Here is a 72,089-nt window from a genome sequence, read left to right as displayed (position 1 = left end):
TTCTATAAATTACTAGTGAACTTGCATTTGAACTCATAAATGAGTGCATGCCACTCGATCCTGCAACCGTACAACAATCTAGATAGTTTTCAATTTTAGATTCAGTGATCAACCAAAAATATCTATGAACCATTGACGTACCTGGATTACCTGGACCCATTGTAGACTTACACCATCGCACAATTATTTCTGCATCTATCAACTCAACACCACCTTTGTACTTCAATTCTTCTCTAGCTAGGGTTCTTTTTACACATGCTCCTGCACCATTGTTCTCTCCCTTACCATGTCCAGCCTTAGTGAAATTCTAAAAATCTTGTACACCACTTGTCATATGCATCCTTGTCAATCAATAAAACATCCTTGCATTCTTGAATTGTGCAGTGCAATTATCTGACCATATTAAGTGTTGGTTGTATTGTATGTTCCTTTCCCTTAAATTATTATAGAAAACTTTAAAGCATCCTTGTACAAACTCCCATGAATGATACGATCATCACTTATGTAGAAGTGATACTCTCTTACAACCTTTCTATCCTCCTCTATGCTATCATCTGCATGCATGAATGCTATGTGTAGAAAAATAGAAACTTGTGTAGAATGATAATATATAGATTGCACTTCATTTTATACCTTGCAAGCTATCATCTCCCTCGGATTGAGCTTGGTGAAGTGAAGGTGCCCCTTGATGATGATCCACTTGATGTGCTCCTTTGAGTGATTTGAATGTGGTTGGCTCTCCAATATTGTGCACAAATGGAATATGATGCAGGGGTGAGAGAAGATGGAATAAGGATCAAAGGATATAATGGTTAAGTATGGATGAGTGCTAATTTTGGTATGGTAAGGGTATGAGGATGATTTATTGGGCACAAACTAGCAGCATGGATTTACTAAACTTGGAGATGAGATATGAGGGGATGGAGTCCTCAATTTATAGGAAGAGAGGAGGAGAAATGGAGGGCTAGGATTGACCCAAGATGGAGGGTCAGGATTTCTTGTGAGCCCACATAAGGCCCAAGAGGAGGTGACAAGACAAGTGTGGAGACCAAGAGATATGCCTTAAAGGCATTTCTTGTCTCCACACTCATCAAGGTTCATTGGGAAGACTTCCCAATGTGCCTAGGGAAGAACAAGGAATAAAATATTCCTCGAGGGATAGAGATGAAGAATTAAAAATTCTTCAAAAAGGATATTCATGGGGATTGGAGGAATAAGGAGGAATTAAAAATTCCTTGGAGGATGGGATGCCTAGAGGAATGTGAGATTTTGAAAATCTCACATTCACCTAGGAAAAGAGCATTTAATGAGGGTGGTTGGATGGAAGGGACAAGGAGTTGATTTTGTGGCTAATCATGATGATTAGCCACTAGCAACTCATTAGGAGAGGGATTAGAAGAATGATTAGGTGGGATTAGGGTAGATAAGATTTGTAGGAGGATTTGACTAGGAGAGAGAATGAGTGGAGGGAATTAAAAATTAGAAGAATAATGTTAAGTGAGTTTAGGGAGTTTCTAGAGAATTCATTAGGTTAATGATGGATTAGGAAAAAGGCGATTTGTAGGAATCACCTAGGTTAACTAATTAATTGAAATTAATTAGTTTAGAGGAGGAATTTGAGGAGACTTAATGTTAAGGATTTTTATAAGAATAAAAGTGGATTGACTTATTAAAAAAATCAATCAACGGACTATAGTGACAATATTAATTATAATTAATTAATATTGAGGAGGAATTAAAAATTGGCACAATTAATAAATTAATTATGTCAGGAACTTAATATAATTATTTTTAAGTGTCTACAATACTCTCTTACAACCTTTCTATCATCCTCTATGCTATCATCTGCATGCATGAATGCAATGTGTACAAAAATAGAAACTTGTGTAGAATGATAATACATAGATTGCACTTCATTTTGAGGTTGTAGTGTATAATTTTCAGCAAAATCAATGATAGAAACAATGGTGCCAAGAGGAAATGTGTCCTTACATAACTTGAATTGCTCATCTAACCATCGATCTCTATGTGCATGCATTATGTACTCATAAACTAGTTTCTTTTGAAACATTTTCATAAATTCAGCTACACATATATCATTTTCACTAGCTCGCATCTCTTCAAATCTTTTCCATCTTTAACTCCATATGTGTCTGTCTTGTATTTTCCAAAAGAAACTAGTTTCCTACCAATTTCATGTGTGCTCTCCAAATGTACACATCTTGGTAAATGTTGCAAACCACCACATATAGCACAAAAACCTTCCAAACAAGGCATCTCATAATAAATGCAACCATCATGTCTATTACATAGCACACTTGAAATAAATTCTCTTACTGACTTAGGAGGTGCTTGTATATTGCATTCCCGCAAAACTTCGTTAGTGTGCAAAGTAGAACAAATATGACGAAAAAATATCATAGTGCATAGAAAATTCAATATGCATCCTACAACAACACATGGTGTGTACATGATTAATCTTAATATAAAAAGGTTTTGCCATTTCAAAAAATCTTTGAGAAATTCTTATTTGAGGAAACTTTTGAAGGAATATTTCATAAAATTTAGTTTGAGTCATATCCAAATAGTGTTTGGCATGTGGCTCACGATTCGTAGACCCTATTCACCTTCTAACAACATCTCTTTGGTTGGGGGAAACTCTTGTGTTGTCATGCCAAAAAATTTCAATTAATGTTCTCAGTGCATCAACAACAACCTTGTCTTTACGTGGTAGTCTATCTGAGAATGCCCAAAGAGAATTATTGTTAGGTTCCTCTATTTTTTCTCGCCTTTGTAATGCTTTACTTAATTTTGTTCTACTAACATTTAATGACTTACTTGTTTTGTTTATCAGACGATCTTTTCTTATTTTATTGCTCATTATGGTTGATGTAATGACATGTCGAGTAGCATTAGAATCTTTAGTATGTGATTTTGAACCAATAGCCTGATACGCATCAAATAGGTTTTTCACAATAGTTCTTTCACTGTTACTTTCAGATGATCTTAGGCCTAGAATTTTTATTATCTCTAAAATTCAAATTTTTAATCATTTGAACAATTAATTGACATGTTGCGGTTTGATTTAAGTTTTCAAAATAGTTTTGCCATATTCTTGTAACCATTCTCCTACAAGTTCATTCATTCATTTTATCAGGCATTGGCTTCAATATATTCTCATCAATGTCAATTAGATACTTTGGTTTCCTATGAATGATTCTAGGAGGTGTTAACATCGGTGCATTGTGTACATTCAATTCATCAAATAGAGAAGGTGTATGTTCATCATTTAATTGATTATTCAATGTGGTTTCTTATTCAATTGCATTAGGTTCATACGATAAATCAAATCTCTTCTTCAATTGCATTAGGTGCATTATGTTTGTTTGGTAAATCGAATTGAGATGTTGAGGATGACATACCTTCTTCTCCCATTGTTCTTATGTCACATAATTTCTTCATGCGTTGCCTTTGTCTTTCCTTTTCATCCTCTCGTTGTTCCATCGTTCCTCGCTTGTTCTTTCCCATGGTTGATATCGGTTGTCCTAAATAGAATCATATTACATATATATGTAAACAAAAGTTCATAAATAAACAAATAACCATAAATATGCATCTTATCATTATTTTTTTGAATCAAAACTATTAAACAATCATAATAATATTGACAAAACTAATAAGAACAACAATTCAATCATTTGAAATCATGCAAAAACAAAAAAATCACTTACTTCTATGTATAAAATAGCGATACAAGTGCAAACATAGTTGCAGTGGGGCCTTCAACGACCTCAAAACTTCTTTTGAGGTCGTTGAGGCTCTTGGGCAAATAAAACTATGTCTCAGTACCGTGTACGCGTTGTATTAATAACCACATGCGTGTTGTTAGTCCCTAAAATGTTGGCAAGCCCAACAGTATATTTTTTCCACCCTGTACTAATAAGTACCACGTATGCACTCCTACGCCTTAAAAATGTTAAGGCAAGACAATGAACTAATAGGCTCAGTGCCCCGTATGGGCTTACAAGTAATAAGTAGCACTTACGGGCTCCTACGCCTTAAAAATGTTATAGCAAGGCAATGAACTAATAGGCTCAATACCTCGTACGCGCTATTTGTATTAAAGAAAATGTGAAGGAAAAGGGAGAGAGAGAGAGAGAGAGAGAGAGAGAGAGAGAGAGAGAGAGAGAGAGAGAGAGAGAGAGAGAAGGAGAGGGAGAGAGGGGGGGAGAGAGATACACCTAAGAGAGGAGGAGAGTGAGATAGGAGAGGGAGAGAGGGGGAGGAGAGGGATTGAATGTGAGAGAGATACACCTAAGAGAGGAGGAGAGTGATATAGATAGATAGATAGAGACTGAGAGGGAGAGAGGGAGAGAATAAGGGGTATGGAGGAAGGGAGAAGGGGAGAGAGGGATGTTAGAGTAAAGTAATTAATTAACTTTACTCTCCTCTTAAGATTTCTATTTATGCATACATTAGTCATTTAATAATTAATATTTAATTATTAAATGCTCTCACCTTAGGGTTAGGTTTTCCTTTCGGTGTTGATCTCCTTTATAAGGATTGATCTCTTGTATTATTGTCATATTCTTGATTCATTTTTCTCTGATAATAAATCTTTTCACTTTGTCAGAGCCAAAACCCTTGTATTTGTTCTCTCTCTTTCTCTGTGACAGGTTTCTTGCATGCAGGTTTCTTTGGGTTCTGTGGATTTGTATTTCTCAAATCCTACATGAAGATGTCTACAACCTGCTCCTCTGTAGGTATGTACTCCAAGATGAGAGAACCATCCTGAATCAATTGCCTGATGAAGTGCATGTGGATTTCAATGTGCTTTGTCCGCTGATGCTCCATTGGGTTGCGAGAAATGTGAATGACACTCTGATTGTCACACCAAAGAAGAGTGGGACAATCTGGAAGAAACCCAAACTCTGTCATCAACTGCCGAAGCCATAAAACCTCATGACTGGCTAACACTGTTGCACGGTACTCAGCCTCTATAGATGATAATGCAATAGCAGACTGCTTCTTGCAAGACCATGTAATAGGACCAGAACCAAGGCAAAAAACGAAGCCAGAAGTAGACTTCCGATCATTGACATCACCAGCCCAATCGAAGTCAGTGAAGCCAATGATGTGAGGGGATCCTGAAGTGTAGTGAATGCCATAATGTGTGGTGCCTCGAATGTACCTCAAAATATGTCGTGGAGACAAAAGCTAGTCGGGTGCATGTCAACCCCTCCCAATAGTTGATGCCAAACTCCAAATCATCCATGTACTATAAGCTGCATTGTAGCTCATCTTAAGGGGGGGTGTTAGAGTAAAGTAATTAATTAACTTTACTCTCCTCTTAAGATTTCTCTTTATGCATACATTAGTCATTTAATAATTAATATTTAATTATTAAATGCTCTCACCTTAGGGTTAGGTTTTCCTTTCGGTGTTGATCTCCTTTATAAGGATTGATCTCTTGTATTATTATCATATTCTTGATTCATTTTTCTCTGATAATAAATCTTTTCACTTTGTCAGAGCCAAAACCCTTGTATTCGTTCTCTCTCTTTCTCTATGACAGGTTTCTTTGGGTTCTGTGGATTTGTATTTCTCAAGTCCTACAAGGGATAGAGGGAGGTAGAGAGAGAGAGAGAGAGAGAGAGAGAGAGAGAGAGAGAGAGAGAGAGAGAGAGAGAGAGAGAGAGAGAGAGAGAGAGAGAGAGAGAGAGAGAGAGAGAGAGAGAGAGAGAGAAGGGGTATGGAGGAGAGGGAGAGAGGGGGAGGAGAGGGACGGAATGGGAGAGAGATACACCTAAGAGAGGAGGATAGAGATATAGATAGATAGAGACTGAGAGGGAGAGACAAGAGATAAATGAGAGAAAGAGAGATGGAGAGAGAGAGAGAGATGGAGAGAGAGAGGGAAATAAAGGGAGAGACAGAGATAGAGAGTGACACAAAGAAGGGGACTAAAAGAGAGAGAGAGAGAGAGAGAGAGAGAGAGAGAGAGAGGGGTATGGAGGAAGAGAGAAGGGGAGAGAATCAAGTCTCTATTTTTCACTCTCTCTCTCTCTATCTCTCTCCCCTTCTCTCAAGAGTACCTCTCTCTCATTCTCTCCCTCTCTCCTCCCCCTCCCTCTCTCCCTTTCTCATTACCATATGACCCCTCAGCACGCCATACAACCCATAATGACATCAAATGGTGTCGTAAGGGGTCATATAACACTACATGACCTCTTCAGACACCATACAACCCATAACAATATCATATGGAGTGTTAAGGGGTCAAATGGTGTCCTAAGGGGTCGTAGGAGACCATATGACCCCTTAGGACACCATATGACCATATGGTGTCCTAAGGGGTCATATGGTCTCCTACGACCCCTTAGGACACCATTTGACCCCTTAGGACTCCATATGGTGTTGTTATGGGTCGTATGGTGTCCTCTCTCTCTCTCTCTCTCTATGTGAGTCCCCTTCTTTGTGTCGCTCTCTATCTCTATCTCTCCCTCTATTTCTCTCTCTCTCAATCTCTCTCTCCCCCCCCTTTCCCCTTCTCTATCTCTATCTCCCCCCCTCTCTCTCTCCATCTCTCTTTCTCTCATTTATCTCTTGTCTCTCCCTCTCAGTATCTATCTATCTATCTATCTCACTCTCCTCCTCTCTTGGGTGTATCTCTCTCCCATTCCATCCCTCTCCTCCCCCTCTCTCCCTCTCTAGGGTCATATGGTCTTCTTAGGGGTCATATGGTATCCTAGGGATCCATGCATGTGTCCTAAGGGGTCATAGGACACCATATGACTCCTTAGGACACCATATGACCCATAATGACACATAAGAGGTCATATGGAGTCTTAAGGGGTCATAAGACACCATATGACCTCTTAGGACACCATACGACCCATAACGACACCATATGGAGTCTTAAGGGGTTGTAGGAGACCATATGACCCCTTAGGACACCATATGACCCCTAACAACACCATATGGTGTCCTAAGGGTTCATAAGGTGTCCTAGGGGTCATAGGATACCATAAGACACATAACACCAGTATATGGTGTCCTAAGGGGTCATAGGACACCATATGACCCTTAGAACACAATATGGCCCCTAACAACATCTAAGGGGTCATAGGGTGTCCTAAGGGGTCATAGGACACTATATGATCCCTTAGCACACCATACGACCCATAACGACACCATATGGAGTCTTAAGGGGTCGTAGGAGACCATATGACCCCTTAGGACACCATATGACCCCTAACAACACCATATGGTGTCCTAAGGGTTCATAAGGTGTCCTAGGGGTCATAGGATACCATAAGACACATAACACCAGTATATGGTGTCCTAAGGGGTCATAGGACACCATATGACCCTTAGAACACAATATGGCCCCTAACAACATCTAAGGGGTCATAGGGTGTCCTAAGGGGTCATAGGACACTATATGATCCCTTAGCACACCATAGGACCCATAACAACACCAAATAGTGTCCTAAGGGGTCATAGAACACCATATGGACCTTTAGGACACCATATGGTGTTGTTATGGGTCGTATGGTGTCCTGAATGGTCATATGACATCTTATGATCCCTTAGGACACCATATGGTGTTGTTATGGGTCGTATGGCGTCTTAAGGGGTCATATGGTGTCCTAAGGGGTCATAGGACACCATATGACCTCTTAGGAAACAATATGACCTCTAATGGCACCTAAGGGGTCATATGGTGGGCTAATAGAATGATATATTATTTAAAGTTATGAATAGAACATCATACAATAGAACATCGGTAGTTTAGTTTTGATATAGATAAGTTAGACCATTGTCAACATAAGAGAGACTCCAGGCGAACAAACAACGAGGCTTCGCTAAAAAGCAAGTGTAAGAGCTTGACCTAACCCTAAGAGTACATGATAAAAATCAAAGAGGAATTTGCAGACAAGAAATAAATTCAATTGCTTCTATAGAAGTGCAGACATAGTTGCAGTGGGGTATGGAGGGAGGGAGGGAGAGAATAAGAGAGAGAGGGATGGGGTATGGAGGAAGGGAGAGAGAGAGAGAGAGAGAGAGAGAGAGAGAGAGAGAGAGAGAGAGAGAGGCACCTTGTACGTGTTTGAGAGGGGAAGACTATACACTTATATGTGTGTATATATATGCTTAATATATTATATATTATTATATACATATTATATATTACATATTATTATATACATATTATATATTACATATAAAAATTATATATTATATGTATATACACATATTATATATATAATATCATATTATACACAATACCAAAATTTAAACAAACGTAGCGCATACACGCTTTTTATAACTTAAAAATAGCGCATACGTGCTTTTTTTAGTTAAGATAGAGCGTACACGCTTTTTACACCATAATTACCTCGTACGCGCTTTTTATACCATAGGTACCCCCGTACAGGCTTTTGACTGTTTAGGCTTGGAAATAGGCCTGGATGACAAAGCTACGATTTGGAAGTTTGATTTCCCTCTATTTCCCTCCTTTTTGACTTGTTTTATTTTATCAACTTGGTTTCTCGACTTTGTCATCATCAAGTTTACACTTCATCAAGTGAGTATTTCTAAAATTGCCACCATATTTTCACCCATCTTCTGAGCTTTCTAACCATATAATTTTTTTAAAATTTGAACAACAATAACATATTATTATTGAATTTCTTTTACCAATGTCTCCATAGTTCTCACAGACATAGGTGCACTATTTTTTTAATAACTTTTGATATACTTATCCAAATTTTGAAAACTTTATATATTATTGTAGTGCACTTGATTATTTACAATTATTTTTATTTTTATTTTTATTTTCGATTTGTTTAGTGCAACTTATGCTTCACACATGAACAAGTACCTAATTTTCAAGATGTGCTCGATTGGAAAAATTATAAAGAAAAAAATACTCAACAAAAAATTACAAAAAAATACACATCTTCTAGTTCTCACTCTTAACTATCTTTCTATGAAAGGATTTGTCAAAATACTAAATCTAACTATGACTTTTTTGATGCACGCGTCAGACACTATGTTATGTTTTTCAGAAAAAATCAGGGTCTTTTTTTCGTGCGCGAAGGATTCAACCCCCTTAATCCTATCCAAATTTGAAAAAGTTTAGTAGTTTTGAAACTAGATTCAGAGTACTACAATATTTTTTCTTTGATTATCTTCATATATTGAGTGGATGACTTTCAAATTTTGCCTCCAAGTTCAAGTTCACCTAATTCCAGAAAAAAAAAGTGTCCACTTATACCCCCCTTTTTTACCACCATCTTTGTGCACTTACTCACCTTGCATCTCAATCCTTTTCATAAATTATTCTAGGCAAAATATCTTCTATAAGTGATTTCAAAGTTTTTTCTTGCATTTCTTTTGCACATATTCCTAAGGAAAAAGAAGTAATTTAGATGCAAAAAGAAACGCATATATGTTTGTTGGATAGGGAGCAATCTGATGCATATTGATTACTAGATATCTCTATAAATAAAATTATGGTTAATATCTACATGTAAATGAGAAAACAGTAAATAGTATTTTTTAGTGAATGTTAATTTTACATATAGTAGCATATGAGTAACTACTTTAATTATAGAATAAGTGTTGGTGTTGAAATAAAATAGAGAACATTAGAAGGTACAAATACAAAGGGCAATTTGGTGAAGAAAAGAGTGAGCATTCTTAGTGTCGTGCCTGTGAAGTGTGGTACTTGCAGCTGCAACACAAACACTCAATAGATCATTACAAGCATGATTAGCAAATTAAAAGCAAATGAAAAGTGAACCATGACAAAGCAACCTATAGCCTCCTAAGAGATGCGAGTATGGATTTTCTCTCAAATCTAGATAAGCGATCCCAATGACTTGACTACACCTAGACGAAGGATTTGAAATGATGATGATATGCAAACTAGATGAGATTGATTATGCTAGATTGATCCAAGAGTCTAATTAAGCTAATGATATGCATGATTAAGCTATGATGATGATGCAATTAAGCTAGAAAAGGGACTGATTAAGCTACATGATTCAACAATTATGCTAGAAAATGATCAACTTAAACCAGATCTAAGATGCAATTGCCTATAATAGCAATGCTCAAATGATATGCTAGAATGGATATGCCTATAGTAACAATGCATAAATTGATAATGAGATGGGATCCTTTGTGCTCCAAAATGGGGGATATTTATAGGATTTCCAAGGCCAAGGGTGAGGTGGCAGGAATCAACGGTCAAGATTGAGTCTGAAGATATCAAGGGTGAAATTGGAGGAGGTTGGAGGAAGGGACACTTGTCATCTCTGTGGTGACAAGTGTCAAGGAGTCTTGCTCATAAGAGGGCAAGTGTCCAAGAGAGAAGACATGTAGCCAAAGTGCCATGTGTCTCAAGGGGAGAATATCCACACCATAGGAGGTTAGGATAAGGAGGTTAGGATGTGCAAGATAGGACATGGTTAGTTAAACCCAATGTTAGGTGGAATGGGTTAGGTTAGAGGGATGGTTAGACTAGGTGGTTAGAAGTTAGGAGGCATGTGGGTAATTTGAATTTAAAAATTCAAATAATAGGAAAAGACTAATTAATTTTCAACAACTCATAAATTGATTTGTTTTAATTAATTATGGGATTAGAAGAATTGATTGAATGGGGGGAATTGATTAATCAAAGGGGACTTATTGAAATGAACCTATTAAACAAATCCTTAGATTTATTAATAAGTAGATGAAAGGGAGAATTTAATCAAATTGCTAATGAATTCAATTAAATCAGGAAGGGGGATTAATTGAATAATTGCTTATTTAATTAATTATCTTCAGACCATTTTTAGGTGTATACACTTAGTCTTTATGACAAGATTCAAGATTGATGGAGAAGAGATTGATATGCAATCTTTGATTTACTATACACCAACATGGTACTTTACCATAATGAAAGATGGTTGGAAAGATGAATTTCCAAATGCAATGGAAGGTTGGTTCCTGTGCATAGGGAAACAACTTGTGTAAGGTATTGAGTAGGTGCATTTTTCTCTAATTCTATTGTCTTATAGTTATTTGGGCCCAGGACTTTTAAATAGACCAAAGGAAAGCTTGAATACGAAGCTACTATGAAAGTGGAGTTTGATGTCTTAATAAAAGCAACACCCAAGTGTTGTCAACATGGTTCCCAAAGGAGAAATTCATTGGTTGCAAATGGATTTATAATGTCAAGTGTAAATAAAAAATAGATCGCTCCATTATTAGAGCTAGGATATACTAGAGAAAATTGAGACTATGGTTTAGATTGCAAAAAAAATCATTGATAAATGCATGACTTGCATTACCTATTAAAAACATATTCTTTATAACTACACTACCCATCCAAAACTATTGCATCAAATACACAATAGACCTTTAATAAAAAATCTAAATAAAATAATTAAAACTCTATGTCAAGACATTTTGCATAAGGATCATTTCAAAGTTGTATTGTGAAGGTTTATTGTATGTGTAACTGCAACCTACTTCTCCTACGAGGAACCTAGGAAGGACAAGGTTCTAAAGTCTTTCCAATAAACCCTTTCTGTTAATATCCAGTAATCAGGGTGCTCCATTAGAAGAGTGTACTTCGAGGCATTCTATCAAATAGTTCAGGTGCTTTGTATATGCTTTCACATTTTGTATATGCTACAATCAAATTATTCCATGTGAACAAATTTCTTGAATGCATTTTGTCAGACAATTCACGTGCTTGCAACCAAACATTCGCAAAATTCCTCTATCATTCATTCATATAAAAAAATGTTATAATGTCAAATAATAATTAACTAATTTAAATTAATTAATCATAAATATTAATCAATTAAATTAATTAATTAATATATATTGAGTAGGTTGCACTATTAAATAATACTTAATATTAATTATAATTATCATAATTATTTGAATTAAATATATATTTGATTTCAATACGTTGAGAGGCATTCTACAATGATCTTTTAGAGAAAGAAATATCTAATATGTGACTAAAAATAAATTCATATCTTTTATCTAAAAAATTACAGTAATTTATAAATCAAAACATTTAACAATAATATAACTCTTAAATAAAATATATAACATAAATAAATAATTTTCATTTGAATATAATTGTATATTTAAATTTAATTTTTAAAATAAATTTTAGACAGAATCCAATTATTTTTTGGATTGGAAAAATTAAGAAATTATTAATTATAAGGAATTATTATATATATATATATATATGACATTAACGTGATCTAAGAGGAAAATATGGATATTGTAGTGCCATGGAGTTCATACTTATATGTAAAATAAGGTAGGAAAGGTTAGAAAAAAGAAATGAGTGATCTAGGAGAAAAATGTGCACTGTGTCTTGCATCTTTCTTGTTCAGGATAAAATCTAGCAAACCACAAGAACAAATAGACAACAAAAATAGATGGGCTATGCAGAGGAAGGGGATTGACTTTCAACTTAAACTAAGCAAGCAAATCTTTCTACTATTCATTTGGGATTAGGCTTGTCTAGAATAAAATCTAGCGAAGCTGTGCAGAGGAATAGGGCAACCTTCCAACGCCAACTGAGCATATCTTATTTCTGTTCATTTGCAGCTGGGCTCTTCTGGTCTTGTAGCGGCACACAAATTCTCAGTCCTTAAACAAGTGTTGTCCATTACCTATTCCAAATGCGATCTTATTGTATCAGTTTCAGAATTTAATTTGAAATTGCAGATGGGACATTAAATGGTTGTGAGATTACTTTTTAGATTGATTTGGATATGCAAGCAATGCAAATCTACATATGAAGATCACTTTTTTTTTGTTGGGTTCTGCTGATATTTTGAGCGCCAAACCAGTAAAGTGTTTCTTTAAGATGTTCCACAACTACATGACAAATACTTTGACAGATGTTTGTACCCTGTTCCAAAGCCCCACTTTTTGCACAGCCTGAGAGGATGCTGGTCGAAATTGCGGACTCTAGCTTTACACCTGCCAATCGCATTTGTTTGAAAATTTCTGAATCCTTTTGAACAAACACACATTGTGCATATCCTGCAATCATAATAGTCGATGAGACCAAATTTCTTTGATAAAACAGTTCACACAGCTTGTCTATGTTAATTATGGGTAGCTTGGACAGCTGTTCGTCCTTCCCCAGAAATAACAGCATTAGTTATGGGTAGTTTTGGACAGCTGTTCGTCCTGACCTAGAATTAGAAAATGGTTGTTTTTGTCAAACAAGTATTGTTAGGATAAAAACAATTGTTATTTAATAGTGGCTCTTTTTAGGTGACACCTCATAGCCAAAATTAGTTATTGGTTATTGAGTTGTCTTAATCTCAGCCGTTGGTTTGAATTAATCTCGGCCGTTGGTTTTCCAATAGAGTAGTATAAAAAGGGGTCATGGGTCATTTGGAAAACAAGAAGTCTTGAGAAGAATTTGCAGTGATAGCAAATAGTCTTGCAGTGTTAGCAAGAGGCGCAGTGATAGCGTTGATATAGCAGTGGAGGATATCAACATGAGATATTAAGAGTTTGTCGAAGTTCTGCCAGTAAGAGGCAATAAATTCTTTTGTAATTCTTATATTGCTGAAGATTAATATATTTTCCATCAGTAGAACTGGTTTTCCCTTAGGGGTTTTTCAGGGACGATTGTCCAAAAATATTGTGTCCTTGTGTTGCTTATTTCTTTCCGTATTTTTAGTGAAGTTGCAGTTGTGTTATTTTTCGATATTCAGCTAAATATTAAATAATTTTTATGAGATAGGAGATTAATAATCAGTGACTGCAATAGAATTTCTACAGTCTATGAGTCCACATCTTTCCATACATGTTTATCAGAGCATTTCCAACTAAAAAAATCTGACAATAATCGCTTCCAAGGATGTTCATACCCTATTCCAAAGCTCCCATTTTCGCACAAGCTGAGAGTACCTGCAGAAATGAAAACTGTAAACCTACTTATCGAGAGCCAAAAAAATGCGTCGTGTATGCATATAGGATTAAAGTTCCAAGACAATGCTAAAAAATTGCATCAAACAGGCCCATCTCCAATCTTTTCATGCCAAGAAGAAACACTAATGACTCATATTTTATGACATTGACATGCAGGCTACAGTTATTATGAAGCTTGTCAGAAAAAAGTTTAAGGACCTGTTGCAAGATGGAACGACAAGGGAATTCAAATGGGAGATATCTCATGGTTGTAAATGGGTGAGAAGAACCGAGGAAATGACACCTTTTGAAATAGCGCTGCGGCAAAGCTCATGCAATAGAGGAGAGGGGTGCTAGAGGCACCAATGGCAACGATATGTTTAGTAGGGGCACCTAAAACAGTTGTCCCAATTCTACTGGCAGTGAAAATTACGCATCCATATAGCCAGCAGATCCAGGAAGACAAGGAGCTGAAATGGATGGAAGGAAGTACAGGATGGGTGGCATGGGATCTGGATGGTGTATCCAAAGAGTTTGATCAAAAACACATTTTGTGCAACATATATATGTCATTACTGATTTAGATACACTATGTAGACAACATCATATGCTAATGACTGGTAGTTTGTATATGGTTTTTTTATTAGATAGAAGCGGAAATGTATATTCTGATGTAGCAGCAACCTGTGATGTGAAACACAGTTAGAACGATTTTAATATGTATTTTGAATCTCTTATAGAATACCCAAAACAAACAATAAAAAAAATTATAAGTTAAATATACAAATATGAAAATAATGAAAATCATTTAATAAATGAAATAATGTTGGACATAATTAATTTATAAACTATTACAACATTTTATACATCAATATTCTATGTCATGTACATTAATACTTTATATCTAATACTCCCAAGACTAAGTGGTCAATCGTTATATTGACAACTTGATCTTATGTGGCACAATAAAGAAGACAAAATATGCTCATTTGCACTTAGTTTTTGAATGTTGTGATGATTGACTTAATGTATTTCACCTTGTCATGATTTATTGTGTTCTTCACCAACATTAAAGCACTCTAGTTATCATAGTACATTTGGGTTAGTGTCATTGGAGCCAATTGGAAGTCATAGAGTAGTCATTGTAGCCATAGTGCATCACAACTTGCACTAATGATTGCATTTAAGTCTACTTTAGTGGTTGACAAGGTGTGCAGATGTTTAAGATTGCTTTGCCATGAGTTAGCTCTTAACTTAAAGCAAAAGCATAGCCAATATGGAACTTTTTCACTAAATTCTTGAGATTGCTTTGACATATCAAAGGACTCATTTTGTTGCCTGCCATTGACTATGGTTGTGATAAGGACCAAATTAGATAGTTGACATCAAAACACACATTTGATCTAATTGATTTATATTATATTGACTTTTTGACTGTTGATTCATTTATAGGTCTTGAATCAACATGGGATGGAAGTTTGAGCCCGACCTCCATAAATGTACGTGGGAGATTACGATGAACCATCTTGTATTTATTTCTCTTAAAAAAATTTAGCTTTAACATACTTCATTTGAGACACGAATATTGCATGAGCAATTAGTCAAAACTCAACGCCTAAGGAATGGTGTAGGAGGTCCAACTATCATGTCAAAATTTAAGCATACATTAATTTAGTTGAGGTCCAAACTCTCTAAAATGCATTAGCCTCACTACTAGTGATGTGTAAATATCAACATGGTCAATGTGAATCACAATCAAAGATTTTAATCTTAGAATCTTTTTTTGAATCTAGGATTTTGTAAATGTTGATCAAATTTGATATAAGAGGCTCACAGAGCTTGCTTAAACAATCACTTGATCAGCCTACACATTATATATTCCTTATTTGGTCCTTGGAAACCCTCTAGGTATACCATATAAACCTCTTTTTCTATACTATCATTCAATAAATAGCTTTTCATAACTATCTGATACACTTTCCATCCAAGTTGGGCTTTTAGAGTATGAACTAAAAAGTGACCATTTTTATAGTAGAAGCAAAGGTCACTTATAGTTGAGTTCTTGTTGTGAATAACCTTTGATAATATGAGCCTTGTTCTTATCTAAAGAACCATTTTACTTTGCATTTCACCTTATACACACATTTGCATCCAATGAGATTATTAGTGGGAGGCAACTCTACCAATAAATAGGTGTGATTCTTTATCAACACATCATATTCAACCTTAATTTTGCTTCCACTTTGGTTTTCCTTATACTTTCTCCAAAGTGAAACTAACAAGATAGAAACATTACATTCTTATTAGAATCAACAAGTTGGTTTCTTGATCTTCTAGGTTATGCATTAGGTTGGTAAGTTCATCTTCACACACACATGGAATATGGTGTAATTACACTTAGGCCTTGTCCATTGTTTAAGTTAAGGTTTAGGATGGGAAACACATTATTTGCCATGTACTACCTCATAGAAATCAATGCTCTTTATCAAGTTCTTATTTATTTCTCTATAAGAATCCCACTCCATGATTAACTCATTGTTTTAGCTTCCTTTTGCGGTCTCTTATAGTCTAGGGTCTCACACAAATTGTGGGAAGGGCTTTACACCCTTCCTATAAATGTGTTCTAAACTATTTATATAGAGAAAATAATGATACATGCAAGACCAAGAGAAAGACACATGCTTAGAAGTAAACATGCTCATAGATATGAACTAGATTCGTTTGTATTAATCTTCTATGATCAAGTACAATCTCAAAGCTTTTCTCTACAAAAACAAGTCTTGTTGGTCATTGCAATCACAATGATTTATAGTGCTTTACTTGAGCACTTGATCACTTAAATTTCAAGTGAATTAGTGCTTGCCATGATGCACAATGAAATTATCACTTAGATTTGTGGTTAGCACTTACAAATGGGTGCAAGAATTAGTTACACTTACTACTAGTTCTATACATGATATTCAAATCTCTTTACAATTTCACTCACTAATAAACTGTAGTGTAAAACATGGGATGGCATTATTTATTGCCAACATTCTCTTGATACAAAACTATGCTTGGTCATTGGAAAACTTATCCAAGGACTTTGAACATGTCACAAGGCAAAGCCATTCTAAATCAAAAGAAAAAGGTGTCAAAAAGCATCGTTTTGTAGGATCTATTTTTCTGATGACTTCACTACTCCCTTTGTGCACAACCATTGACAACGTGCATGAGGTTAAACCCAACATTAACTCCACCTTTTCATTTGTATCTTGTTCAATGATGGCTTATTGGGCTAGTTGGAACTTCTACTCACCAATTACCTTCCTCTTGCCAATTCTAATGACACTATGCCACTAGTTTTTACAAAGTAATCCTCTTTTGATTTATGTGCAAGGAATATAATTGGTTCCAAACTTTCAAATCACCATTAGTGTGCACCTTATGTATTAGAAGCTAAAATTTTCAATAAAGTTCAATGGCTCAAATAATGTAGTAGAGTTTGGCTACAGATATAATCCCTTTGTAGCAAAAATGGTCAATGCATATATGCATCCATAGTGTTGAGAGGTTATAAATACAATTTAAATGATCACTCATTAATCAACTTACATTGGGATTCTCCGAATCCTCCTAATTCATCTTCATTTCAATGTAGGTAAAAAGACATTATTTTGTCATCTTTTTTGATAGCTTGAACATGCCTTAATGACAATCTTGTGTTTTAATCTCATGGTGAGCTTTGCCAATCACATAAGCTAATAAAATTCAAGCTTCATGACATGACATGCTTAAACGTATGCAACAACTCCTTCCTGGCCTCGTCTTTTGAATGATGACACTTAACTATGACACATCATTCCTTGTGCACATTAATCCTCTTGTTTTTGACACATGACAAAGGAATCATTTCAAATCAGTGCATTGAAGTCTTATTGGTGTCACGTGCTAGGTGGGATCATGGTGAGCATCCCCACCTAATTACATGACAAGCTTCACCATTTCCGACAAACAATATCTTGCACATGCACTTAGTCTTCAAAACTACTTATGTTCTTGCATTCTTGCATAATGAGGATGAAAGATAAACCCTAGGTTGTGTAGGAATGCCAAGTTTACCAAATGTAGAGGGAAAAATACCTCTACATAAAATGATCCAAGCTAATTAAAAAAGTGCAACAAAATAAGAATTAATTAACCTAGATGAATGAGACGAGACTAATGATTAAAAATACTAAAATAAATGCTCAATTAAATGCGAAATTTAAATAAAATAATTTCAAGTGTTTAGTTTTGATTTTGTTGAAGTGTTATAAATGTATCTACCAAGGGTTTGGAATTTTATGCTATACTCACTAGCCTATCAATTTGATTGTATTATATCTAGGTTCAAATCTATAGGTACGAACCTAATCTTTGCATGTATATACTTGAATTTAATGCATGAATGTGAACCAATAAAACTCACAAAGATCTCATGACTCCTCATAGTTTGAAACTTTTTCACCTCAATTTCAAGATGTTTGGATTTGCATAAGAATATGTGATATGTACAAATACCTTTCAAAAGTCTATCAAATGGTAAACATCATGTTCTCTTATGTCAAATCTTAATCCAAACCAACTTTACAACTTCAATTGTAAAGATTGATGATACCAAAAAGCATATTTAATGATCCTAAAAAGACAAAATGGTCATATACATTCTTTTGTCTACTTGAAATAAAAAAATAGATGTGTTTTCTTTATTCTCTATAATTTGTACATGATTGATTTTTAATTATGACTAATTTTTACATATACTTTAATACAATTCTTAATGAGCCTATAATAATTAATTAAAAAATAACAAAAAAATATTTTTAAATTTTGTTTTTTATGCAAACATTAAAAAATAACTAAAATCATCTAAAAATAAAATAAATGTATACCAAAAAAAATTAAAAAAAAAAGAAATTAAAAAATATATGAAACTATTTAGTAATTTAATTACAAAATATTATTTTACATATCAAATAAACTCGATCGTCATAAATACACAATATGACAAGAGAGGATCGGTAGGGTAATTTTCAACACTACACACTGGAAAATAAAACAGCCATCGCGAAGAGCGTGCACCACGATTATTCCCTTCTCTTCAAACCCCGCAAATTCTGTGGTTTTGAAGTTGTGACAACCATAATCTTAAATCAATCTGCTTAAATTGTCAACTGTTACGTTTTGGACGCACGTATTGCGAAAACGGAAGAGAGAATATGGCTATAACGAATTTCCTCATGACAGTGATAGGGGTGGGAGCGGTGGTTCTTCTGCTGAGGAGCGATGTGAAGCAGTCTGCAAATATCTTTAAACGCAACATGAAACAAATTCGCACCTGGATTGAGGAAGAGTCCTCGGCCACAGCTTCCAAGTAAGTACGATAAACTAATTCTTTATTTGTATTAAAGAAAAGGATATCATAAGTCTTGAAACCCTAAATGACGATCTTGTCTTAATCCTCTAGCGTCGGTCCTGCTAAGATTCCATTTTGAAGGCATCAGTTTCAATATTGAATTCCCCATTAGTAGAATGCAATGGATTAACTACGTAACTTCACTAGCAGTTTCGTCTATGTTATATTTTATTATAGGAATGAATGAGTAAGCTACCGCTATTAATGATTGCATTTTTCTAAGGGATACTGCGTTTATGCAAGCCTTAAAAAGCAGTCCCCATGACGGGCTAGGTTAAGCCTGAAGCCGTGGTGATATCAATTTCATGAAAACGGAGATTAAATTAATGCTTACACCTCCACCCAACTGCTTGACTGTGAGAAAAGAAAGCCCATCTCATGGAAAGGGATGGAATATCTACAAGAAATTAAATCCTATAAGGCTATATCTTATATAATATGAAGAGGGAATTGGAGAGAGGACAGGATTCCATCAACAGTTATATTTCAGTGGTTTATGGCTTTAGAAAAGTCAATCCAAAGCATTCCGTCTCGTTCTTTTTATAATGAACCTTATATGCTTATTTTAAGAAAATGGCAACGCAGGAAATGGGCCCACAATGGAATGTGTGTGCACACTTATTTATTAGTGAGGGAGGAAGTTACACCAGTCGTAACTCACATTTTGTAACCTACTTAATTATGTTGTTTGACATGATTACTGTATAAATTATTACAACATTTTATACATCAATATTCTATGTCATACATTACCCTCAAACTCAAATGGCTAGTCATTGTATTGACAACTTGCTCCTATGTGGCATGATAAAGAAGACAAAATGTGCTCATTATCAATTAATTGTTGTGTAGTGATGATCAACCTTAATGTATTTGGCCTTGGCTGTTGATTTTATGGTAGTGCTCGTTAACCACAGGCAAACATAAGATCTATTGCCTTCCCAACCATAGACGATAAGCTCTTATCGTCACCCCCGAGCACACTACATGATCTTCATGTTATTGAATTCATATCTATTGATGAAATCATGACCTTGCATATATATGAATCAATATCTCCTAATAGACCTCAAGTCGGCCATATACTTTTGGCACCAAGGATAGGGTCAGACCTATATATTACAAGTTACATATGAGTCTCCCTTAGTTGCAAGTTACATTTAACTTAATCACAAGTTACACATAAGTGGTTCGCCCAAATAGGGCATGCCCCTAATTAGACTCATACAACTGAGATATCCAAATGCCAAGGCCGACAAGCCACTTGGCATTTTGTGCACTAGGTCAGCCCTAGAAGGGATCCGACCTAGCTTCACAACAACACTCCCTCTTAGCTAGGGAGGATTCCTTTTGAATAACCAAGTCACGTAGTGACTACCACCATGGCTACTCCCATGAATAATACGTTCACCATAGCTACTCCCAGAGGGTGAACAAGCACATCATGGAATTTCTTCCATGATACCCACCATACCTACTCGCAGAGGGTGTGCTCACCATGCCTACTCGCAGATGGTGGACGAGGGCTTTCACCTCAACCTTCTCCCAGAGAAGGGTGCATTACCACCATGCCTATTTGCATAGGGTGGCTCCACCATGCCTACTTGCAGAGGGTGGAACGAGGGCTTTAACCTTAGACTTCTCCCAGAGAAGAATGAATCTCCACCATGCCTACTCGCAGAGGGTGGATCAACCATACCTACTGGCAGAGGGTGGAACGAGGGCTTTAACCTCAGATTTCTCCCACAGAAGAATGCATCTCCACCATGCCTATTCGCAGAGGGTGGATCCACCATACCAACTTGCAGAGGGCGGAACGAGGGCTTTAACCTCACACTTCTCCCAGAGAAGAAAGCATCAACAAGGGATTGCACCTCAAACTTCTCCCTCACAGAGAAGAACTCATTAGCAAGGGATTGCAGCTCGATCTTCTCCCTCATAGAGAAGAACTCATTAACAAGGGCTTTCACCTCAAATTTCTCCATCACAGAGAAAAATGCATTAACCAAATCTTCATGATGACGTGGCTCCCTCTGAAGCTGGAATGTCAGGCTTCCTCTGAAGCTGAAATGTCAAGCTCCCTCCGAAGCTAAAATGTCAAGCTCCCTCTGAAGCTGAAATGTCATGCTTCCTCTGAAGCTGAAATGTCATGCTCCCTCTGAAGTAGATATCAATCTTCTAATCTCTTCGTCCAAGGTTACTTTTGACAATATGTCAGACTCTCTTTGAATGCTGATTCTTCCTCTGCAAAGAAATGGAAGCAATCTTCCTTGAATGCAATCTCTGATTCGTCTTGGAAGCATTTCAGAGAGAGATAATGATAGTCAGGGGAAATGTCAATACATGATTCACTATTCAATGATGTAGCATTATTCAAACATAAAGAGTACTTATCTTTTATAATTTTGCTCAGCAATGGAATTTCCATTCACTTGGATTGATCACACCGAAGCACCTAGTGATGATCTGATGGCTGCGTGGCCTTTGGCCCTTGCCATCACTCATCATCTGTCCACAATATCTGCTCCGAGCATAGCTTAAGCATCATCTGAAGAACTGCCTTTAATACCATCCACAACAAAGTGATGGACCAACCACATAAATGCGACAGAAATCCACTTGTAGCAGGGTGTGCTAGAATGCTAAGCTGCAGTGCCCATCCTAGGACAAACTTTAGATGATCTTCAAGAGCGACATAAGTAAGAACTCGAATAACTGGACCTTCAGTTGCAATATCATCCGATGCCTATGGAGGCTTTAGCGAAACAAATGCTTCATGTGACTCTCGAAGCTTCTAGGATGACATGAGAGTTGTTGCAAGGTGTTATTGCACAAAGGCCTTCTCTACCATTCCTGATCGTTAGGTGCCTCCATTCGCTTTCGTCCCCATACGCACACATTTCACATTTGTGTACGGCTTAATGTGATCATCACAAAACTCGCCACTATGTTGCTGCTCGATCTCAACCTTCCATTATATTGAGCAGTCGATAGCATGCGTACCGACTCGCGTCACTTCGTTGAATCCTCAGAATGCTTGCCGCCACCTTGTTGATGTCTCTAGCCACGAGCGCTGTGAAGCGAGCGAACTCCGTCACTTTCATTTGCTAGTAAAATGTTACTATTGCTGAAGAGAATCCTCCACAACATGTTCTCCTTCTCGAATGAAGAATTCAAATATAGAATGTTAAAACGGACAGAGATGTCCATAGCAACTCCACTTATTGTCATCATTTCGATACCAGGCTTGGCGACTTTCAACGCCAAGGCATCAGACTGAATCTGTCATTGAGCACTAATGACAGATCTATGGCGATCATCGGCACCTCAATGGTCGTTACTCGCCGCAGAGCATATGCGATGCTCACAACTGAGTTGAGAGGCTCGGTAATCGACTTTTGCCTGCACTTAGATTTCTCAGTCTGCAAATTACTTTGATTGAACTCCCTCAAAAGCATAGGATCTACCTTCAAGCTGTTAGGCTTTGTAGAAGGAACCCGCTCTGATACCATGTTGATTTTATGGTAGTGCTCGTTAACCACAGGTAAACATAAGATTTGTTGCCTTCCCAACCATAGACGATAAGCTCTTATCGTCACCCCCGAGCACACTACATGACCTTCATGTTATTGAATTCATATCTATTGATGAAATCATGACCTTGCATATATATGAATCGATACCTCCTAATAGACCTCAAGTCGGCCATATACTTTTGGCGCCAAGGATAGGGTCAGACCTATATATTGCAAGTTACATATGAGTCTCCCTTAGTTACAAGTTACATTTAACTTAATCACAAGTTACACATAAGTGGTTCGCCCAAATAGGGCCTGCCCCAAATTAGACTCATACAACTGAGATATCCAAATGCCAAGGCCAACAGGCCACTTGGCATTTTGTGCATTAGGTCAGCCCTAGAAGGGATCCGATCTAGCTACACAACAACATTGGCATGATGTATTGTGTTCCTCACCTACTTAAAATCAGTCCAGTTATCGTAGTTCAATGGAGTTAGTATGACTGGAACCAACTGGAAGTCACAGAGTAACCGTTGCAGCCATAGTGCATCACAACTTGCACCAATGGCTGACTTGTGTTCTACTTTAGTGGAAGACAAGTGACTCTATGTTTGAGATTGCTTTGCAATGAGTAAGCTCCTAAATACATAGCAAAAGCATAGACAGTAGTGGAACTTCTTGTGTCCACATCAGTGACACAATCAGAGTTTGTGTCGCTTGGCAACTTCAGCTTTGAAGAGTATTGGTACAGGATGCTAAATCAAGGGTATTTTTGACATATTAGAGGATTCGTTTTGTTGCTTGCCCATTGACTAATCGTGGATATTGTAGGGACCAAAAAAGATAGTTGACATCAAAACACGATTTTGAACTAGTGGATATATAATATATTGACTTTTTGAATATTGATTCATTTATATGTGTTGATTCAATGTGGGATGAAAGTTTGAGCCTAACCTCTAAAAATGTTGGTGAGAGATTACAATGAGCCATCTTGAATTTTTCTTGAAGATTTTTTAGCTATATTATACTTCACTTGAGAGACAAATATTGCTTGAGCAAGTAGTTAAAACTCAACATGTAAGAAATGGTTTAGGAGGTCCAAACCTTTCTTGTCAAAAGTTGAGCATACATCAAAAGCTACATTGCAAGATTCTTCTCTAGCAGCCCAGGGTCTCGGTCTCTTCTGGCCCAATCATGAGTTCGGATGTGGTCTGGCCCAAATATGGCTAGGGTCCCGCATTTTGAGTGTGGGTTTGCTGTGAAGGTCCCGGGGAGAATTTTGCCGTATTTTTAGTGAATTTTGACATTAGTGGCGAACTGAGGCAGAATTTAACGGGTTTTAGAACTTTTTTTGATATTTTTAAAGTTCTTTTTTGGTCTATTTTGGTCAAATCGACACTCCAACGCTAAAATAGACCACTAAAAAGGCCAAAAAGGTGAAATATATCTCATTTGTGCATTTGTGAATGAAAAAGAGAACTTCTTGCCTTCATTGCTAAACTTTCTTGTTTGCTTGCCATTGCTCAAGGAGTGTTGAAGGGTGATTGTTGCATGCTCTAAGCTAGTTTGTGAGCTATTCCTTAATGGTTGTCAAGGAGTGTTGAAGGGTGATTGTTGCATTCTCTAAGCTGGTTTATGAGCTATTCCTACGCAGTTGCAAGTGTTGAGAACTCCTCTAAGACATTGAAGAGGAAGATTTCAACAAAAGAGGTAGGTTTTTGTTGATTTTGTCTGTTTTTTAATTTTTTCTTTGCATTTTTTTAACAAAATGAAATGAGCACTCTAGTTTTATTTTATTTTTTCATTTTGGTTTGTGGCTTTGTATGTTGTTTATAGATTCATAGAATGGCAAGTGCTTCTAGCACTGGGAACTCCTGATTCAAAACAAAGCCGAGCTCTACACTATGGAAATGGTTTAGCAACTACCATGTGGAGGAGGTTTCCTTTGGATTTGCAGCCATTGCAAAGAGGAATATAAAAGCTCTTATATTAGAGTGAAAGCACATTTGTGTTTTATCCCTCCGAAAGGCATCAAGTTTTGTACAGGCAAGCCAAGAGTTGAAGGGCAACCTCCACCTAAAACCCTTCTTGCAAACTCTATTGTACTAAAATATATTGAAGAGCAAAGACAAGCAGATGAAGTAGCTAGGAATGCAATTGTTCATCCTTTGGAAAGGTCTAGAAGTAAAAAAGCATCGAAGGCCTCTATGGCTTTAGTTTCCAATGAACAACCTGTAGAGGGCCATCCATTCTTGCGTGTTCCTCAAGAACCGGTGACAAATAAGAGAGCAAAGGGGCTCTTGGAAATGTCATTTTACAATGAGGCTAGATACATTGCCGAGCAAGACAAAGCTAGATGCATCTATGCAAATGGATTGGCATTTAATGTTGTTCGCTCACCATATTGGCAAAAAATGGTGAGATCAATTAATGAGGCTCCAAGGGGGTTCAAGGGCACGGGTTATGAGAAGGTGCGCACCACTTTATTGGACAAAGAGGTGAAATATGTAGAGGATTCCTTGAAGCCCATTAGGGATCCATGGATTGAAACAGGTGTGTCCATAGTATCTGATGGATGGAAAGATGCAAGAAATCACCCTTTGGTCAATGTTATTCCAGTGTCCATGAGAGGTGCAATGTTTTTGAGAGCAGTGGATTGTGAAGGGCAAGTGAAGGACAGTCCATTCATTGCAAACATTCTTTTCCAAGCCATTGAGCAAGTTGGCCCTCAAAATGTTGTTCAGGTGATAACAGACAATGCCAAAAATTTTAGAGCTGCCGGGTTATTGGTTGAGGAATGCTATAAACACCTTTTTGGACACCTTGTGCTGTCCACTCACTCAACCTAATGCTGCAAAAAGTTGGCAAGAAAGTTGAGTGGATCAAACAAATGCATGATGATGCCCAGGAGATCCAAATGTTCATCACGAACCACCATATGTCACAAGCCATATTTAGACAATTCTCAAGATTGGAGCTCTTGAAGGTAAGTTAAATTATTTAAAATTTAAATATGTTTTAGACTTTAGTTTAGTAAACTTTCTGAGTTTTTAATTTTAATTTATTATTGTTTTGATTTTGAAATAGGTTGCTGAGACCCATTTTGCCTTCAACACTATTGTTTTGAGACGCCTTGTGAAGGTTAAAGAGGCATTGTCTAGAATGGTAATCAGTGCTAATTGGAGCATATGAAGGCAATCTAGTAGTACAAGGGCAGCTGCCATTAAGGCAATGATACTAGATGACTCTTGGTGGGATCGTGTTGAGTACATTCTGAGATTTATTGAGCCTGCATTGAGCATGATCCGATATGTTGACATGGTTAGGCCTTTGCTTGGGTGAGGTATATGATGGCATTGACTCCATGATTGAGGATTTTGAAAAAAATCATAAATGAGAAAGAGAAAGATCCTGAAGAAACATTCTTCAAGGAACTATAAAAAGTCATGGTGGAGAGATGGAACAAAATCACCACCCCTTTGCATTTTCTTGCCTTTGCATTGAGCCCTCGGTACTATAGTCAGGCGATCCTTAGTGAGAGTAGCACTAGAGTTGCCCCATATAGAAATCCTAAAGTTGCTCATGGGTACAAGGCAGCCCTTCGTAGACTCTTTTCTGATCCCATACGGCCTATGGTGAGGTTTGAATTCATGAGTTTCGCAAGCACTGATGATAGTGGTCTTGACGCTTTTGTAGACAAGGAAGGTGCTAATGCTCATAAATGGTGGTACTTTCATGGAGAAATATAACAGCACCTACAACCTGTTGCCATCAAAGTTTTATCACAAGTTCTTAACTCTTAAGATTCTAATTTCTAAATTCTTGTTGAGGAATATTGAATTTATATTTAAAATTTGTATTCATAACTCTTAACTCTCTAATTTCAAAATTGAAAATCTTGATAGGTTGCTAGTTCATCATCATTCAAGAGGAATTGGAGCACATACTCCACCCAATAAAGCGCAAAAGACTACATTCCAAGAGGGAAAAAGACTTGGTCTTTGTGCATTCAAACTTGAAGCTCCTAACACACAAAGACAATACCTACAAAAAAGGGGAGGCAAAGCATTGGGATGTTGAACCAGAGTGTGCGGAGTTGGATGATTCAATTGTCTGCCTTGGTGCACTTGGAGTTGATGATGATGACCGTGACTACCTAGTGATCATGAGGTTGCTCCCGAGGTTGAGATTGCTAGTACTTGTGCCAGTGGCACTGTTTGTGATTCTAATTTGCTACAACGGGAGGAGGATGATATGTTTGATGACTTTTGATGATATTTGATTAGTGATGGCTGATTGTTAATGTTGACATTATTATTTTTGGTCTGAAACATTGATATGGTGGTGTATTTTGGCATTTTGCTATGTTATTTGGACTAAAACATTAATATATATGGTTGGTATATTTTGCTATCTTAATTTAGTATTAGCATAGTTGATAGTGGTGTATTATGAACTTATTTGCTGCTGCATACATGTATATATTTTTATTTTTTTTATTTTTATATGTTTTTGTATGGACGAACCCAAAGTGAACCCAAACCCATCCCAAAAATTTTTTGAACGAACCCATGAACCCAAATTTGAATCCGAACCAGAACCGGCAACTTAGATCAAAAGTTGAGGTCCAAACTTTCTAAATCGCATTAGCCTCACTATTAGTGATGCGTAAATTATCAACATGGTCAATATGAATCACGATATCATCACCATCACATTTGACATAGAGATTTGAATCTTAGAAACTTATTTTGAATCGAAATTTTTGTAAATGTTGATCAATTTTGATATATAGGCTCATGGAGCCTGCTTAAACAAGCACTCGATCAACCTACACATTAGATATTCCTTTTTTGGTCCTCAAAACCCTTTTGGATATACCATATAAACCTCTTTATCTATACCCTCATTGAAGAAAGTACTTTTCATAGCTATTTGATACACCTTCCATCCAAATTGGATTGGAGAGTACTGACTAAAAAGTGACCTTTTTTTTATAGGAGTAAAGGTCATCTTAGAGTCAATTCCTTCTTGTTGTGAATAACCTTTGACTATATGGGCCTTGTTCTTATCTAAAGAACCCTCTACTTTGCATTTCATCTTATACACCCATTTGCATCTAATGAGCTTCTTAGTGGAAGGCTTGTCTACCAAAAACTAGGTATAATTCTGTATCAACATCATATTCAGACGTCATGGTTACTTCACACTTTAGTTTGCCTTCTACTTTCACCAAAGTGGTTGGCATATTCACCTGAAATAAAACTAACAAGAGAGAAAATTAATGCTTATTGAAATCAGCAAGTTGGTTTCTCAATCATCTAGGCTATGCATTAGGTTGGGGAAGTTGATCTTCACACACATCATGGAATGTGATGTAATTCCACTTAGGCCTTCTCCGTTGTTGAGGTTGAGGTTAGGGATGAACAACACATTATCTTGTCATGTACTACCCCCTAGAAATGGATGCTCCTTATTAATTGTTTCTCTATTTCTTTATGAGCTTCATACTCTATGCTTAACTCATTGTTGTAGCTTCCTTGTGTGTTGTCTTATGGTCAAGGGTCTCACTTGGAGTGTGGGAAGGGCTTGACACCCTTGCTAAAATCTCATGTGCTAAACTATTTATCTAGAGAAAATAATGACACATGCAAGACTTGGACAAAAACATACATGGAAATAAACATGTTTATAGATACGAAGAACTAGATTCATTCTAACTAATCCTCTATGATCATTTAAAATGTCAAAGCTTCTCTCTACAAAATCAAGTCTCTTTGGTCATTACAATGTTGGTGTTTTATAGTGCTTTACCTGAGCGCTTGATGACTTAAATGTTAACTGAATTAGTTTTTAATCATGATGTACGTTGTAGGAAATACAATTATCACTTACATTTGTGGTTAGCACTTACATCTGGGTGTGATAATTAGTTACCCTTACAACTTATGCTATACATGAGATTCAAATCTGTTTACAGCTGCACTCGCTAATAAACCATCATGCAAAACATGTGATGACATTATTTGGTGCCAAGTGCCAACATTCTATTGATGCAAAACTATGTTTGGTGCTCTGAACACTTGTTCAGAAGAATTTGAAACATGTCACAAGGCAAAGATATTCAAAATTAAAAAAAGGTGTCAAAAGGCATCATTTTATAGAATCTGTTTTTGCGACGACTCCACTACTCCCTTTGTGAACAATCCATCAACAATGTGCATGAGGTTAAACCCAACATTTATCTCCACCTTCACATTTGTATTCTGTTTGTTGATGGCTTCTTGTGCTAGTTGGGGCTTCTACTTGCCGGTTTTCTTCTTGCCCATCCTGATGACACTATTCCACTAGTTTACACTAATACACTTCTTTTGCTTCATGTGCAAAGAATGTAATTGGTTGCAAACTTTCACATCACCAATAGTGTGCACCTTATGTATTGGAAGCTGAAATTTGCAATAAAGTTCAAAGGCTCAAGCAATGTAGTAGAGTTTGGCAATAAATATAATCTCTTTGTGGCTTCCTTAGCAAACGTTGTGGATGCATGTAGGCATCCATAGTGTTGGGAGGTTATAAATTGTCACGTCCCTAACCCCTTGAGGCTGACTTGTAGCATATAAATCCCCAAAAGTGTTTTTAGACACTAAACTCTTGTACATAAAAGTTAATAAGCATTAAATATAAAATATAAATATAAATTAACATATTTAGTTCAGAAATATAATAAAGTCGGTGCTCAAAATTTAAATTTTGCTTGGGCACCAAGTTGGGCTATACGCCCTATTGTGGAGCATCAATTTAATTGTGTGACTAGGTCATTGGGTGGCATGCAAAAGTCAGGACGAATTTTCTAGTGGTCACACTAGCAAGAAAAACCCCTGTTAAGTGTAAGGAGGTTGGGATGAAAACCTTAATTATCCTTAATTCCTCTCTGCATTCAGCTTTTTAAATTTGTTTACTCTAAATATTGTTGCAGGTTTGAGCGACTGTGAGATACGTCATTCTTGCACCTGGCACTCTGAGGGAATTAGGCTCGCTCTGATCACCATACAAACCCTATAATCCAGCTCACCACCCTATTTTCAAGTGTTGGGAATCCAGTAGATCCAGATCTGGGGTATCTTGCATGCAGGCTTGGTGTTTGGTGAAGCGCAACCCTGTGGAGGTGAATCCAGTGACTCATTCAATCTAGTTGCCATATTCGAATCCTCACTGGGCTGCATTGAAAACCCTAAGTGATTTGATTTCTTGAGGCTCAGTTTGAACCAGATGTAAGGAAGGCTTGCACACTACTTTCCCCATCCTATCATGTTGTGAGCTTGGAAGCCTTGGACTGACAGTAAGCTACCACTCCTTGGCAAATAACCCAGATTGAAGTTTCTGTTGTATATATTGGGCTTTACACATATCATCCTGATATGAAAACAAACCTGTAAGGTGAATCACAGTCAGACTATCCTAAGGGACACAATATTGTTGGGTGAAATCTCTGCACAGGGAGTTCGAAGTGATAATCGAGGGTTTTACTTCTCAACTCTACTCTACAGGGTTTGTGTATCAGCATATTGTGTGACAGAAGCATAGGAGTCTCACTTAATTAGGTTAGGGGATACACCCCATCATTGTAGTTTTATCATTAGCAATACATACTTTCTATATATGTTCAAATATTAATCGATTTGAAACAATCATCAACTGCTTATTTGACATAGTTCTGTGTGGAATTTCCTGAGCTGTGTTTCTATTGTGTACTATGGAAAGCTGAAGTGCTAGTTAATTATACTGTTACATAAGTGTCAGTATAGTTTCCAGAGATAAGATTTAATCCATCTTGCGAGATGTGATTGGAACAACACCTGGAAACTCTAGGTTCATAACATAAATGCAGTTTAATCGATTACTCATGAATCAACTTGCATGGGATTCTCCAAATCCTCTTCATTCATCTTCATTTCAATGTAGGTAAAAAGACATTATTCTGGACATACCTTAATCACAACATTGTGTTTTAATTTCATGGTGAGCTTTGCCAATCGCATCAGCCAATAAAATGTGAGGTTTTTGACATGTCAAATTTAAATGCATGTAATAACTCCTTGGCATGGTCTTTCAAACGATGACACATGACAAAGGAATGATTTCAATTTGGTGCATTAAAGTCTTTTTGGTGTCATGTGTCAAGTGGATCATGATGAGCATCCCCACCTAATTGCATGATGAGCTTCACTATTGCCAACGAACAATATCTTGCATGTGTACTTAGTCTTTATAACTACTTGTGTTCTTGCCTACACTCATTTACCTTGCTCCCTAGGGCCTACTTCAACAACTTATTTAGAAGAGAAAAGTGTTTTTAAACACTGTATATATTAATAAATATTAAATATGATATATTATTAAATATATAATTATAAAATATTTAATAAAGAATAAAAAATTTGCTTCTGGTCGACCCAGTCTTAAATTTAATTAATAATAACAAAAATATTTCTGTTGAGGCTGACTTAATTTTTACATTGATTTGACCATTAATCCTTTTTGGAGGTCTACTTGTCTATGTTAAGGCATTCAGATATAAATCTATCATAGGTACCTTTTTGGAGACACCTTTTTGGCATATAATTTTGAAAATGGTTGTTACAACACATTCATTGCTTAACAGGGACAAGACACCCTACGAAATCCATCCACCTATATACTCCAAACGTTGCAAAACATGAATAATTCAAACAATCTCATCAGGTCTGCTCAAAATAATGGAGCAGAAGGCAGTAACTCAAATAAGAACAGGTTTGAAAATCATAACAGCAGGGCTCCTAAACCCACACAACCCTCATCCTTGCTCATAATGGAGTTGTCACAAGAAGAGGAAGAGCTGATCCAAGAGAAAATGATTTTAATGCTTGCATAGATGCCTATTCAAGACTTGATCCAAAAGTTAGGAATCGAATTCCATTCATACAATTCCATATGCTATGCAACAATTTAATAGAGATTTACAACAGGGGGCGAGTAAGTTGACTCTCCCAATTTTTGATGGCTTGGGGATGGTCACATGAGCTTGGATCTAGAAACTAGACACATATCTTTCACTCATCCCTATGACAAAAGATGAAGTAATCAATTTTGCTATTCTCCACTTGGATGCTATTAGCATGAGTGGTGGCATTGTGGGTTAATTACACAAGGACATCGGAGTGTGGTGACGTATGCTGATTTTTACACAAAGCCTTATAGATAGGTTTGATAGGAGAGACCTTGAGGTATATTTCAGTGAGCTAACATGCTCGAGACAACATGGTCTAGTGGAGGATTATATAGCAGAGTTTCAGCAAGTTTCGGTCATGGTGCTTGATGTTACAGAGAGGAGACTTATGTTCTTGTATATTGAGGGGTTATTAGAGTCAGTTTGAGGCTTGGCTAGGGCATTTGAGCCTCTTCTATGTAGGATGCTATTCAGAGGGCCTTGAGTTTGGAGGATACCACAACCAAGAACAAATCCTATTTAATGCACTATTTGGACAGCACGGGAGACCTTCTCACTAGTATGTTTCACAACCTAAAGCATTACTTCCTAAGCCAAGAAAGATGAAGAAAATAAGAATGAGCTTCGAAGGAAGTTGTGTTTCACATGTAGGGAGCCATGGGAGTTAGGATACAAATGCTTGGGAAAGGGACAAGTACACTACATTGAGGTAGTTTCTAGTGAGGATTGAGAGGTTGAGGAGTCCAAGACAAAGACTGTGGTGGATGAGAATCGAGCATGAGGACAAAGGAGGAGATGCTTCTAGGGTCTTACTTGCAACAATTTCAAGAGCACCTAGATATCGCCCTTTTTGAGTTAGAGGAGTCTTGCAAGGACGAAGGGTAACAATTTTGATTGACAGTGGGGCAACCCACAACTTCATTGATGAGGGTTTGGTAGATAAGTTGGGTTTAAGAATTGAAGATTTTGAGGGGTTTAATGTTACAGTGGCTGATGGGTTTACCATTGCATGCAACCAAAGGATTCAACATATGGAATTGACTCTAGGACATAAGATGAGAGATGATTTCTATGAGATTAGCATTGGTGAGATAGATTGGGTCTTGGGAGTGCAATGGCTGCATTCACTTGGCGAATACACACAAAATTATCAGACTATAAAGTTGAAATTTAAATTTGATGGGAAAGAGGTAGTTCTTCATGGCCTATCCCATAGAGGTCCCACAATTGTTTCGGCCAAGAGGATGAAGAGGACTTTTTTGTAGAGACCGAGTAGCTTGGGCAGCAGAATGCTTGATTATAGATATAGGTTCATCCAAGGATGAGAGGTCCTACCATGTTGATATTGAGTCCATCTTGGATAAATAGAGCAATGTGTTCAACGAAATTCATCTTGTATTACCATTGGATAGGGACTTTTAGCATGTGATTGAGCTTTATGGAGCAAAACCTGTCATCACTACTCCTTATTGTCACCCTGGAGTTACAAGGAGATTGATAAGGTAATTAAGGAGTTATTGGACATGGGGCATATATGATCTAGTCCCAACCCATTTGCTACATCCATGATGTTGGTGAAGAAAAAAAGATGGGATTATGGGGATGTGCATTGATTATAGAGCCCTCAATAAGAAGACAATCAAGAATCACTACCCCATACCCAAGATCAATGAGTTGATAGATGAGCTTCATGGTGTATTGCACTTCTCCAAATTGATCTACGGTTAGGGTATCATCAAATCAAGGTTAGAGATGAGGATGTTCACAAAACAACTTTTAGATGTTATTATGAGCATTATGACTTCTTGGTCATGCCATTTGGGTTAACCAATGCACTTGCAACATTCCAACATTTCATGTATTAGTTATTTATCTTACAATTGAGGAATTTTGTGCTAGTTTCCTTTGATGATATCTTGATTTATAGTAAGACATGGGAGGATCACTTGAAGTACATAGATGAGGCGCTTGGCATATTTGAGCAGATTTCATTCTATGCTAAGGCATCCAAATGTGAGTTTGAGTTGATTGAGATATTGAGTTTGGGGCATAAGATTAGTGCCCAAGGGGCTAGCATGGATGAGGAAAAGATGAAGGCAATAAGGGAGTGGTCAAGGCCTAGGACATTGTCACATTTGAGAGAATTCATGGGACTTTGCAGTTACTATAGGAGGTTTGTGAAGGGGTTTTTAACTTGTAGCCCCATTGACGAATCGGATGAAGAAAGGAGCCTTCTCATGAAGCATTTCGACACAAAGAGCTTTTGACAAGCGCAAGTAGGTAATGAGCTCATGTCCTATTTTGGCTATTCCAAATTTTCATTTCCTTTTCTTTTAGAATATGATGCTTCAAAAGAGGGAATTGGAGTAGTTTAGATGCAAAATAGACACCTTAGAGCATTTGAGAGTAGAAAACTCAAGGAGACGGAGAGGAGCTTCTCTATTTCTAACAAGGAGATGTTGGGCATCATGCATGCACTAACCAAATTAAGACAATTCTTGGTTTGTGGTCAAAATGGATCATAACAACTTAAAATTCTTCCTCAATCAAAAGTACTTGAATGATAAACAACAAACATGGGTAAGTAAGCTACAAACCTATGATTTCTACATTGAGTATGTTAAGAGAAAGAATAATGTGGTGGTTGATGCACTCTCTAGGAAATCTTATATTTGTTCCATCATTGATATATTTTCTAATTGGAAGGTTTCTATAATAGCTGAATATGCCAAAAACACCTTTGCTATTGACATTCTGGAAGGGAAGCTACTTGATGACAGGTACAAAGTAGTGCATGAGCTCACTCGTTATAAGCTATATTACTAGGTTCACCTATTGCCAGGGTGGATCCAGGTTTGGTTCGCATCAGATCCGGGTATTGGGTCGGTTTGCCTGCAGGTTCTTGCAAGGTTCTGCAATTTGGCCAAAAAATGTTTTTAACATTCTGACAAGGGTCTAAGTTAAAGTCAGAGTTGAATATTATTAATAATTGAGGGTTTTTGTTGTACCTTGCTACATTATTAGCTATAAACTTATATCATTTGGATATGTAATGGTTTCATAATTATTATTGCTATATATCTGCTAGTTGCATCTGCTGTCACATTATAGCAACATTATTTATTGTTGGAATTGCTGCAACATTCATGATAATTTGATGTATGACGGTTTCCCATATTTATTTTTTCTATATATAAACAATGATCAGCATTTATTAGAGCAAATGAACATACTGGTTGTATATATATACCCAAAACAAACCCAAACCCCCCCCAAAAAATTTACCTGAACCCATGAACCGGATCCACGAACTTGAACTAGTATCAGTACCAGAATTGACAACTTAGTTTACAAGGATCAGGTATATGCTGGAAAATTTTGAGGGCTTGCCATGATACATCACTGGCTGGTCGCCCAAGGTACTTCAAGACATACAAGCAGTTAAGGGAGTGTTTTTCATGGAAGGGGTTCACAGATGATGTTTTGAGGCATGTTAGGGAGTGTTTGGTCTATCAGCAAAGTGAAATAGAGTATGTATTTCCATCTGGTTTGTTGCAACCCCTCCCATTCCAAATAAAAAGTGGGTGAGCATCTCCTTGGATTTTATTACAAGGCTCCCAAAGGTGCAAGGTAAGGATTGTATCTATGTGGTTGTTGATAGACTCAATTTGCTCATTTTCATGCTATGTCTTTAGAATACAAGGCCCCACAAGTGGCTGATTTGTTCCTTACAGATATTTTTAGATCTCATAGGCTGTCAAGGAATATTGTAAGCGATAGAGACAGTAGATTTATCAGCTTATTTTAGCAAGAGCTCTTTTGATTGACAGGGATGGAGTTGACTCTGAACATTATTTATCACCCTCAAATTGATGGACAAATAGAAATTGTGAATAAATGGATAGAGGGGTATTTGAGGAATTATGTTACAGGGCAGCAAACAACATGGGTCAAATAACTCTACCTTGGGGAGTATTGCTACGACTCCACTCATTACATGTCTATAGGTATGAAGTCTTTCAAGGTTCTCTACAGTTATGATGCTATTTCTTTCATGGATTCGATTCTTTCAAAAAGTAGAGTCTTTGGAGCTAGAGATTTGGTTCAACAAAGCCTAGATTTTGTGTATGCACTGAAGAATAATTTACTAGAATCTCAAACTGGCAAAATGTATGCTGATCATCACCGAATAGAATAGGATTTTGAGGTGGGAGACATGGTTTTCCTAAGATTACAACCTTATAGAGAGTCTTCCTCTCAAGGGAAGTTAAAGCCACAATTTTATGGACCTTACAAGATCATAAAGAGGATTAGTGAGGTTGCATATGAGCTGGAACTTCTGGAGAACAATAGGATTCATAACATTATTCATGTGTCATGCCTTAAGAAGGCCCTTGGATGGTAGGTTACATCTTCATTAGAGCTGCCACCATTTAATGATGAAGGGAAATTCGTCTTGGAGCCTGAAGCCACCATAGACACGACAAAGAAGAGGATAAAGAACAAACTCACTGAGAGAATTTGGTAAAATGGAAGAATCTTCCATTCGAAGACACTACATGGGAAGGAGTAGTGAAATTTGAACATCCAAATTTGAAATTGCTCGAGGACAAACAATCTTGGGGAGAGAGGAATGTCATGTCCCTTGCTCTCTAGGGCCAACTTCAACAACTTATCTAGAAGAGAAAACTGTTTGTATACACTAATTGTGTATATGTTAATAAATATTTTATATGATATATTAATAAATATTCAAAGATAAAATATTTAATAAAGAATAAAAAATTTGCTTCTAGGGCTGACTTGGTCTTAATATTGAATAATAATAACAGAAATATTTCTGTTGAGGAAGACTTAATTTTGAAATTGTTCTGAGCACCAATCCTTTTTTGAGGCTGACTTGTCTTTTTAGGTATAAATCTATCATAGATGCCATTTTGGCATTTAATTATCAAAGTGGCTGTTATAGCACAAATTCATTGATCAGCAAGGACAAAACATCCTATTACAACACCAGTTAGGTGATGATGAAAACGCTCCATCTATACTTATAGTTTTCATTTGGATTTCCTAGACGTGAGGTCAAAGATAAACTTCCAGTTTATTAAACTATAAGCCATTTTATAGGGATTCAGCAACATTCTACAGTAGACCAGTGAAAGGATATCTGGTGCAATAGAGGTTAAAGGTTGAGCAAAGGTTCCAATTTCAAAATGCATGTTGGTGCCTCCCAATTGCAGGCGTCACGTCTATTATTCAGTCTTGGGTGACAACACTTTATAGAGGGACCAAGCAGGAAAATAGCGAGCTGATTTCAAGGCCTATCAATGGAAAGTTTAGGGAAATCATACCCTACAATGAGCTGATTTTAAGGCCTATCAATAGAAAGTTTAGTGAAATAATGTCCTACTGTAAAGCGCCCAGCATTACCCTAGTCCAATTTCACCTTGGAGTGTGGAATATCCACAACCTTAGACCACACACCCAGAAATATTGTTGGTAGCCTTGATTTTGTGGTATTTGGTGCCCTTGGTTTTGTTGAGTTGGTTGGGCTATAATATTCATTATCACCTTTCCATGTAGATCCCATATTGCTTGCACAAGTTTACATGAGTTGATGTCATGGGTGGTACTTTGGTAGACCTTGCACCAAATATTTTTGGTGACTCCTTGTAGCTTTTGCAAAAAGAGAACAAGATGATGTCTCATGCCTATCATGGTATGTTGCACATTCTATGATGTGCAGAAGTTGAGGAAATGATACAACACCCATTGCTTGAGCTCTCACCAGCAGACAATCAATTGCAATGCGTCCTTGCATCTAATACACTATTCTATCCATGCAGCTGTTTTTCTTATTTGCTCTTCAAGCCATTAGTTGAGTTCTAAGACGACTGGCCTAGGACCTCCAAGCATAGGGCAATCTCCAAGGCTTTTTTGTGTGTTGGTAGCAAGCATTGGGCCAACTCTCTCTAGATGTGCATAGTGAGCCTATTGATGAACCACTTTTTCTTGATGATGTCATCAATTGTTTGTGGGATCTTTTAGCATAGCTCTTTGAAGTGTTGATCATAACTGCATATGAACTTACCTGCTTGCTATTTAATCTTTTTTAGAGTAATAATGTTCTGGCTAGACATCTCTTCCTTCTTGAGATCGTTCAAATTCTTTGGAATGGTCTTTGTGCCTTTGCATCTTAGTGCACATACCAATCTTGTGCTTGTGCATTGAACATGGCCACAAACGTTTTTATCTTTTAGATATCATCGATGATGTCTTCCCCTAAGAGATTCTACAAGCCTATAATGTTTGGAAGTGTCTCTATCACCCAGAAAGGGTTTAATAGAGGCGATCTTGTGCTTATAGATAATAATAGGATTCTGCATGGTGTTAGTTTGTGTAGCTTTAAATGCATGCACTATTGATTGATTTACTACTAAAATTGGATAAATCCTTAGAATTCAAAAGTAATTTATTGGGAATTCTATTATAAATAAGTTCAATTATCATGTTAATAGTACATTGTTGGGCTTGATGTTGGAGCTCAAATGTTGCAAATTCATGCATTTCTTCACAATCACATAAAGGGTCTCCTCTTTGGATTGAATCCACACAGGGTGGTAGTCTCTGGCTACAACATGGTTTATCAACATTAGGACATGTATACTCAACCTTCATAGCAGTATCTTTTGGCTCGTAAACAAATGCTCCATCTTGTAAGTTGCCAATCTTTACATAGACATGCTCAATCTACCTATATTTAAAAAGTACATCTGTGGGATCTCCAATATCAGCATTTTCATCCTTGTGTTGCCTCATTTGTGCATGGTGTATCTTCTTGGGTCTCTCTACCATCAATTGGGTAGTATGGCTTCTCTTTTCCTTTCATATCTCCCTTGGTGCTCCCTATGCTTGATACTATTGCTGGTACCAATGTGTATCTTGTGTGCTGTTTCATGAACCAGCAGTACCTTTGACTATATGCCTTTGAGCACAGCAGGGGGATGATTCCATTGGAAGAGCTTTGGTGTGTTTTTCCACTATCAACATCTTTACCTGAAGTGAAAGATACTTGAACAACTTGCAACAAATAGGTGTAAGAAATTTACTCATATATTCTTCTAAAGATGAATAAGTTGTCATAGCGAACTGTAGAACATGGGAATCAATTGCACCTTTCATGAATATATCTGTGGTGTGAGTTGATATCAGATTCGTATTCTTCAATTAGGCGATCTATTCAGGGCTCCAAGCAAGGAATCATTGGCTGTCGTTCCTGTGTTGTTGAAGCTGTGCAGAGAGCCAATCAAAGATGTTCTCAGGTAACTCCTCCCTGAATTCTTCTTCATGTCATTTCCTAGGCTTTACTCCAACAGGAATTTCTACTTAAGTGAATCCCTCAACTTTGAATGAGAACCATCTTCTGATCTTGTCACATATTATTTGTCAAGGCATCTTGCTGTACAACACAAAGGTTCATAGAGGGTCTTGCAATAGAACCAAAATGTCAACCATTTTCACCCTCCTTTGTGTAATGACCTTTCTGGGATGAATGGATTCAGGACCCAATGCCTGGTCTGGCATAGAAATATATGCAAGTATGAAGATACACACATACAACAAACTGCAACAAACATGTAACACAAAAACTGAACCTCATGGATGCATAACCATTGAAGCTTCACATCAACATCATAATGAACAAATGACAAACAATGGCCTCCGGGTTTGAATGATAACTTTATTTTATGAGATCGCGTTTCTTTAAAGTCTTTTATTTTTTATATTTTATGCATGTAGAAGGATAACATTTTTTTAAATTCTTTAAATCAAACTACAATTAGTTAGTCTATCAAAAATATGTGATGCAGCTGAAAACTTCTCTTTTTGCCTTTCTAATTCCAAAATTGGGATTTACTTCTTAAAGCCTCTCTCAAAGCCTATCCCTCATAGCCTCTCACTAAAATCAGTTCTCTTCAAATGAATAGGAAGTAGCATATATGCAGACTGGTATTTTGCAATAATATCTCATATTGTTACTGTTGTCACGATGAAATGCACCCATTGGAAGGTTGGTGACGCTAATTCTCCTTCCAACTAACACAATGGAAACACTCCTAGGCTGTGGGTGACCTGATAGTTGGAGTGAATTTCTAGAGAGGGCTGGTTCTCCTAGTATACCACCTTAAACTAACCTACTCTACTGCTGTTGCAAGGAAAAGGGATAGAAATAAGCATGAAAATGAACCTAAGACATGAAAGGAGGTGATACATTAGAAATTTAGTGACTTGTACTTGCTTTAGTATGCACAATTTGATTTGAGAGGCCAATAGACTATGCATAACTCAGGTTTTGACATGTTTGCATAAGTATTTCATAGAGAGTTGCTGAGTTTATGCTAATGTTCAGGAGGATTAACATTCACAGCTGAATTTTAACATGAAACTTTGAAGACAAACACAAACTATGACCTGCAAATTAATATGCTGCTGCATAAAGGTAAGAAAAATGAGACATAAATCAAGAATAAATGCTTTTATCATGAGATAGAATCATCATTTCATGGCATGAACAAGAATACAGCTTTGAGGAGGCAAAATGTGGCTTTTTATTGATCAAAAGGCATGTTACAGCAAAGAACAAGTCTGTTACAGTATTTTTCTCACAAAAATTGAGCTCAAAAAATGTTTGATAGATGATAATAATGTGTTACGATGAAGTCTGACTCATAATACAATTCTGTTTTGCCTAACTAGGTGTGCACTTTTCCAATCTAACCAACATGAGAGAATATAGCATATATGTTTTTGAAAAATATATACATTTTTTGTGTTGACTTGCCTAGTCAACCTTCTTTGCAATGCTTGGGAAACTGATTCCTGGTTTGACTCTTCGGAAAGCTCCAACAAGGGCTCCAGCTGGGTGTTGAGGGAAGGAAACCTTGACCTTTCAAATTCTGTGTCCTTTGGATGCTCCTAGAAAGGCTCCAATCAGCAATCTACACTCTCCTAGATGCTGGCAAGGTGTTGGAAACTGCTGCTACAGGTTTCTTAACTGCTCAAACTGACTCATACTTTTCTGAACTGCCCTTTAATACCTTAAAACTGCCACTAGCATACACATAGGAGATTATTTAAATGAGTTTGAAGAGAAATAGGTCTCTTTGTGGCATTGGATAGGCTTTTCCATCAAGGCATCTGGGTGAAATCTCTCAAGGTAAACTACATCCTTCAAACTTTGTTGTGGAACTGGATAAGGTCTGTTCTTGGAAAAGGCCTTATTCATGCTATTTCACTGTCTGCTGTACCCTGAGCATGATCCGACACTGCTATTTACAGATGAGTAAGGTCATTCGTAGGTGGGGAGATGTGTAGGTTCATGATATCTTTCCCATGGACTTCTATGACAGGCCTGTAGGCTGCCCTACCACTGTCACTTGCTGATTGGAGAGCAATATTTGGTGTTTCTCATAGGTGAATGAACAATAATGCCACTCATAGCCTTGTCGTTTGTGATAACTATCACCTATTTTCATATCATGTTGCTTGTTTGGTGTTCTGTCACAAGGTCTTTATGCAACACTGATACCTCCTTTGAAAAGTTAGCCTACAACTTGTCTTTTAAATTCTTCTCCTTGCTGTTTGTTCGCCTCTAGATTGTCTTCATGAGGGCTTTTACCCATTGACTGACATAGGTTATTCTTGGCTTCATAGCAGTGCCTCCATCTTGTAAACACCGTCCCTTAAACTCTTGATACCACCAATAAGTGAAAGCCTTCTTTTATTACTGTCATACATTATTCTTCATATCTCTGGGTCATAAGCACTGTCATCAACATTGTGCTTATGAAGATTCTAACAATACCTTGGACTGTTATCTATTGAGTGCTATCTTCATTGTTTCATGACTGTCCTCTTCATTGTAGCAGACCACTCTATCTACTCTTTGGACTTTGGAAAGCTTAATCCCTCTTTCACTTATTACCCACTTTCTCTAATGAAACAGTACCGTCATAACAGGTCTGAAGATACTCATACACTACCATTCATAACTGCAGAGACTTCACTAGCACTTCAAAGTGCCTCTAACTCTCAACCACCATGCAAGCTTCCTTGTTTGTTGACTGTAGTGACTGTCGTAACTTGCTATCATGCTGTGTTAGGCATAAATGGTTTATACTTTGACCGTGAATACGCTTTTTCTGCTCATTAACTATGACCTCTTTAACAGTCTCTCTTGACTCTCCTGGACTGCCATTCATAAGCTACACCTTGACAGGCCTGCATTTTTTAGAGGCCTTACTTATGATCATCAATCTTTAGTTTGTTGTCCTTTTATTGTGGAGGAATTCTATTACTGTAACATTCACTCTTTTGGAACTACATAACTATAGGAATGCAAGAGTACCTGTGAACCATCTATAAGAATCCAACTCTGAGAAAAAACATAGCCAGATACAATTTTGTAGAAACAAGTGATTCTAATTGTAGGTGTTGTCACGTTGGAATGCACCCTTTGGAGGATTGGTGAAGCTATTTCTCCTTCCAATTGACACAATGGAAACGCTCCTAGGCTGTGGATGACCTAAAAGTTGGAGTAAATCTCTAGAGAGGGCTGGTTCCCTCAGTATACCACCTAAAACTAACCTACTCTACTGCTGTTGCAAAGAAAAGGGATAGAAATAAGCCTGAAAAATGAACCTAAAAATAAAAAAAGAAGAGGTGATACACCAGAAAGTTTTGGTGATTTGCACTTGCCTATGTCTGCACAATAAGACCAACTAGACCAATCAGTGTACACAACTCATACTTGACTTTTTTTTTTGCATCAATATTTCATAGCAAGGTTCAAAATGTATAACAGTATTCAGGAGGAAGGTTGTTCACAACTGAAATTTGCATAAATTTGATAAACACAAACTATGACCTGCAAAAATATGTGCAACTGTATGAAGGCAAAGGGAATGAGATGGTAAATTAAGGATAAAAAGTTTTTTTATCACAGAAAAAGAATAATCATTCCATAATTTTGCACAAGATGGCTCTTTATTGATCAAAAGGGCACATATAGCCGAGTACAAATCTGAGAATACAATATAAATTAGAAAGCTGTTCTCTCATGATATGATAATAATATTTTCCTTTAGAAAGCATCCCTTATTAAGTAGAACTTTCAAGAGAAAAACTAGAAGGCATCCCTTTGAGGGTATAAATGTGCTTAGCTACTTAAAGCCATGTCAAACCTTCTTTAAGTGCTGGAAGAAACATTGTCCTAGTTTGACTCTTTCAAAACCTCTTTTTAGGATGTTGGAAATAATGCTAATGATGAACTGCCCTTGTTTGCTTCGAACATTTCAAAATGCTTGCATACAACTCTGTCTTCATGATTGTCCATCTCCTGAAAAATCTCAACAACTGCCACTGATGACCACTAAACTACTCTTTCATGAGAACAGGACAGATTTCCTATCTTTTGCAACTATCATGACTGTGACACCTTTAACTTCCTTAAGGCGTAAGGGTCTCAATAATTGATCCTTTGAAGTTTGAACTACATACCACGAACAAGACATATTTTGACTTCCACCTTGCCAGTGCCAGTACACAATCTTGTAAAGAACCACCAGGATCATGTTTCAATTTTCTATATTTCCCATTGGGACATGTATGGATGATATTCCAGATGATATGTTTTACTCAACTCTCCTTTGCTGGAGCCCTCAAATGCCCCTAATGAAGTTTGAGATAAACCATCTAATTGTCCAATTGAAAATGGAGATCTTAGATTAGGAACAAAGAGCAACACATTACGGTTGTCACTAGCACAGGCAAGTAAAACCCTCGTGACTCTTCATGACTGAGCAACATTGGTCTACTAAGCATGATCTGCACAAGGTATACCCTACATTGTTCAAGCCTGTAGCAATACTCTTTTGTCTCAATCACCTTTGCTAATACATGATACCTATGGACTGTCATTCCTAGGAACAAAGAGCAAAACATTACAGTTGATACCTTTGCTAATACTTGATACCTATGGATTGTCATTCTATAAAGTTGAAGGCTCCACAAGTAATTTCATCTATAACTCTTCCAGTACCCTGTAGTACCTCTTATAGCATAACCATAGAACATGGAATCATAGGTAATGCCCAAAACATTGTTTTATGTTTTCTCAATATAGAATAGACAGTTCTACATGACAACATCTCAAGCATTTGACTGAATTCATTAGCACTAAGTGCTACTATTTTCGAAGGAAAAGCATTGACGAAAACAAGAAAATTGCCTCTTTGCTCTGGCTGTTGCACCTATGCTGTCATGTCTTAGAGTCACAGTACTGTACAGCTCAAGAGCCATCCAGTGATATGTTCCTGCTTCTGTGATTGTCATCTCAGTTAGAGGTTCTTCCCAAGTTTTAGATCTCTGTGGATTATCATATTCCCATGCAAACAGTCCATGGCTTGCACAATATCAAGAGCAAAAATTATTGCAACATGAAGATCTATTCAATCAGTGCATGAATTCATCATTTATTTCTGTAAGGACATGCCTGGAAGTAGTTCAGTGACTATCACATTGAATGGTTCTTTACACGCTCCAATGAACTTAACAAGGTTCTTATTCTGTAATCTAGAATTCATTGTAATTACTCCTTGAAATCATGCCTCGAGCTTTTTTTTTCATTGAGAATTTGAGAGCATCTCCTACAGGCCATACCATGGAGATACATGTTTTAAGCTTTTGTTAATCCCTTCTTGTAACTGTTACAATCTTCACATACTCTGTACGCTACCCATATGTCCCTTTAAATGTCATACTATTGAGATATCTCGTTTCTTTTTTTAAAATATCTCTCATCATTACATTTTTCATCTGAGGGCAAACTTTAATCTTAACATCATCGGGCTAGATTGTGGATATAAATCTGTGTCCCAGTGCCGTTCTCTGCAAAGCTTGCAAACTTGCTTCCAATGGTATATTACATTGAATCATGAGTACTCCTTAATGGATTTCAAGTGAGCCTCTGCTTCACTTTTCTATGTGCTTCAAGGTCAAGATCCATCCATTCTTTCTCAAAAAGGCTGCTGACCTCCTGTTCATCTTCAAATCTTGCCGCAAAAGTGACATGTAGAACTTTAATCATTTCATAAAACTTGATGTGAGAGTTTTTAAGTAGAAGAGCATTTGCTACTTGAGTGCTCCTGTCACTGTCAGAAGTGAAAAATGTGATAGTATCCTCAATCATCTTCTGCACTTGAGCAGAACTGGCATATTTCAGCAAGTCTCCATAGGCAGATGCAAATGTTTGCCTTCCTGCTGAACTTTTTTCTCCCATACACATCTAGGTATTTCTTTCACAAGGAATTTCAACAGGTCTTGAGCAAATGGTGTCAATAATGCACATAGAACTTCTGCCAGTTTTATCATTGCTTTTGCAGACTTTTTCTTGTTTGTCCACGATGATGATAACATTTCATCACAAAGTACAGCAACCATTTCTGGAGGATATAACTGAAGAGTAACACTTTCACCATGGAAAAAGTTTGCATCATTGCAATGATCTGGTATAGAATGGACAAGTGTAAGCCAAGGAAGTCTCATAATTCTCTTCAGATGCAGTACTATTATTGTCTTGTATGTTGTCTACTATATCAATTCTCTTATCATCATCCTTACAGTTATCAACACCAATGGGACGATTAACTGAGGCTTCATCATTTGGCATATGAAAAACATGTGAAAATAGGCTCCCAACCACAGATGGATGTGTGGTATTCATGCCAAAGAAATGGGACTCGAGACTCGGACCCAACTCGGCGAGGCGTACTCATCTTGGGACTCAGAGTCGAAACTCGGCTGGACTCGGCAAAGTGAAAAACTCAAGAAATTTAGAGATTTTTAAGGATTTAAAACTCGTTTCATGCACCCTTTATTAAATACACCTTAAAGACAGAATAACATCATCAAATAGAAGCTAATTTGATTACATGCACAAGTATGCATCAATCACATAAGCATAAACGCAAATTGTAGCTGAAGGAAATAACAAACATAGATATATAAATATTGTCAAATGTATACAATATTACAAAACTCATGGAATAAAAAATCCAAGTCATCATATGATCAAATGAGATGCAAACTCTTCCTTTCCAACTCTTGATGCACCAAATGAAAGTATATGTTCCCTACTTTTATCGGCGCAGTTTCCGCCCTAATTTTATGACGGGGGTTTGGGGGCAGTGCCCCCAAGTTGGGGTCAAGGGGCAGCGCCCTGCGAGGCCAAAAGACTCTTATTATTTGATAAAGGCGTCGGGTGTTATTTTTCTATTGTTTCTCCTCACAACTCACTTTTCTCCTCCTATTTTGCCAAATGAATGAAATGAAGTTCACTTTTAGGGGCAAAGCAAAATATAAACAAAAAAAAATAAGTTAAAAACATTTTAAAACATGTTTTTTTTTTTTTGTGTCTTTAAGTTGCCTTACGCCGGCCGAGTTTGGCGAGTCCCGATTCCCAAACTTGGCGATTCTAGTTGAGTTTGGAAGATGGTGATTTTGGGCGATTTTTGGGGCCAAACTCGTCCGAGTCCGAGTCCAAGCCCAGTAGACTCGGCGACCCTCACTCGACTCGGGAATCGCCCAAACTCGGTGATTTTGGGCGATTCCCATTTCTCTGATTCATACTTAACTTTGATCATTGCAAGATTTGTTTGTCAGACAAAATGCTAGTCTTAGATCTTGACAGGCATCATCAGCTAACTCTCTTTTATAGTTGGTATCCTTGGTTTGTTTTCCTCCAACATATCCATGGCTGGATGAAGTGCAAACAAACCTGCATCTTGTTGGCCTCCATGGATTGTTGCTGAAGCTTTTCCTCTGACAATGCAAACCTATATACTGCTTGAAGCACTGTCAATACGCCTACTCCAATGCCAAATAATACTTTCTTGCTCTTGATAATTATAGGATTCACTTACAGTTAACAAAAATCTCGCTTGAACTCTTAGAGACACCACTCTTTAAGTCAACTTATACTCTCTAATACTAAATGGTGTGGTCATGAAGTCAAGAGATCCTAGTGAATGAATTTTTAGCATGGCTCTTGTAATAGCTACTCTCTGCTTTTGACACCAGAGAGCTGGACAATTCTCTCACCTGTCTGAGTATGGTAGCCATTAAGAAAGTCTCTAATAAAATTGTGTGTGTTTGCAGTCTTGGCATCGTCCATGGCCTGATCTAGAGTAGTCATTACAACATTCTAAAATGACGAAGAATTTATCTCAAGTGTATTTCCCTTGGTTAATGCATTAGTACAATCAGATATTGGATCCTTATAAACAGACTTATCATCTAATGGGAAAGTAGTCATTACAGTATATCTAGTACTCTTTCTTGAAATTGCAGACTTGTTCCTCTGTCATAGCTTTTATGGACTAAAAACAAAGGTACCTGGTAGGCATAGAACATAGCCAAATGAAGTTTTCATCTTGGAGACACTTGGGCACATGGAGATGACTTGCTACAAGACCCAAAGCTTCAGCTTCTACATGTAATGTACCATGCATCTTTCCTCATTCTGCAATGTGCCAGACAGGGCAACAGAGCAGCAAACTATAGTTTCCATGCCAAGTCTAGAGAGAGACTCCTTCAACGCTCAGTCAAACCCAAAAAAATCAAAAGAAAATATTTTAACTTTTCCCTCTACAACTGGCATGGGGACTTGGTAAATATTGAGATCTTGTTTTTCTTCTGGTTTCCTAAGGCTTGAAAGTCATTTCACTTCACAATAACATTGCACTTTTTCAAAGTGTAAAACCTTCATATCACCTATTTATGCCTTCTATGACATGACTTTATAGCTTTAAAGACCTATGACTGAAAATGATGACTGTAAAACTTTCTAAGATTTCCGTAGTGGCTATTTGGGTCACGGTGAGACAAAAATATTAACAGTTGCATCTTTAGGACTTCAATCGATTACATAATAATTAAGTCCTAACAGCCTTTTTTTGGAGCTGGTATGGAATATATTTGTGTCTTTATTTCTGGGATTTGCTGCAAGTTGGTCAGATCTACTTGAAATGAATGGATATTTTAAAATTCCAGTTCTGGCTGTGTTTTAATCTTAATGCCCTTGGGGAAAATCTATGTCAGTATTAATAAAGAACAAATTGAAAGAAAGAAACATAGCTACGCTTAACAGAAAAATGCTAATAAGAGCCCATGTACGGCGAACACTCTTAGTTGCTGTTACAGATCTGTGAAAAACTTCCACTTGTCAGATCTGTTGGGAGTTCTTGCAAATGTTGGGCCTTTGATTTGTTTCATGTACAACACAAAAATTAGGAATGGGCATGCAAGTGTGTTGCAGTCTGTGCATGGTGTGCAACATGTGGGTAAGTGTACACATAAAGTGAATGGTAGCAGTGACGGGATTTGATAGGGATTGTTCAATTCTGGTTTTTACTTTTGGTATGCTTTGGTGGAATCATTGGAACATGGTGTGTTTTCTAATTATTGTTGTGATGGATTTTTGAGTAGGATGCATGATGAGTGGTGGTGCCAGGCATGAGAGGGTCCTAGATGTGCTTGCCATATGAGTTGTGGGTTTGATCAAGATCGGCAACACAAATTTTTCAATGGTGTGTGATGATTTTCAAATTCGACACTCAGGTTTTACTTTCTGTGACGCTGTGCCAATCTGTGAGCAATGAAGCATTCCACATGAGAGATGTGGTGCATGCAGTTTTGGAGTTGCACTTGCTGTTGTTGTTGAGCATTGCGGAGTTTTGCATCCATAGATTATTCTTCAATTATATGAGGATGGAGTACATTATCTATTCCAGGAGAATGTTAGCAGTAGGGCCATAAAATAGGCTATTAGGACTTAATTATTATGTAATCAATTAAAATCCTGAAAGTGTAGCAATATGAGATTGTTATTTTTTAGATAAAATTGTTGGGGTTTAACAGGGTTCCCTGCCGTTGAAAATAAGCTTCATACATAGATTATCCTATCAAATCCTAATTAACTAGATACAAAACAATACTTAAAAAGGTGTAGCAGCATCCAAGATTCCAAACAGGTCCAGCACCATTAAACTCTAATACTACAACCAAAAATGCAGATGATATTCTAATCAAATAACAGAAATAAACTTTAAAGGAAAAACTAACCCCCAACATTCTCTAGGTATATGAGAAGTTGACACTGTTTCTACCACCTCCTCCACCCATTGCTTTTCTGCTTGTGTAGGTCTCCCTCTGCAATGACCCACCAGAGATGAGAAACAAACCTTGTAATAAATCTCCCTACACTGGTGAGACTCGTGCATGTATGGGCTGCAAAAGACTGGTATTGTGAAGTCATTGCATGTGTGACCTTGCTAAGTCTTTGTCCACATTTCCAAAAATGCACTTAGAAAACCAATTTCCCTCCATATCTCCACAATTTCGTCATCATTTTTTGTCGCCCAGAATAGGAATGGATGTGGAACCTTCACCCTCCACCTCTAGAGCCATAAACTTCTTTTCATGCCCTATCTCTGCCTTCACAATATCAAGACTCATACCAGAGAATTGATCTGGTAAAAATAGCAGCAAAAGCCATAATTGAATGACTGCTTTGGGAAGAAGATAAGCTTGGTTAGTGATAGAGTCTCTTGAGATTGCAGTCTTTGAGCAGCTCCCGGCAGATAGATTTTTCTCTCCAAGAATGCCTCTGACAAATCCTAGGGCTGCTGGCTAATTGCAAGAGAAAATCATTGAAGATGCCTGTCTGAAATTCTCCCAGGTGGTACCTACATATCTGCATAGACCTTCTTTTGTTTGCCCACCATGCCTCGCTAGATACCAACAATGCACCCTGCCAAAAACAAACCAGTTGAAAGCTCTAATGCCACCTGTACCTTACCATAACTATAATTTGATGCATTTACATTCCTTTAACAATATCTTCTGTACATCTCACCTCAGGCTCACATACTTTCATAATTGCATTGTACATCTTCCAATTAGTATTCCTCCTTACCTACTTCATTGCTGCCATTTCAATCCTCTTGCTAATCTCCATCCCATTCGGACAGCTGATAGCCCCTTAGATTAATTTGGATTACCTTTACATTTAATAAGATGGTTAAAACTTAAAAGCAGAAACCGACAACACCTAACCATGAAGGTCATCAATTTTCTTGTTCAGTTGTCTTAAGTTAAGGGGCCTTATAAGAAAGTAAAGATTCTAAATTTTTCCATGTGTTTACACTATGACCGTATATGGCTGTTATTGGCTCTTGAGTCCTTGATTGATGCCCTCATTGGTCAAACAGTCTGCTACCATATTGAGATTTCTTTTGCAATGATTTGAAATGGTTGATTCAAAATTCTCTCTTAACCTTTGCACCTCTATTTAATGATTCAATTTCCAGCTTGGATTTCTTCCCTTGTTAATATAATTAATCACAACTATAGTCTCCTACAATCAACTTTGTTTAATTTTATGAAACCACTGTCTCTGAACTTTCTATTAAAGCTTTCCATTCAGCTTCATTGTTTGTGTGAATACTGAAGAATAGGGAGGCTCTGTATAACATTTTCCTTGAGAAATCCCTGATCACAAAGCCTCTGCCAGAAATGCCTAGGTTTTCCTTCACTCCACCATCGAAGTTTAATTCGGTGATATCACTTCTTTTCTTGGGGATCTACTGGTTTTTGCCCACTTTGAGTTCTTCTATTATTGTTTCCTTCTAACCCTTGAAAATGGAGCAATATGAGATATTATTGTAAAATAGGACTTCATATATTTATAGGCTACTTCCTATTTGTTTGTAGAGAGTTGATTTTATAGAGAGGTTTTGAGAAGAAAACTTTGGTTTTGCGATTTGAGAGGCAAGAGAGGGTATCCGCTAGCCCCTTGCCCCTTAAAGGGAGGTCATTGTAAGTGATTTATTTATTGTGATAATGTGAAGCTTCAATGTTTGTGCATCCATGAGTTTCAGCTTTTGTGTTTAATGTTTGTCATATGCGTGTATGTTCAGATATGTAGATTTTTCCATGGTAGACCAAGTATTAGGTCTTGAATCCATGCACCTTTGCTGAGACTGTTCTTCAGGCTTGTTGCTAATGGCAAGCTAGTGCTCAATGTTCAAATGCTTAACAAATAATGTTGTTGTGCAAAGATGTTTTATCTTGAACCATGGTATAAGTAGTAGAATCAAATATGCAAAGATGTTTTACCTTTGGCTTTTATCGAGACTATGTTACAACAGGAGTTGTTTGTTGCAAGGCTTTGGAAAGACTTCATTCAAGAGATATATTGTCTTAAGAATTGGCTTGCCCTAGTATTGAAATGTCATTCCCTGCTATGCAACATGCAATGAGCCATCTCCATAATTGTGGGTTTCTCCTTTCTATAACATCTTTTTGCTGTGGGGTGTAAGGATTTGTGAATTTCCTTTGTATCCCTTTATTGTCATAGTATGATTTGAACTGTTGATTGTTTTTTGTTCATAGATACTGGTAAGTTGAGGGTTCTATTGGGGCACTCACCCATGGAAAGAATAAAAAACCATAACTAGCATCTGCATCATTAAGAGGTGCAATGGGTTAGCTGATAGGAAATATATTGTGCCAATTGATAATACTTTGCTGTGCTAAAAATAATGGTTTTTTTCCATAGAGTAAGTCAATTCCAGCAATTGAATTATATTTTCTAACGTGAGACAACTTTTCCAACAAAGCTTATAGAGAAAAGCCTATTGACTAAAACAGAATGAGACATATAAATCTCAATTCTGAGAACAGCCTCTGATGACCAATTGCAAGCCATACAAAAACTATTGAACCAACAGGAGCATAACCCATCTGCCTGATTACAGACTCTGCGAAAGGACAAAATATGCCGCTAAACCAAAATTACCACTGTAGAGCTGTCATGCAGAAGGACATGCCTAGAAAGCATCAGGGGCCTTACTGAATCTTCAATTAGCAATGAGCCCCAAAATTTACTAATAGGTGCAGCTTTCACACAACATCCATCCTTCCTTTTTCCTCCCATTGCATCAACACCAACAATTTGAACACCATGCTTTGGAAAGGGGGCTTTCTTAGCATGAACCATGCCATCTTCTGAAATAGCAGGAAGAACAAACAAATTGGAGATTTTCAAAACCCATTGTGGAGAACTAGCCGCAGCACATCTACATACAAAGCAACATCTTGACAAAATAAAAGCAGTTCTGGTTTTTGAGAATAAACCAGTCGAATCGCCTTGCACAAATATATAATTCCCTCCATTAGACCAAATGTTGAAGAAGGCGGCAATGGGGGTGATCAGCACATGTTGGAATTTGTATGTGTATTTATTATTAAGGAAGTAATTTCAGTTGTATACATCGTGTGAGTTAATTATGGTATACAGACAAATATTGTGTAAATCTTAGTTCAAAAACTTGCCTAAAACTCACAAAATTCACAAGTCAAAATGGCTTGTGAGTTATTCATAGTATAACTTCACATCAAGTTATTGGCCCTGCAAAATGTAGAGAAAAATGGCTCGTCAGTTACTCAGTATTACTTCACATCAAGTGATTGGTCTTGCAAAATGCAGAGAAAAATTCAGCAGTGTAGCAATAAATCAGCCAGCCAGAAAAAGCCTCATTTGTGAACATTTGAGTTACCCCTACAACCCCATGAGGAGGACTTCCCCTCGGCCTTGTTGGGGATCTGCCCCAAAACCCCTGCCACCACAACCTTCCCATAAGGGGCACTACTTCTTGACCTTGGTGGGGGTTGCCACCCCCAGACCCATGCCTTGGTTTTAAAAAGAAAAAAATAAAAACTGTTTAGGGCCCATGTTTCCATGGATGAAATTTATAAAAATAATAATATGCATATGTAATTTATAATCATATGACACCATGATGAGAGTTGAACTCATTATAGACTGTTATAATCACATTTTTATTGATGAATCCCCTGCTTCACGGGGAGGATTTAGCAACAATAAAAAATCATGCCAATTCTGAATCTATTGGTGACAGGGAAGAGTTGTAGTTAATGTGTTAGAAGGTTTCTATTGCTGAGTAACCAGTCTACAGTTGTTACACAACAGTTTTATGTTGCTGTATAAGAAGTGTTTGGATGTTGCACAATAGTGTTCAATTGTTGTGTAACAAGATTTTTGTTGCTGCACAACAATCATTAGTTGCTGCACAACAATCATTAGTTGTTGCACAACAAGTTTTAGTTGCTGTGCAACTGTCCTTGGTTGCCGCATAAAAAGTCTTGAGTTGCTGTGCAACAAAAGTCAGTCACAAACATAGCTGAAGCTTCTGGTGTCTAGAAGTAGTTCTTAGGGATTTCAGTAGTGATTGTTTTTGGGTGAAGTTGTTTTTTGAAATTTTTGAAGCATCCCTTTTCAAGGTTTGATGTTCAAACCATTTTAATTTTTTTTATTTTTTATGTAGAGTGGACCATATAGCCCACAATTAATGTATAATTAAAACTAGTCTATGATATATATTTAAGTTTTAACTGTAATTTTGATCTATATATGAACGGAATTAGGAATATATCTTCTAAATTCAGTAGTATGCACGTTTTGAAGAATGTTGTTTCAAATTTATATGCTTTTTAATTCTTGAAAAATTTTGCCTAGTCATTGTCAAGTTTGTCTCCAAGTTCCAAGTGACTGAAAATTTTGGGACAGTGGAGATTTTGGGATAGTTTTGTGTATTGTTCATTATGATTTAAACAATAGTACGATACCTCACCTCTTCAATGGTTATCATGAGTATGTTAGCAATAAATTGGCCATCCTTCACCTCTCCTTCACAATCTATGACTCTCAAATTATTGCCCCACTATAATTAGATTGATCAAGGGTCGATATTTGGTATGCTTCCATCCATGTGAAAAAAAGGGATATCCCTATGTCAGCCCTTAAATCCATTATGGGCTTCAGTGAATCTTCTTCAAGTTTCATCTCCTTTCCCAATAAGGTGCTTTGCACCTTTGTATAACCTGGGTTCCTGTATCCTTTTGGAGCTATATTAATTTTTCTAACCATTTCTTGTCAATATGGTGAATTAACAAACATTGGATGCCAATGCATTTGTATAGATACATTTGACATTCTGTTGATTGACAATCTTGTGAGACTCATTTTGAAATGTCATTTCTAATGATTTAGTTTGTCTCTTATGTGTAATAGGTTGTTCTCGAGGTGTGGCCAAAAATGGGCAGCTCTCTAGCACAACTTAAGGATTAGATGGTGTGAGAAGGAACTTCATTCCTTAAAATCCTGTTATTACCGAAGGATGATTTGATCAACAACTTGTTGCTTCAGCTGCTTGCTCCTACTTGTTAATATGTGCTATCACTTGCTTTAATGTCATGGGTGCACAATTCGTTGATGCTATGTCCATAAATGCCACACCAATAGGCTTTTTACTTGACTATATGAGTTTGAATACTTGACACCACGCCCATTGTAAATCCAAACATAGCCCCCACCACTACGGATTGGTTGTATCATTTCAACGTATTTCCAAAGGGGAGGATAATAGAATTAGCTGTCATTGTAATCCTTATGGCAACAAGTTTGATAAACAATACATTCAAAACAAATGTAAACTTTATATTTATATTTACAAATGAACTCTCTTGTTTTGTTTCTGTTTTCATTCTTCTACGAATCTATACTTAAAATATTAAATGTAATAAGATATATATATATATATATATATATATATATATATATATATATATATGTATGTATGTATGTATGTATGTATGTATGTATGTAATATGTATGTATGTATATACGTATTATAGGATATCTAACAGTATATCCTATATATATGCTTAAACTATTAAATGAAATAAGATATATATACATATATATTTCATTAAGTATACTTAATGATATATATATGTATATATATCTTATTTCATTTTATAGTTTAAGCATATACATAGGATATCCTATAATATGTATCTATACATATACATATACATATACTTTATGAATTATATGTGTATATATATCTTATTTCATTTAAATTTAATAGCTTAAGCATATATATAGGACATGCTATTAGATATCGTATAATATGTATGTATATGTCTATATATATAGATATACATATACATATATACTTTATGAAATATATGTGTATATATCTTATTTGATTTAATATTTAAAGTATAGATTCGTAAAGAGTGAAAACAGAAACAAGTGAGTTCATTTGTAAAACAAAATTGTAGAAAAAAAATCCAAAGAATATACCGTTTTTCCAAAAATCTTTCTCTGTGATGTCCATGTTAGTGAATGGGCTCTTGCACACATAGAAAGAGCAATCCAGCCTCTTTGGAACCTACATTGATCAATCTTCATCTCTATTTATGTCATTACAAGCAAGAATGAAATTTCACTGAGGATAAATAATTTTTGTGTTTGCAAACACGATGAGGTAAAAGTAGTTTGTTTTAGTTTTTCAAATGCTTTATATCACTTTTAGGGTTAGGGATCACACTTTTGTCAATTATAGTCAAAGTGTAATGTAAAATGATATTTAAAAACAATAAAAAATGAAAGAAAAAGTTTTACCAATCAGTGCAGGTTTATTTTGGGTTTTGGTGGATCCTTTTGGGTTCATGCCCCCTCTTCAAAGCCCCAACTAGATCAACTTGGATCTTGAATCAAGATTGAATCAGACCTGGATCTGGGGAATGCTTTCAACGAACTGTATATATTATATATATACCACCCCTCTCCACCTATCGAAATGGCTTCAGTTCTAGTTTTATAAGCTATAAAAAATGCTGCTCTAAGTCATTCCGAAACCTCTCCTACTAGTCATTCGGGCTAGCTCACTTTTGCGCATATGCGAGTCAAAAATGGAACAACGAGACCACCCCAACCATTTGAAGCTCCTATATATGAAACATCAATTTGTCATGTTGCCAACCGCTTGACTAAGTGATTTCAGGTTGTGCCATTCGTCAGTTATGTCTGGCGCTATTTTCAACAACCAGTAGGGGTTTTGCATATATATATATATATATATTTCCATTTTTTTTTTCAAAAATTGAGTTTTGGAACTTTTACAATGTAAATTAAGTGCAATTTGGTGTGGCTCAAATTATATTAAGGATAATTTCTGTATTAAGGGTGAATATATATGAAAACTGAAATGCTTGATTACATGGGCCATACCTACTTTTTTTGGTACGGATAAATCCTCTCTTTTTCCTTTCTTTGTCAGTTACTCTTACCCTACACAACAGATATGGATAGTTTTGATTTTATAGAACTGAATGCCCGAGTAAATTTGTCTGAACAGTTAGTTCACTGTAAATAATAACCAAAATTTGGTATGGCCCAAAATTACATTAGAGACGGTTTATGGAGTCTTAGCTGTGAATTTAAATAGAATTTATTATTAGATTACATGTTTCACAACTATTTGTTTTTAAATAAATGATATAGGGAATGGCTCCATCTTCTCCTTTATTTCTGTTATTCTTTCTTTGACTGTCATTCCTGCCATACAGACTAGCTACGGATGCTTAGCCATGATAGGTAGCTACTGTCATTCCTACCATACAGACTAGCTACCATACCTGCTTATTTGTAATACCTATCGTGGCTGTTATAAAGCATTTGATAGGGGATGGTGAGGAAACATGTCCCAGCTGTCTCTGAGTATTGGAAACTTGGAAACCATTTTTATATGTAACCGTAGTTATATGTTTGCAATTCATCAGATCATCAATTAATATGTTACTAAAAGTTTCTGTTTAGCGGAAGAGTAAAATAGCATTTTCTGGCATGCTATTGTATATACTTGATTACATATGAATGGAATTTTTCTAATCTTTAATTGGATGTTTATTATTAGGACCGAGCATGTAAAACCCAAAAATATTGAGCCGCCTGCACCAGAGAAGAATATTCCTAAGGAGGACAAGCAATAGGGTGGAATTGTTCAATATGTAGTTACAGAACAAGTGAAGGTGATATTTTGTTGGTTTTTTCTATATTAATGAGAATCCCTTCAAAGATCTCTTAACATCTTAGTTATTCAGATCAAGTATTTAGTGAGAGCCTATGTGATTGACTAAACATGTCAAAGTTTAAGGATACTTATTACAAAGCCATAATAGTTGCATATCATGCCAAATTTTCCTCTTTGCCATGAAACAATGTATCATAAAAATAATTTATAGTGCAACAATTATGTTCTGTTGTCTAGCCTCATTCTGGTTTAGTATTAGTGTTTCCTTGCATCTAATAAGGTGAGTGTGAGGACAGGTTAAATAATTTGCATTTATATTGATATATTTTTTGTTGGATTTTCTACACAATGGTTAATTTCTATGTATGAGTGTAAATATTGAATGATACTAACATGATATAAGACTCCATCCTTTTCTTTAAGTGCTGGGTAAGCACACAACTTAAGGAAATTTGGAGGGAAATTTTTATTATCAAATCTCACTTTGAACTAATTTTTGTCATAAAGTTGAATCACATGAGGTTGGGCTATTGCCAAGTGTTTTCCCTTTACAAGTTTTGTGCCAAGACCATACTATTCAGATTCAACTAGTTTTTGTCAAGTGTTGTCAATTGGGCAACAGCAAGTTTTTTTTTGCCTCGAAATGGATGACCTGGTGACACTATCGAAGACTTGCAAAGTCTTACAGAATCTGCTAATAATTGATGATTCGTTGCTGGCTTGGCTAGTCTTTGCAATGTATTCTATGTTCTTTTAAAACAAATGTAAAATGGTGGCCTAGCATATATATCCTTTAAAAGTCAAGAGGATAGGCTGAAAAAATATCATAAAACCGTAATTTTAAAACATGCCATCATAATTAAGGCTTTGTTTGATTTAAGGTTGATTTTCTTTTTATTGATGTTTATTTGTTTCAGATGCAATGATATCATTTTTGTTGCATTATGACAAAAAATCAATGAATGCTGAATTGATGGGGTGTAGGAGCAAATAAGTAATCAACCAGAAGCTCCAAGTAACCAACAAGTAGACACAATACAACCTAAACCACCCAAAATCTACAATCATCAACACCTAAAATTATACCTAAAAACATACCAAATCACAACCAACATAAACTAAAATCCTGTAGAAACCAACTCCACTTGCAGCGTCCAATCCTCATTGATTTAAGTCAACCACAACAACCTTATCCTTGATGCTTGTGCCAATCCTGAAGAATCCAATGCTAGAAACTAAATTCCTTGGAAAATCATTATTTTCTTAGCTCTATATGACTTTCCATCAACCTAGGATGGAACCATGATAGAATCAAACACTTCCCATTAGCCAGTAGAATATGGTACCATAAAAAAATTCATTACTAAGCATAAATCCAAGCATAAGGATTTTAGGTCTTTCAACTCCTCGCACATCGTTAGTCTCCTTCCTTGCCATGCTAATATCCCTAATGGATGTAGGAGAGTTCAAATTCTTTATTTTGCCACACAAAGCCCTTAATGCCATTGTAATTGAGTTTGAGCAAACTAAGAGGAGAAAAATCTCTAGGAACTATAATTTGTGTTCAACTATAAGGATATTTTCCACCAACATAGAAATAAAACCCTTTTAAATATAAGCGTTATACCTTAGGGGACCTTGCTCATCAATACCCTTAGAACTTGACACAATTATAACAAAAAATGTTTACATAGTCAAGATAAGGAACATGGAATTAGGGTCACAATCCAAAATCCTATTTTCTAAGAACATATCCTTGGGTTGCAGTCAGCTATGCTTGCAAGCTATTTGACCCACTAGAGTTGAAAAAGGATTATAGTAACTCTGAAACACCATTAGAAAGCATAATACCAAGCTCAGTGAACTAGTCCCAAGAATCTCAAATCTACACAATATAAAAACCAAGCACCTCTCACCATAAAACATTGGCTTGTTGCCAAAAATATGTTAGTATGGGTTGAGGTTTTGCATCATGTAATCATCAAACGATTATACTCCAAGATTTGAAGTGTGTCACCACTTTGTTGTGCAAAACACTATAAAAGCAGTAATTATGGCCTAGGAAAAGAGGAAAGGTCAACAAAAGACAAAGGAAACCACCTCAAAATTACAAAGGTTTGCAATTCAAAAAATAATTGAAACTTTGTTATGTGCTAAAATGCCCATTGAAAAGAAATGAGAATTAGTCTTGTTCCACAATAGCACTAGACAACATTTTGAATTAACTATTGAAAGTAGTGCTAAGACTAGATAACCTCAAACTAATTGCTAAAAGCTAATGCCTCCTTTAAAACCAACCATTCTTCCAATTTGGACAAGAACTTGTAATGAAAACCTTGAATCACAAACAAAGAACCACCTTCCACAACCAATTTCCCACAACCCAAGGATGAAGACAAAGCCATTTTCTAAACCATTTCTTTTCATTCATACTTGTTTGCACTACACCATAGGAATGAAGAACTAGCATTCATGAATGCTTGGGTGAATTGTGAAACACCACAATCAACAAAGGTTGAATTGATTGGGGTGGTAGGAACAACTAAGTAACTAATTAGGAGCCAAGTAAATCTTGAAGCCTTTACAAATTTTTATTTTCATTTTATGCATGATACCATAGGCATCAACCATATTTCTTGAACTCTTGAACATTTGTAGTTTATGATTTGACATTTAAAAATTGCAATTGCATTTTTTTGTTATGGTAAGTTGAGTGAAAGTATTTTAATTACATTTTAGTTATGCTCTAGTTGCCAATAGGATGTTTTGCACTGCATGAATATGACATCCTTTCACAAAAATCCACTTTTAATATTTTCTAAGAATGTCAATATTATATATTTTTTGATTAATTAAGGATCTATTGGGTTCTCAACCAAAAAAGAAAGCAATTACAAAGCAAAAATGATTGAGACAACAATGAACCAAACTTAGTAAACAATCCAAATACACCCACACCCACACCCACACCTGCACCCACACCCATACGCAAGAACATACCACAACCAGCTTAAATTAAGGCCCCCTAGATGCTAACTCCACCAGTAGGATCAATCCCTCACCAATTAAGTCAACCACAACAACCTCATCATTGATGCTTGTGCCAATTGTGATGATTGAACTGAAAAACAAAATAATTATTGATAGGAACTTAATTGTGAGGAACAACACTCTTTTTTGAGCTTTGTGTAACTTTTCATCAACCTAAGATGGAAGCATGATAGAATTGGACACTCCCAAGTAACCATGAGAAATTGTCACCTTCCAAATTTTCACAATTGAGCATATATCCAAGGGAATATTATATTATGATGTAAATGTTTCTCAAAATATAAAATGACAAATCTATCGTCTCTCTTTCTCACACTATTTAAATGTTGTCATTTATGATCAAATGTTTTTAACAATTATATCACCTTAGTTTATAGAGGACATAGTTAACAAGTCAGAATAGTGCAATAAAAAAATAGTTATTATTGTTTATAGCATGTTTGGAGTGGAAGATGTGGATGGTAATGATATCAAACTAAAATGGGTATTATATAGTTACTTGTGGAGTCAAAATTACTTTTTTTGGGTACTTTTCTCTCCGTGTTTTGCATTCATTCTAGTGTCAATCTCCCTTAAGACAATATTGGGATTCACTTCACTTCTAAGCCTAAAACACCTAAATGATGTGATAGACCAGTCAACCCTTTGCTTAAGAGCTACCAGTTCCCTTTCTTTTTGCAATTGTCCTTTTAAGACACTAGTGCCTCCATGCTAGTGTCCCTTAAGACCCCGACTCTTTGTCTTACTACTTCTTAATGTTTAGCTTAGGAATAACGCTTGAATTAAGTGCCCTTTCATCCTCATTTGAGGCCCTCTCACACACTCTCTTGGTTTCTCACTTTCTTTTGCATTCTTCCTTACCAATTTTTCTTCTTATTCCTATTAAGTTTCCCCTTTGCTCCGTTACAAACAAACACAATCTATAGCAACTCCATTGATGACCAAACTTGGAAACCAATTGTTGTCATCATCGCACATATTTGAGCTTCCTCGCCCTTTTTCCTCCATTATTTAAGTTCTATACATGTTTCCAAATATAGGAAGTACTACTGAACCTCTTCACTCTTTCACACATCACCTTTTTCCACTGGCACTCTATGCAGCATACACCTACAAAACTTATTAATACTTCTAGTAAAATATTCACAACATGGGCTTGACTTAAGCAAGCTCCTTAGTCTCATCTTCTAGTTTACCTCTCACATTAATAAACCTTGATAAGTTATTCCTCACTTCTAGAGTTACATTTTTAGATTTTGCAAGCACCATGCGAAGACCCTAGTTTTGGCAAATAACTCCAAGAAGTTGTAGGGTTAGCCATTCAAGAAATGTTTGTGTCAGCAAACAATCTTTAGCATACATTAGAAAATAGCACTTGAAGTCAAACACTAGTGCTTGGATAGGGCCAATTGTGGCTTTGGCGGCACTAATGCATAGTGGAGGTCACGTAGGCTCCTATTGGACATGAGCATGCCTAGGAGGTCATGAGTGTTTTTAGATTCCTGTAAGAGCCCTTGACATGCCCAAGAGCTCTCCCCATTCGCTTTTCAACTTTCACAATTGATTCTAGATGCCCATGTTCATCCATGCATGCTCTAACCTTATTTCTTTTGCAAGTTCTATTCTCATTTCAATCTCCCCACTTTGGTGTTTTATTATACTTAGTGTGAAATCTAATATGCTCTATTTTCTGTTATATTAAAAGAAAATCATAAGAGTTAAGGTTGCTTTGCTACCCATATGATATTATCGTTGGTTGATGGCTCACTGGTTATTCCTAGAGCTTATGGGCTTGCCCATGGACACATTGAATGTAAAAGTTAATCACACTTAAGCACACTTTATTGCCTAACATCTATTTGCGCAAGTTATTTCAAGCATTTTGTAAAGAAATCCTTGTTACTATATAATTATGCAAAATTTTGCTTAAACTTTATATTTAAAAAATCATTAGTATATTTATAATCAATTAGCTCCATTTTGGTGTTTAAATGTTATAAATTATTATATTACAAAGATTTTATTAACTATATCAATTTTAGTTTCTTATATGAAAACTTTAAGTGTTTGTGTAGATTATGTTGAGATGAAGGGCTAGACTTTATAGCATATATATTAAGGCGAGTGTAGTCACTCAACTGTATGTCCAAGCATATATTGAGCTATTTAATGGGTGCATTCTATGGTTGAAATCAAGATTGCATTTTGTGGTTGAAAGTGAACTTGTCTTATGTCTTTGTATTAACTTATCTTAAAAAAGTAAATGTTTTATTTATAAATATTATTTATAGAGAGCAAAAAATACATTAGACTTAGACAACATATACCATTCTTGAGTTAGGTGGGTATAGCCAAAATAATCATGAGCAATGAGAAGAATCGACTCTTTGAGATTTATATTATTGTATGTGGGTTGAAAATATGCTCAAGTCATGAAAGATTAGAGTCATTGCACATTGGTAAGTTGCTCCAACATTATCTAATCCAAACAACATGACTACATAGCAGAAGGTACCCCAAGGGGTTCTATAGGCATTCTTATACTGGTCTTCTAGATTAATAAGGATTCAATTGTAACTTGAGAAGCCATCCATGAAGGGTAATAGGGCATGACCTATAGTCGAGTCCACAATCATATTGATATTAGGCAACAAAAAAATTATCCTTAAGGGATGCCTTATTTAGATCACGAAAGTCAATGCAAACATGAATACAACACTTTATAATAGTGTATTTTACAATGCAAACAAGTCAAACGATGAACTTTTGCAACAAAAAATGGTACTCAATTTTTAGGATTTTCGATTATTGGCGTTGGTTTATATTAAAAAATAAAAAAGTATCAACAAAGATCACTTCTTGTGATTTGCATTCCTTTTCTTTTCCATGCCCTTTCCAAACACTAACTCTAGAAATTTGCTGTGTTTTTTGTTTTCTTTTAGGGGTCCATTAGTACTTCTAGTATTTGGTTCCATTTCAATGCACCATCCTGAATGATGACAACAAACTACACTCTCTACAAAAGGTCCTAATCAAGCCCTGATTATCTCATCTTTGATAAGGGCCTTAAAGAACTTGAAGGGAATCCATAACACCCCTTCTAATTTCTTATAGAAGAGTTGGGCCAACTATACACATTAGATCTTTGAGGAGACAAAGAACTCTTGTAATTGTAGAAATTTTTAAAAACTTGTCACGTGACAATGCTAATTAGGACTAATCACAATTTATTTTTAATTTTCACTTTCTAAATTTATCAAAATCCATGAAACTAATGTAATAATTTCTAAGGGTTTCAAATTGTTTCTCCAAAACTTTAAACCTTACTAGGGGAATTCTAGGGCTCAAATATTTTGAGTCAATCATGATGATTCCCTCGAAATGTTTCTTCATTAGTGTAGTGGCCCATTTCTTAGTTGGCCCATGTTGCATTCCAAATACTTAACAACTCCTTGATGCTATATACTTCATGTAAAATGTGGTATTTCTAAAAATATTGATGGTTTATATTTCCAAAATTTTGCTTTAATTTTATGTGTTTTTTATTTTATTGTTTGAATGTCAAATCACTTTCACAAGAAGTGGTATATGGTGGATGCAAGCTCTTACTTGTTTCAAACTATGTATAGTAATGTTTAAAATCATCATGATGTTACCATAGTCTTTAACAAAATGCTACATGATAATCCTCTTTGTATACGAGCTTCTACAACAAAGGGAATAGAAGTATTACAAACATGAAGATTGTGTATCATGGTATAAGAGTCATGATTTAGGTCGAATGCATGTTTTAGTAAATACATCATTTTGGTAAAACTTAAATAAAAAAATGTGATCTCTTAAGATCTACATCAAGTTTTAAATGTTGAAGATAGCATGTCCTTAAACCTTATGCACTCACATATTTGAGACAACTACTAAAACTTCATCTTTAATAATGGTGACCTAACCTCCTTGCAACTACGATGTCTGCGATGTGAGCTACTCCTTGTGTGATGTCCATTGATCTTAGTTTGCCCATTGCCATTGATAACACCCCTAGAACATTCACTACTAGTGGATTGAGTATAGAAGGGTTTGTTGTTGGTGATTCACATGCCCTAATGGATGTGGATTTTTTACCTCTTATGTCTAGCTTGCCTTTAGCATCACCCTTTGCAATGTTTGTGGTGTTCTCAGGAAGAGGTTCCTGGTGACTGTGGTGCTACTCATGCGTCCTCTTTTGTGTCAAATGTGGGGAAAAGGTATGCGACTGTTACATGGTCTACTAGTGTTCCACACCATTTGGCTAGCCATTCTTGTTCCTATCAGGTAACTTTTAACCCATTCCCCATTCTTCATCTCCCCCTATTGTCATTTGTGGACAAAAGGTGGTAGATAACAAATAACATTTTAAGGCAACATTGGCGAGGACTAGATTATTGGATATCTGTTGCGATGCCGTCTGCCGCCCTAAGGCCATTTACGTCTGCAGTTACCGTCGCCGCTGCCCTAAGGACGTCCGCTGCAACGAAGCCGTCTACCCTTAGGTCGGCTGGTGATGCCGTCCAGTCCCCTGGTTCCCCTGGTGCGACTGGTGAGATGTTGCCTGGTGCTGTGAATGGGAGCTCTGCGGGGGTTTCCTCTATGGATGGTGATATGGTGCATCCAGCGCCCTTTGTTGCTGATCGGGGTATCCGTGGCTTGGGGCCTATGGCTGTTTCTGTTTGCAAACCTCTGGTTTTCAAGGTGTCTGCTGATACTGATATGGAGATCATCCACACTTCCTCTATGTTTGAAGCTCATGGTCTGATCTGCAGGTTTCGGGGTTTTTGGCCAAGCCTTCCTCAGCTGCACACTTGGATTTCCCAAAGCTGGGAACTGATCATAAAAGGTTCAGTTAACATTTTTCCTTCAGCCAAGGGTTTTTTCATTGCTAAATTTGAATATGCAGAGGACAGATCGAAAATCTTAGGGATTAATTTTTTCAGTTGGGAGGACAAATATGTTTTGATGGTTAAACCCTGGTTCTCAGGCTTTAACCCATCTACTGATTCATTTAATGAGATTCCTATTTAGGTTAGGCTCCCTAACCTTCCCCTTCATCTATGGACGAACTCTCTGCTAGAGGAAGTGGGGGAGGCTTTAGGCGAATTCCTAATGATTGATAAGGAATCTTACCAAATTTATCATTCTACTTATGCTCGTATTTTGGTTAACATTGATGTCTCTAAAGGGCTTCGAGTTGAGTTAGAGATTGAATATTCCTTGGGATCTTGGGTCCAACCACTCGACTTTGAAGGTATCCCCTTTAGATGTCGAAAGTGCTTCTAGACTGGACATGTTGCTGCAGGGTGTGAAACAAATAAAAAGAAAAAAAGATCTGCTTCTTGGTGGAAGGGTGCATCCTCTGAACACTATTTTGTTAAAAAGAAAAGCTTCTCCCAGGTGGTGGCACAGGTTCCTCAGACTGAGGGTACACCTCTTGTTTCTGGTGTTGCCTTGCCTCAGGAATGTGTGGATGCTTGCGGTGGCATCCCGAGTGATCGTTTGAAAAATGACGGATCTTCCTCTTTGATGGATGACCCTCCCGCATCTCAGATTGTTATTGCTGTCTTTGCCTCTCTGGATGCTGGCTTTGTTCCTCCTAATGAGGGGAGGTCCTCTATTCTGGACCCATCCTCTTGGCAAAAGGCTGCTGCTAGGGTTGAGGAGGGATGGATTACTGTTAAAAGTAAAAAATCTAAATTGTCCCAGTCCTCTTTTGATATGACCCTTCGATCCCATAAGGGTAGGTCAAATTCTTGATCCTTCTTTTGATTAGCTGGGTTAGGGTTGCTGGTTTTTTGCAGCCTGTAGGTTTTTGGCGGGGGTTATTGTTGTTCCCCTTCTTTTGATTGGCTGGGCCAAATCTCTTTTGTGTTCTGTTTCTTTGAGTGGTCTTTCAAGTTTATCTTTCGGTTCGGGTTGCAGGTCCTTCTAAAACCTGTCTTGTATAGGGTTCTCTGGTCCCTTAAAAACTTGTTTTTCCTTAATAAAAAACAAATAACATTTTAAATGTTGAGCCATCATATATAGATTTAATTATTTGTGTCATTCCCTTATGGAATTGAATCAATGGTCTTTGGATTTTTGGAGGCCTCTTATTAAGGACATGATGGAACTTTATCACTATGCTAGGGGTTTTTAAATAGTGTCCCTCAATTTGGGAGATGATCAATTATGTTGTTGGAGCATGCAATTTGGTTGTGGGGACAACACCCTCTTACTCAATTTATGGTTGCCTTCTTCAATCATTTACTTTATTCCTTAAGTATTATGTGTATTTGAGTTAGATTACTCAATCTCCTTCAATTTTGGAAAGTTTCTATTTTTGAATCTATCGGCAATGCTCTTGGTCATTTTCTACAGGAGGGTGCTTCACTGATAAACTTTGGCCTTACTAATTTTGTTCACATTTTTATGGATTTGAGACTTCTAAGGATTTGCTCAAAGATATCATCTTGCTTGTTAGGGATAGACCATGGACTAAAAAACTTGACTGTGTGGGTCTTACGCTTCAATGTAGGAGATGCTTTGTTTTTGATTAATTAAAAACAAGTTTTAAGGGACCCGAAACCCAGTTACAAATGAAATATATTGAGGATAGAAACAAAATACAACAACGGCAAAAAACTAGCAAAAAGACCAGCAACATAGGAAAGGACAGCGAGAGGCCAGCAAGAAATTGGCCCCAAGCCCAGCAAAAACATAAAATTAGAAATTCTTCATTGTTTCTTTTGCATCCTGCACCAAAAGCATCGTTGCTTTGGCTGCTTCCCTCAAGTCGGTATTTTCCTGAGCAGTCTAACTTTCTTTCATCTTCATATCCTTCTCCGCCGCAGTCTGCCTGGTTCTGCGCCTAGGGGTCTGGTGGCTTAGGCTGGAAGTAGGAGCATCTTCAATAACAACCAGGTTCTTCTCCTGGTTTTTCTTTTCCAGATGATTCACCAGCGCGTTCATGTTCTGGGAGGAGACTTTTAGAACCTGGAGGCTCTGGTCCATAAGGCTTTTCAAGGCTTTCTCATTTCTAGCCATCTGGGCATTAACATTGTCCTTATCCTCCTCCACCTATTCCTTTAGTATTTTGATGACGTCCTCCAGATGTTTCAGGTCGCCTTTTATCAAGTCTTTCTCCAGCTAGTCTTCCATTTCCATTTCTTCCTCCGCTTCACTATTCTCCATCTCCTCGTGCTGCTTCCCAGAGTCGGACATGTTGATCAACTTGTTGATCTTAACTTCCAACTCCCTTTGTTTACCCTGCATGCTAGTAATGTTTTCCACCACCCACTTCTGAAAATTGAAGAATTCAAGGGTGCAATTGCGGGCAATATCTAGAATGGTGTTCGCAGAATCCTTGTTCTGTTCCGTCTCCTCCGCATTAGGGTTTTCAGCTTCCTTAGGCTTCAGAGCCTCTTTCTTAGTTTCCGAGCCTTCAAGATTAGGTTGACAATTCTCAGAATTGCCCCCTTCGTCTCCTTCCCCGTAATTCTCCTCCTTGTTAGGAGATGCTTTGTTATTGGACACCTTAATTTAGATTTCTCGAGCTCTAATCAAAATAGGGGTTAGGTGACTTTGGTGGAGGAATGTTGTCCATGAGAATGATGGTGATCTTTATTTTGAGGACAATGAGTCGGCTAAGAACACTTTTGCTAGGGTTGTTGAGACTTCAAAGATTTCTCTTACTAGGTTGTCTTCTCAAGGCTCAATTTTGTTTGCTCCATCTTTGGATCCTTTAGTGCCAAGTGTTGAGGTTGTATATCATGCTATGCTAGAAGATAAGTTGTTACCTTTAGTACCTCTTTGAGCTATTATGAGGACATTGTGCAAGTTTTCTATTGAGGCTAACCTTCCTCTTCCCCTTGGTCTAAGACTTTGGAAGATGATGGTTCATGGAAGATCGCTCAAAAAATGAAGAGGGGTCTTCTTAAACATGATTGTGTGTTCTACATCCTAGTTAAGGGTGTTCAGGATGCTAGAAATGGACCACAGATTGTGTAGGTTCCTAGTTTCATAAGTCTAAAAGGTTTTAGGTCTTTTAAAAACTTGGTCTTTTTAGGAAGCATTTTGGCTATAGTTTCATGGTTGTCTAACTTCTCATTGGAAGATATTCTATTGCTATTAGATTGTATTTTCTTTACTAGTTTAGACTTATTTGTCCTTTCATAGGGTAGTTTTTGTAAAGGGTTGGATCCCTCATTCTCTCGCTTATTTAATAAAAAGTTGTTTAAAACTTCAAGTTGTAGCTTTCTATTTCAAAGGAGGCTTTTTTTTGTCTTTATTCAAATTTGTGTCTTGGGTCAAGATGTTATAAATGATTATGATTTCCTTTGGCATTATGGTCATCGTGCATAGATTTATCCTTGTGATTTTAAGCGAATTTCTTTTACCCTTGGTAGTGGATTTTTGGTTCATTGTTGTTTTATTGAGCTCAAGACATGCCTGATGAAGACCTTTCAAATCTTATGTCTTCCTAATCCTTTTTTCTTATTTGCCTTTGGCTGCATGGGTTTATATGTTATTTATAATATTTTTGGAGTGATTATGAACCTTTTACACTTGTTTTCCTCATGGCTAGATGGAAAATATTCTTCCTTCCTTGGCCCTTTAAGATATGTAGGTATTTTTCTACTCCTATTGAGCTTGTGTATGGATGTCTTATGGTACAACAACTAAGTTTTCAAATGATACAAAGGGTTACTTGGTTATGTCAATTGTTGGAAGGGACTTTATGCTTTAAATAGAGAATATAAGAAGGAAAAGGAAGTTCAAGAGAGAGAATAATAGAACAAGGATACATAGTAGATGGACAAAGAAGGTTAGTAGTAGGATTTGAGTAAGAGAGTGAATAGAGATAGCGAGGAGAAAGAATTGGTAGAATTTGATATTTAAAGAAAATTATATTTAAAAACACTCATTGCTTAAAAGGATTGGCTATAAAATCTCGCTTATAGTTCTTTAAGCATTGTGTAATTTCTCAAGAATTCTATATTGAGCTACATAAAGATAATAAATTTGTTATAATTTTTGTTGCTTCCCTATTGTATACTTAGGAATGGATCTAATGTTAGTCTACTAGACTAGACTATTTTTAATAAATTTCTTTGGTCTAGTTTGCATTGATCCTTTTGATTAGAGTTACTGTAATGCCCCACCAGGAACCCTAAAGGAAATAACACAACTAGGCAACTAAAGGGTGAAATAATTTTTTTTTTTAAAGACTAAGTGCACTAACTAAAACCATTGCACGTTTAATAACACAACGGAAGTCTAACATATGATTTCCTAAGGGTTACCAACGAAGATTAATTCGTAGATTACATTAACACCACAGTTAATCCAATTGTCCATTTAATTAGATAAATTAAATGCTTAAGTTTAAAACTACACATACATCTAAATTCCATAATGAAGAAATGAAAGTATTCCAATGTATCCAATTTCCATAAAACATTTTAACATAAGATTAAAGCAACTGAAATAACATACATTCCACTGACATACTATTACAATATCCACAAATACATGGCTTCCAATAATGCCACATATTACAAAGTTACAATATCAAGGTTACATAAAAGTCTGATACCATGACCACAAGGTCTCAACTGAACAATGATCTCGAACAAGAGCTGGTACATGAACCACGAACCAAGAAACATCAACGAAGCCTTTCCTCGCCTGAAGATACAATCCAGAACATCCGATGGGAAGTGGCACTACCACCCGACCATGTGATCCCGAAATGGAACCACCCCACCGTGCTAGGAGATAGTAGAAAACCCTCAAGCAAGCAAAATAAGACAAGTACGAGAGGACTACAAGACTCCGCAAACATCCATGTAACTCAACTCACAAAACACAAGTGACTCTAAGGAGAGAGTGTCATCGCATGTCTTACGGTGGATACCATGGTACAACCTCCATAGGTCCCGGCCCCCATCCTGGGTTTCTCCTGGTAACCTCTCCCGAGCCTCCTATTCCATCTAAGTCTCATACGGACCCTACCAATCCTTTCATGAAGACAAGGTGGTAAGTTTGCCATTCCAGGCCTTCTTCTAGCATTATGAGCCCTGTACTAGCACTACACCTATGCACGAGGTACATTATCTTAATTAATAATTATCTCACTCCCCCCCAATATATTATTAGGTTATCACTTTTTAATTGACTTTCGACAGGTTATCCTGTCAACCACTTCGGGCACGGCCCCCGCTAGAAAGCCACTCTCTCTCATAGAACACTAACAAGAAATGTCTCTCTCTACGAGAACTCTATGGCGAAACAAACAACCATAAACAATCCTCACAAAGCATAGGTGAAGGATACATAATCACTAACCCAAGATTGACCATTTGGACAAACATACACAATGGCTCACATCAATAAGGTTATACAACAACACCTGACCAAGGAGAAATAATAACATAGGACACAACGACAATTCAACCAGAATTGCAATGAAATTAAGCTTGACTGAGAACACCATATACACAAGATCCTATTTCAGGCAATCTTTCCTTAAAACAACCAAAAACATAAATGACATGCAATTTAAGAATTTCCAGATAACAAGGATTTACAGCTATTTAATACATAGAAATCAAACTTGTCATTTGTCCAATAAAGTTAAATAAATTCACATATGATTTAATCTCCTAATGTATTTCCAACATGAATATCGAATCTAAAATTATAAGCTTTTTTTCTAAAATAACTAAATTCTAAATTCTTTATTCATATGACAAAAATCTTTAAATTGATAATTAAAGATAAGTTAAAATAAAAACAACTATATATATATATATTAACACATTATTATTATTTTATTATTATTTATTTATTTTTTTGAAAAACTAAATAAAAAAATAAAATAATAAATAGAATTAAAATTGAAATTAAATTTAAACTTTTAATTATAGCTACCCTAAGGTAGTGGTGCCACCATATGATCGCCAACGCTACCCTTGGGTAGCGCTGCTGCCCTATGGCAGCAACCACCACCATAGGTAGTGCTGCATGGGTAGAGGCAATGCCTCCCCACAACATTTTTAGTTAATTTCTTTTTTATTTTAATATTTTTTATATATATATATATATTTTAAAAAACATTAAAAATGAATTCCATATTCACTAAAAATTTCTGACAGCATAAAAATAAATTTTCCCATTTCAATAAAATTCATTCCACAAAATTTTATTCTAATTTTTTTTTTTAAAAAATTTCAGATAATCCAATAAATTTAATTCTTAATTAAATTTATTTCTAAAGTAATCATATAATTTCACAAAGATGTCATTATTTAAAAGACTATCAGAACAAATTAAACAAGAGAATAATTTCTCTAGTAAATACTATTTCTCTCAACTTTTGCAATTTTTCATGCAACATAAGGATCTTGACTATTTTTTTTTTCCATAATAATTTTTCCTAATTTTCTCCAAATTAAATCCTTTCCGCAAACTAGAAATACACATCAGGCATGAATTCTAAAACAAAACTTGAATTCACCAGAAGAGGGTTTTGGATTTGACAATTATTTTACACACACATCAAGCAGAGAAAAATAGAAATATTTACTAAAAACCCACAACTAAGAAATCATCCAACCTGGTATAGCTTGCCTGGAAGAAATTTGTAGAAGAGCCCTAATCCTTTCAATAAACTTCCAATAAATTTCTTCACCTAAAATTCTTGACCTCCTGTGTAACTAAAATAAAGACCTATTCCCCTATTTAAACTAAAATTCTAGGTTCAATAGCGTTTTCTCAAAAAACCTAAATTTAGAATAATAGTAATTTTATTTTCTTTTCTAATTTTATAACAAAAGATAAGCTAACATGCAATAATTAAAAATCATTATTCTTTCTTTTCTTTTCTCATGCAAATTAAATTAATTTTCTAAATAAAGAATTAAAACAATATTTTAATTCTAATTAATTATTTTATTCATTTATTTAATTATAATTCTAGGAAATAATAAATACAATTAATCTAATTTATTTTTTCATTTAAATAAAAATATATTTCTAATATCATGCAGCTTGCAACTTAATTTAATAATTTCTTTTAATTAACTAAATTTATAATCTCA

At 36.4% G+C, this 72,089-nt stretch overlaps 1 protein-coding gene across 2 annotated transcripts; it reads left to right on the top strand.

Annotated features, from left to right (window-relative positions):
* The first annotated feature begins 18,977 nt into the window (after positions 1-18,977).
* LOC131063509 (uncharacterized) lies at positions 18,978-57,152 on the top strand. Of its 2 annotated transcripts, XM_057997352.2 has the most exons (3): positions 18,978-19,351; positions 39,135-39,225; positions 56,809-57,152. In XM_057997352.2, the coding sequence occupies exons 1-3, from the start codon at positions 19,197-19,199 to the stop codon at positions 56,836-56,838; spliced, it is 276 nt and encodes a 91-aa protein (XP_057853335.2). In that variant the 5' UTR covers positions 18,978-19,196; the 3' UTR covers positions 56,839-57,152. The 2 variants fall into 2 exon arrangements, with proteins under 2 accessions (XP_057853335.2, XP_057853336.1); XM_057997353.2 differs by lacking the exon at positions 39,135-39,225 and having other exon boundaries at positions 18,992-19,351.
* Positions 57,153-72,089: the final 14,937 nt, after the last annotated feature.

This window comes from Cryptomeria japonica, chromosome 6 (genome assembly GCF_030272615.1).
Source record: "Cryptomeria japonica chromosome 6, Sugi_1.0, whole genome shotgun sequence".
Classification (NCBI taxonomy): Eukaryota; Viridiplantae; Streptophyta; class Pinopsida; order Cupressales; family Cupressaceae; genus Cryptomeria; species Cryptomeria japonica.
This window is presented reverse-complemented; position numbering and strand designations above follow the sequence as displayed.

Bases quoted from the DNA above. Each gene is read 5' to 3' on its own strand.
- LOC131063509 (XM_057997352.2), top strand. From the start codon at position 19,197: ATGGCTATAACGAATTTCCTCATGACAGTGATAGGGGTGGGAGCGGTG. The intron at 19,352-39,134 runs GTAAGTACGATA...TTCTTCAATTAG, and splicing joins TCCTCGGCCACAGCTTCCAA to GCGATCTATTCAGGGCTCCA. The intron at 39,226-56,808 runs GTAACTCCTCCC...GTTTATTATTAG, and splicing joins CCAATCAAAGATGTTCTCAG to GACCGAGCATGTAAAACCCA.